At 35.1% G+C, this 72,089-nt stretch overlaps 1 protein-coding gene across 1 annotated transcript; it reads right to left on the bottom strand.

The window, feature by feature from the left end:
• Positions 1-3,117: 3,117 nt before the first annotated feature.
• On the bottom strand, positions 3,118-49,803 carry LOC145036216 (CEN-like protein 2). Its single transcript, XM_078984679.1, has 5 exons — positions 49,516-49,803; positions 48,846-48,907; positions 28,917-28,957; positions 3,570-3,621; positions 3,118-3,497 (listed from the first exon to the last, which is right to left on the bottom strand). The coding sequence occupies exons 1-5, from the start codon at positions 49,723-49,725 to the stop codon at positions 3,332-3,334; spliced, it is 531 nt and encodes a 176-aa protein (XP_078840805.1). The 5' UTR covers positions 49,726-49,803; the 3' UTR covers positions 3,118-3,331.
• Positions 49,804-72,089: the final 22,286 nt, after the last annotated feature.

A 72,089-nucleotide genomic window follows, 5' to 3' on the forward strand; every position in this document is an offset into this window, starting at 1 on the left:
TGGATCAAACCCATGAATGAGGAAATGGAGGCCTTGTATAGAAATAACATTTCGGATATAACTATTTTACCCAAAAATAGAAAACCTATTGGTTTTAGGTGGATATATAAAATTAAATATAAATAAAATGGAGAAATTGATAGGTACAATGCTAGACTTGTAGCCAAGGGCTATAATTAGAGGGAAGGTCTTCAGTGCTCTGAGACCTTTTCTCCTATAGCCAAATTGTTTTTTTTGAAACGGAAAACTACCTAAACCTACTCCTAAATGCCACCTATGTATCCTAAGAGACTTGAACCATGACCTCTCATTTAAGAGGATCACTCCTTACCGCTAGGCCAAAGGCCTTTTGGTTACTGTAAGAATTGTTGTTTCTTTGGCTATTAATAATAATTGGGATTTATTTCAACTTGACATAAACAATGTTTTCTTGTATAGTAGCTTGGATGAAAATGTTTATATGTCATTTCCTCAAGGCTATCATACAAAGGAGGACAATCGTGTTTGTAAACTTAAATGATCTCTATATGGGTTAAACCAAACTCCACACAAAGTGGAGTGAGAAATTGTGAAGTTCTTTAGCTAATTTTGGTTTTTCCCAAAGTACCAATGATTTTTATTTATTTGTTCATATTAAAAATGGTTCCACTATTATTCTTTTGGTTTATGTTGATGATATAATAATCACATGTGACATCATAACTGAAATTGAAAGTGTTTAAGTCTTTTCGAAATCTCTTTTCTTGATAAAGATTTGAGAAAACTAAAATATTTTCTTAGGATTGAAGTAATTAATACTAATTCTGGTGTTTGTCTTACACATAGAAAGTATTGTCTTGAGTTACTTCATAAGTTTGGTCTTCTTGATTGTAAACCTGTAAATATTCCTTTAGATCCTTGTTCTAAAATAGAAAAAATTGTTATTGATAGTTCTGATAGTTTATTAACTAATCTTACTGAGTTTCAAAAGTTAATAGGGAAATTGATATATTTGAGAGTGACCAGGCCAAACATTTCTTATACTGTACATACTTTAAGTCAGTTTATGCACAATCCTAGGAAGTCTCACTTGGAAATTTCCATTAGACTTTTAAGATATCTTAAGTTGAATCCATGATAAGGTATTAGCATTGTTAAATCTATTTTTTATTCTATTACTGGTTATGTTGATGCTGACTGGGCAAAATGCTTGTCTTCCAAAAGGTATTAGCATTGTTAAATCTATTTTTTATTCTCGATAATACTCTTGTTTCCTAGAGGAGAAAGAAACAAATTATTGTTTCAAGGTCATCCATTGAATCCGAATATAAAGCTTTAGGCTCTATAACTTGTGAAATCATTTGGATTGCTAAGGTTTGGTTTGATCTTCGATTGAAGTTTTTTTAATACCTCTGATATATACTGTGGCAATGATTCTGCTGTCAAATTGGATCAAAATCCTATATTTCATGAGAGAACTAAACATTTTGAGGTTGCTAAGAGAAAAGATTTTTAAAAAGGTTGTTAAACATGTTAATATTGAATCTGTTAAAAATATTGTTGATATTTTTACAAAAGGTTTGTCTTTTTCTCACAACAATTTGTTTTCTGAAAAAGTGGGAATGTTTGATCCTTTTCAAGCTGTTACTTAGGTTTTTTATTTTTTTAAGGGGAGGTGTTGAATATACTCATTCTTATCAAACTAAAATCGATATTGTTTCACTTGTTGATTAATTTATTGTTTATTTAATAATTTTAGGTTTTGGGTTATTTATGTTCGTTTGCTGTTAGTTGTAGGTATTGCAAGTAATGTGAGCATAAGCTTGCGAGTTGAGTCGAGGTCTTGGATAGTCCATTATTTCGAATCATATATATTGTGAGCTCTATCTATTGTAGCTCATTAACAACTCATACACAAATATATTTGCTTCCTTTCTCTGTCGTTGATTAGTGTGTTCTAGGGTTTCATTTTGTAACCTGTAAATTTAGCGATTCTTGATCATCTTTTGTGAGAGTAGATTTAGGAGAGAGTAGAGTAGGTTATTGTAGAGAGGTTTCTTTGTAAAAATAATAAAATGAACTAATCTATCAATAGTAAATAGATTGTTCATGATGGGAAATTAATTTTGTCAAATTGTTCAATAATAATAATACAAAAGATGATCATACATGGCTACATCCTAGGTACATCACAATTTTGATTTTAGAAACTTAAAAAAAATACTTGGTTTGCTGGTTGTATTCTAAATGTTGAGGACTAGGAGAGAACTAATGCCTTAATAGGCTATAAGGATATTGAATTTAGTGGGCTATAAGATTAAGATTTTAATGGGTCTGTATTTGATTGATCTACTAAGTGACTGAAAAAGCTTTAACCAACTAGTTGTTTCTTCATTAAATTCTCAAAATTAATATATATTGAGTATAAATGCAATATAGGTAAAAGAAATAGTATGTGGTTAGAGATATGGAAATAATAATGCTTGCAATCAATTGTTCCCTTTTGGGTCCTACATAAATGATTCAACCAAGTTTGTGTTTATAAGTTTTAACTGTTATTAACCCCTAACCACTAATCCTACTATTCATAAAGAAAATTACATTAAATAAATAATAGCATAATTCCATATCAACTTAATAATTATATATTTCAAAACATAAATGAAATAAATGCTCCAATGATCTAATATAACTTATTTTGTTTTTTGAACAATAAATCTAATATACTACTAAACTATTTTTAATTTCATCTTATGCTTCAAACAAGAGTTAACCCTCGATCTCAAAGAGGAAGAAAAACACTTATATTGTTGGGCTAGAAGCCCTAACTCTTTTATTAACTTACCTCTCACAAAATATCCAAAAGCTTGAACCTCGACAACCTTAACTGACCTACACCTAGTAGCCTAAGCATATTTTGTAAGAGATCAGTTAAAAGTACTCGATCGCCTACCTACTATAATTGAAAAAACTAAATAGTTAACAAAAAACTCAACCAAAGAAGAGAAACTACAATTGGAAAAATAAGTCTCATAGTCCTATTTCCCAACAAGTGACATAAACAGTGAATCATGTTTTCACTACAATTATTTGGAGACTTTCTTAGAATAATTAAATTTTTCTATACGAATATTATGATTAGAAAACTCGGTCACTTGAAAATAATCAAATATTAAAAAAACTGACTTATCCACCTGCTTATTAAATGAAGCAAATGTTATCAGAAATCACATTAATACACACACACAAAATGATAATGTTCTTGGTTCATAATGAGTTAAGCAATGAGAGAAGGAATAACTAGCATTATCTTTATTTCTCTTTTTTTATTCAACCATTTAACCGACGATAATTAACGTCTTCTAGCAGCAGTTTCTCTTTGACAGTTAAAGAAGATGGCACCAACAGGCAAACCGAGTTCATTTTCTTGAGCAAACATTCTCGTGTTGAATCTGTCCCTAGAAGACGGACAACTCACTGTTTGTCTTCTGTTCTGTTTAAAAAGCAAGAACACATACCTATATATGAACAACACCTTATTAGTTAAATCATATATATGATGCATAATAATATAAAAAATGTAAATATACCTATGGATACCAATGTTTGGTTTAGGCATCTTGTAGCTTACCAACTCTTTTCCTGACAAAATAAATAGATAATTCAACGAAAGATGTGTCTTTAGACTTTCATGATATTCTAGCCTTGGTGCGATATTTTCAAGTGGTTGAAACAAGATAGACTAGTCAACCAAAGATGTGTCTTAAGACTTTCATGATATTCTAGCCTTGATGCGGTTTTTTCAAGTGGTTGAAACATGATATAATCCATATAATTTTCACTACTATTAGGATGGTGTAACGATGATCATTTATTATTAATAAATTCATGTAAATGCAACTGTTTGTTGTTGTTTAGGTGGTACATGTTCTTTCAAGTTTATAAGCTAGTTCATGTACACATTTATGTATGTATATGGGAAAATTTAGGGGGCACATTTTGGTAATTGAAAGACTGTAAATAAACTTCTACCTAAATGTAATTGTTTATATTAATATATCAAACATCCTAGAATTGTTATATTTAAAATTTATATTGTTAAAAATCTTTTGAATATTGGTTTCTTTACCGTGAGATCGGCCTATAAAAAAGTGGTAAACCACACTATCGAAATGGTAACTGAACCTATATGAAGTTCTTAGGACAAAAATAAGAGCATCTTCAAATTATATGTAACACCTGATTCCTAGGTACTTTTCATCCTTGGCTAAAGTATACTTTTTTTTTTCAAAAATGGTCCTACATGGTGCATAGGAGGTTTTCTACGCAGGGCATGGAGAGGGAAGTGGGGGCGGACCTTTTAAACCTTATGCGAGGTGTACCCTTGTGTACGTAACACGTAGTTGCGTTGATTCAAAACCCTAATTTTTAGGTTTGAGACCCTATTTAAAGACCTTAACTCCCTTGAGGTCCTACCCATAATTAGCCTTCACTCTCCCAAGCAATCTTTTTGAAACCTTAATCCCTTGTGATATTTTTTTGAGCTTTTTGAGTGTCTTTTTGGTGCATCTTGAAGAATGAGAGGTCCAAGCTTGAATATTATTGAAGCTAAAGCTTGAGGATCTAGTATCTACAATTTGTTTCTCAACTCTAGGAGGTAAAAAGCTTGTAGCTTGTTGATTCATGTGCTAAACCTCTTTAGATAATAGATTTCCATGCCCTTTTTTTCCTATAACCTTGAGTCTTGTGAGTATGAGCTACTCCAGAGCTTAAGGTTATCATTTCTTGTTTGTTCCGAGGATCTTATGGCATAAAAATAGGATGTTGATGGTTATTTTTCACCCATGCAGGGGTTTGAGGTCATTAGAGGATGTTATGAAACTAGGGTTTAGTCTTGAGATCCATTAAGTCATGAAAATGCATAAAGTTAGTTACTTTATCCTTCATACATTTATTAGGACAAGATCTGAGTAATAGATGCTTGGTCTTTATGGATTAAGATCTAAAAATGGAAATGGCTTTACATCATAGTACATAGGGTGTACTTTAAGTACACAGGATGTACTCTAAGTACACATGACATACCACCACGCAAGGCATAAGTCAACGGAATGTTGACTATTGAATTTTCACAAGTTTGAACCTTGGCCAATTATGAGGGATTGGGGTCTTGGAAGGGAAAACTGGTCTTTTGCCTAAATAAGGATTAGCATCGGCTTTTGGACCCGTTGAGTAGGATGCTACCTTACTTGCTCATTAGGGTTTGTTCTGGTTATGTTTAGTGTGAGGAGCCTTTGTAGTTGCAACTTGAGTGTGAGTTTAACCTGGCTATCAATTTTGGTGAGTCTTCTCAATGTACTTGTGGTTCAAAGTAACTAATGTTGGCCCACTAGATTGTGTAGAATGCTAGGTGTCTTTATGATACTTACATGGATGACCCCGAGGGTAGCCCGTGACATTTATATGAAAGACCATGGGGGTAGTACATGACAATTGCATGAAAGACCATGGGGGTAGCCCATGATACTTGGATGTTAGACCATAGGGTAGCCTATGACATTTCAAGGAAATACCATGGGGTAGCCCATGTCATTTGGTTGTAAGACCCTGGGAGTAGCCCATTGCATTCCAGGGACAATACCATGAGGGTAGCCTATGATAGTTATATGTATGGTATGTGGTATTTAGGGGAACTCATTAAGGTTCATGCTTATGGTTTTGTGGTTTAAATTTTTTAGGCACTTCCAGTTCTGTAACATACCGATGATAAGGTACTTCTAATTTTAACCCTATAATTGAATTATATTGCATATTTGTCCCTAAGTAGAAGGAAGTGTGCATTGGAAGCCCTAGTGGCATTTTCGTAATTTGGGAAGGTTGGGGAGTATGCCATGCATATGTGCCAGGCATGAAAACCCTATTTTTTAGGGTTTGACTCATATTTAACTCCATTATAGCCTCATTTTCCTTCTCCTCACAAGCCTCCACCCTCTTGAAATGTTTTTGCAACCTTAATCCCTCTTGTGAAGCATTTCTAAGCTTGAGTGCATATGTTTTGTGCTTTTGAAGAAAAACAAGGAGGGAAGAGTAGACCACCTTGAAGGAGTGAAGCTCTCTATATCTAGGATCACACTACCTTTTGGCACCATTTTGAGGTATCAAGTTCTAAACTTGGTTTAGTTTCTAATAGATCTTGTTTTGGGCTTAGTTTTAGGTTCTTTTGTCCTAAATGTGGTGTTTCAAGCTCAAAGCATGTTATCGATCCATTAAGTTGTCCTTTCTGACCCTAGGAGGGGTCTTAAGTCATGAAAATGGGTTTTAAATGGTTGGTTTTGTTCCACACATCATTTAGTAGGTCTTAATGGATTAAGAAGTTGAGTTAAGCTCTTAATGGGCATGCAAAGTCATAAAGTTGGAAACTTTATGACTGTTGAGGGTATTTTAGCCATGGATCTATAACATGGGCGTGAGTGCTTAAGCCATTAAGCACTTAATGAGTTTTTGGAGCAACTGGGAGTACGCTCTGCGTACTTGGAGTACGCCAGCGTATGAGGTCAACCACCCCGATGGTGGTCAACATACGAGTACACCCAACGTGCCTTTGGAGTACACCCCGCGTACTCATTCTGAGATGACACAGTTGGGTTGACTCAGTTGGTTTGACCATTTTGACTTTGACTTTGACCACGTTTGACTTAATGGTATTTTGGGTATTTTTGGATTTTGATGGTAATTGGTCATTTGGTTGGATAGGTGACAGTTAGAGCTGAGATTCAGATTTTGGACCTCATCAACTACTATTTAGTCTGTAAGGTGAGTCCTTCCTCACTGTACTTATAGCTCGAAGGCACCAAGGCCGACCCATTATGCTCGTTGTCGATATGCTGTCTGGTAGATCTGTAAGACAACCTGTGATTCTATCTGTATTTTTGTCTGTATATGTTGTTATCTATTATATGTCAACATATTGTGTTAGGTTGAGGTCATATTGCTTCGTGCAGTAGCCAACAAACCGTGGAGCATTCTAGTTATGAGTTGAGGGTCGGGTGGGGCATACCAGACATATACTGAGGGCTCAAGAGCATTCCAGATACGAGCTAAGGATCAGGTGGTATGCCAAACTCGTACTGAGGGCTTAAGGATAAATCAATCTGATGACTGATTTGGTCAGGGAGCAAGCCAGACATAAGTTGTGGGCCCTGACGGCAAGCTAGATTTATGTTGTAGGCTCAGGGGTAATCCAGTCTTTTAGCTATAGACCCAGTACATGTTATTGTATATGTTATCTACTTATGTGTTGGTAGTTTAGGGGAACTCAATAAGCATTGGCTTACAATTTTGGGTTATGTTTCAGGTACTTCGGATGACCGCGGGATATGGAAGGTGTGACCGTACACATCCTCTTATTTATGACTTATGATTTTGGGAGACTCTGATGTTTGAAAATGTTTTGAAAACAATGATTGTAAACAATTTATAAATTTGGGTTGGTTTAAACTTTTTAAATTTCTTGTGATTTTTGAGTGTTACAAGTTCGAAAAGGAAGGGCCCGGTGTGATTGCGCAACATCTCCATCATGATTCCACATTTATGACTATTTTACTCTAATTATTTTGATACACTGTATTGTGGTTGATTTCGAGACACCCGATGTAAGGATTTGGTGTTTTTAAAAATGAAATTTTTTATCATTACTTTGTAGTATGTTACAAGTTGGTAGTAGAGCATTGGTTTGAGAGATTTTGGCACACTCACAAGTATGTCGGAACTCCAATTGAGGAAATGACAATCTTTCAAAAGAAAAATGAGTTTTCTAAAAATGTTTTACTAAGAAAAACAAAAGGGTGAGATGTGTGCAATCATTCGAGCTCAAGTAAGTGATTCCTAAAATACCCATACCAAAGTATTATGACTAGTGTTCTTGATATGTGAATCGTATGCTATAGTAGGGCTAAGGATACTTTCAGAATTATATGCGAGAATTTCTTGATTTGCGTCATGCCTTATAGCCTAGGAGGATGGGATGTTATGTATTGCTTGGATTGGATATCAGCTTAGTTAATTGCTAACTGTATGCTTTAAAAATTATATACAATTAGGATCACATAGCCCTAGAATGATTGATTTGACCTTATTTTCTGTTCCTTGTTTGGTTGTGGGCTTAGGATATAATCATTTATTTGACAGTCTATATGGTCCCATTTTGTGTATCATTTGCATGCATATGGCAACCAACGGTGTTGGTAGAGGTTCCTAGTATTGCAAAGGCCGATGAGTCGACGATTCCTAAGAGATCGTAGGGAGTGTCATAGTGGGATACGTATGTTGCTTAGCATAGTGATTGTGTTTTGGTTTTAGTAAGGGTGACTTAAAGAATTCAAGTGGTTCTTGAGAAAAGTATAGATAGGTGTAAAAGGTAGTATTAGGCCTATACCACTGAAATCATAGGATCTGTACTTGATTCAAGGACTGTCTCGAAGATTCTAAGGAACTTGATGAGTGAGAATTCCCTCAAGTTTAATCTAACCGTTTGAATTTTTGTGTTTCTATATGGTAGCCACTCGAGGAGGAGCTTCTGGTTCTGGTGCAGAATCGATCGATGAGCGGTTGTGCGAGTTTATCACATCAGAGATTAATCATGGTATTATGGAGGCCACCCCGGTTATCTTCGGTACCATCAAGGACGGCATCATAAAGCTTTTGGATGAGCGTATCAGGGCCTTTCGGGATGAGATTACGGTTAGACAATTAATGGCACAGACTCTCTCATTTAGGTAGTTTAAGGCTTGTGGAGCCTCAAAGTTCTTTGGGGCTAAGGACCTAATTGCTAGCGTTGATGGATCACTGACATGGAGAATTCATAGACAACGAGCTTTTACCCTGAGGGGTCGAAGGTAGGGTTTTCATCCTGCCTTCTGAGGGATCGAGCTTGCGACTGGTAGGAGGAGGTTAGTCACATTGTGGTATCTGAGGGTGTGTCAACCATGACATTGGATGATTTTATGTTGAGATTTCGAGCTAAGTTTTCACTGGCAATTGAGGTGCTGCAGCTGGTGAGGGAGTTCCAGTACCTTCGTCAGACTATTGAGACTGTGGAGGAGATCACCGCCAAGTTCTGGGAGAGAGCTTTGTTGGTCCTTTAGTATGTGGTGGATGAGGAGATGAAGAAAACAAGATATCATGACATATTGAGAGATGACATCCATGATTTTGTGAGTCCACCGGGTTGTAAAACCCTAGAGGATATGATATCGAGGGTCTGGGAATAGGAAATTGATTTGGTGAATACTAAGAAGCGAAAGCCATCTTAGGTTCAGTTAGAGGAGGGTTCCGAGAAAATGCCCAAGGTGTTTGAATCTCGATCTAGAGGCCAACAGAGTCATAGTCGATGCGGCAAGTATGAGAAACCGCATGATGAGGTATGTCGAGTCAGTGGTGTGGGTTGTTATAGGTGCGACAAGACTGGTCACATGAGTTGACACTATCCCCATATATTGAATCATATTTGCTTCCATTGCAATTAAATGGGCCATTAGAAGGCCGAGTGCCCTAGATTGTTAGGAGGAGCAATGACAGTGCCTATATCAAACACTTTGAGGATCACAGATGGCTACCAGGACAAGGCAGAGGCACCTGTGGTGAGGAGAAGGGTGTTCCGGTTTATGGCCGAGAATATGCGGGTAGTACCTGATGTGGTCACTGGTATGTTTCCTTCAATTATCCTATATTGTTTACTTTATCTATGCTTATGTTTCATCTGATTGTGTATAGGGACTTTCTTAGTCAATGGTATGATAGCTCATGTCCTATTCGATTCAGGTGCTACCCGATCTTTTGTATCTTTTGCGCTTAACAATAGGTTTAGGCGATGCTCACAAGTTTTGGGATTGTCCATTGGAGGTAGATATTGTTGATAAACGTTTAGTGAGTGATTCGAGGGTGTGTTCAGAACATGTTCAGCAAGAGATATTCTATTGATTTGGTTTCGTATCCTTTGATAGGGTAGAAGGTTATCATAGGGATGGATTGGTTGGGTCCTAATGTGTCCATGATAGACTATGAGCACCAGTTAATGAGAGTTTATACCCTAAGCGGGGGTGAACTGGTTATTCATGGCGAGGGAGCTCATCGTGGACCGACTGTCTGTTTAGTAGCGAGTGCTAGGAGATACCCTCAGCAGGGTTCTTCTGGATTTTTGGCCTATGTGGCGGATACTTGAGATGGGGGCACGACGACTTTAAGTGAGGTACCCATTCTTCAGGATTTTCCTGATGTGTTTTTTTGAAGATTCGCCTGGAGTGCCTCCCGAGAGGTAGGTTGATTTCCAGATTGATTTAGTTCCCGATGCGGCTTTGATAGTCAAAGCACCATATCTGGAGCTGCTAGACAAAGTGGTTTATCAGACCAAGTAGTTCGCCATGGGGAGCACCGATCCTGTTCATGAAAAAGAAGGACGGTTCACATAGGATGTGTACTTACTATCGAGAGTTAAATAAGCTAATAGTGAATAAACGTTACCCACTCTAGAGGTTTGATGACTTATTTGACCAACTTCAGGGTGCATCTTGGTTCTTTAAGATTTATTTACGGTCCAATTATCATCAGATGAGGGTCAGAGAGGAGGATGTGCTAAAGAAGACCTTCCAAACTTGTTATGGTCATTACAAATTCGTGGTGATGCCACTCATGCTCACTAATGCACCGACAATGTTCATGAATCTCATGAATCGAATATGCATATCGATATTGGATCGGTCAGTGATTGTGTTTATCGATGATATTCTGGTCTAGTCTAAGACCAAGGAGTAGCACGAGGAGCACTTGCAAGAGGTTTGAAGACCCAGAGGAGGGAACAGTTTTATGCCAAATTCTCCAAATGCGAGTTCTGGTTATGTGAGGTACAATTATTTGGGCACATCATCAACCAAAACGGTATAGTGGTCGATCCGAACAATATTGAGGCGATGATGAGGTAGTAGGTTCCGAGGACGCCATCTAGGATTTAGATTTTTCTTGGTCTAGCGGGTTATTATCGGAGGTTTATCCACCCATCCAACGAAGAAGAATGTCACTTTTTGTTGGGGGACCGATCAAAAAGCAGGCTTTGAGACACTGAGATAGAGATTATGTGAGGCCCCGATTCTCACTCTTCCTGAGGGCATGAATGATTTTGGGGCTTATTATGATGCGTCTATATCAAGATTGGGATTTGTACTCATACTCAGAGGTCACGTGATTGGTTACACTTCGAGGCAGCTGAAGCCTCGTGAGGAGAATTACTCTACACCTAATTTGGAGTTGGGGGCTATGGTTGTTGCCCTCAAGATATATAGACACTTTTCTTGTATGGTTTTAGGTGCACTATTTTACCCTGACCATTAGAGCCTGAGATATCTGATGGGCCAGTCGAATCTGAATATGAGGCGGCGGAGGTGGTTAGGTGTGGTGAAGTATTATGACTGTGAGATTTTGTATAACCTTGGGAAGGCCAATGTTGTGGCTAATGCCTTTAGCTGCAAGGCAGTAAGTACACCTATTGGAAATATATGTTTGAGGATGGTTATTGTCTTACCATTGTTGGAATTAATCAAGAAGACGCACGTATAGGGGTTGAAGAGGGAAAATTGGAAGGAATAGAGGATTAGGGGTCAAAATCCATTGTTTACCAGGGATAGTGGTGGGTTATTGACTCAGTGTGGCATGGTTTGGGTCCCGGTTGTTGGCGGGGTTAGGCAGACATTATTGGAAGAGGCACAAAATTCGAATTTTACAATACATCCGAGAGCCACGAAGATGTACAATGACTTGGGTTTGGATTATTGGTGGCCCTATATGAAAAGGGAGGTGGCATGGTTTGTGGAACGGTGTTTGATTTGCTGGAAAGTTAAGGCCAAACATCAGATACCCCACGATAAGATGCAAGCATTACCTATTCCCATGTGGAAATGGGAAGAGATCACTATTGATTGTATCACAAATTGTTGAGGACGTCACGTGGGGTTAATTCTATTTGGGTCATCGTGGATAGATTGACTAAGAGTGCTTATTTCATACATATTTTCGAGAGCATTTCTGCTAAGAAATTGGATGTCATCTACATTAGGGAGGTGGTGATTCGACCCGGGGTGCCAGTTTTGGTAGTTTCAGATCGCGATGTTTGCTTCACCTCTAGGTTTTGGAGGAAATTTCATGAGTAGTTTGGTATTCATCTACATTTAGTACATCATACCACCCCCAGACCAATGGATATAGTGAGTAGACAGTTCAGACGCTTGAAGATATGCTCAGGGCACGTGTGTTAGATTTTGGCAGGAGTTAGGATACTTATTTTCCACTAGCTGAGTTCTCCTGCAATAATAACAACCTTGCCTGTATCGATTAACCACCCTTCGAGATGCTTTATGGGAGATGTCGAACTTCGATTTGTTAGGGCGAGGTTGGACATCAAGTTATGGGAAGTACTGAGGTAGTACTAAAGACTACCAAGTTGATTCATCGGGTGTAAGGTCGTCTGCAGACCGCACAAAGTCGCCAAAAAAGTTATGCTGACAATTATCGATTAGACCTTGAGTTTCAGGTGGGAGACTATGTGCTTCTGAAGGTGTACCTTGGAAAGGTGTCATTCGATTCTAGAAGCGGGGCAAGTTGGGCCCCTAGTGTTGGATAAGGTGTCTAAGTCCATAACTTATTTGGTATATACTTGACCCGACCGGCATGGTCCATTTGGGTTGCATCTCATCCAAACTATTATGGATAATTTTATGAGAGTTATACACATATGTTTATTAATATATTATGAGTTATAATATATTAATATGAAGTTACGTTATTTAATTAGTTTTAGTCTTAAATTAATTATGAATTAATTTAGAGATTAAAAGGAATACTAATTAAATTATGGGCTATTTGTTTTATATAGTGTGGGCTAATACTCATTTGTTAATGGGCTAGGCTTATGTGGAAGTCCATGGATGATCCATGGAGCTTTTAACCCATGGATCCTTGGAAAAGGAAAAGACATGGGTTATTAGGGTTTCACCCCAACCATGCACACTATATAAGCATGCTTATGGAGCATGAAATGGAGCCTAAGAGAAAACTAGTGAACTAGTGTGTGTGTGCATGTGTGTGGCCGATTTTATACAAGGTGTATACTCTCTCAAAGTTTTCCAAGAGTTTGTGGTGTTTGTGATTCCATTTGAGGCATTCACACTATTGGTGCTTGGCCCTCAAACTCCTTAGAACCAAACTCACCAAAAGGTATGTAATCTCTTCTAACTATTTTATGTTGAAATGTTCCCCATGCCATGTTAGATAGGTTATAAACCTTGGAAAATTATTATTTTGCATGTATTTAGACAAACATAGATCCAAGGTTTATTAGGGTTGCATGCACACTTAGGAAGTGTTAGATTGCTCAAAACCCAACAGTGGTATCAGAGCCTAGGCTTGCTTGTTTGATACTTGATGCAAAATAGTGAAAAAAGTCGAAATCGTTGCTGTCAGCATGGTGGACTCGCCGAGTCCATTGGGGGGACTCGACGAGTCCAAGGCAAACTTCAACCTACTCGGCGAGTAAGTTCATGCACTCGACGAGTAGGATCGAAAGAGTGCAGATTCTCGACTTTTGCTGCTGGAAATGGACTAGAAACATTACCATAAACTGTTTTGGTGTTATAAAACTTATTTTAGTTGGTGTAATGGTTGTTCTAATCCATTTGCAATAGCATATATCAAAATTCCATGATTTTATGTGTTCATATAATTCTTGAATTTTTGATGATCATGTTCATGTTCTTATGAATTTAGAAAATGATAGGAATTATTTGCTGAATTGTTTAGGATTAATTCTTTATCATTTATGTGTTTTAATGGAGTCCATAATTTGTCCTCAAGTTATGGATTACCAAAGGTCACTTTCATTTAACACACACTTAAAACACATAAGTTACATGAAAATGAAGAGTCTTCATTTTTATGAACCTTTAATTCATAAGTTATGAAATGAAGAGTTTTGCAAAGTTACAAAACTTGCCCTCAAGTTTTGGAATTTGTAAAGTTTCACACACTTTAATAAACTTTAATTCCAAACCTTAGAGTTTTAATAGTTAAAATTCAACCCTTATACTATTTATAACATTAATGGTTAATTATTATATATATGTATAAGAATAAGTCGTTTTACCGTTAGTAGGCCTCATTCACGAAGCCGGTCTATAAGGTGGGTATAAGGTTGTTGCCTATAAAATGGCGACTTAATGGGTGTATACTCTCACCCACCGCTTGTTTGATCGGTGGAGGGTCGTTAGCCGAACGGGTAGAACAATGACTTTAAATCCTCATTAAAAGTATAATGAATATTATAAAGTAACTAAACTCTTTTAATTCCCAATCTTAGTTATTTTAGGAAAAATGTGAACATGGTGCTAGTCCATGGAATTCACACTTTGTACCTTACCAAGTCATTGGTGGAGCGTGTGTGGTTAACCGACACACTAACTAGGACTAGTAAGGATCAAGAAGGGTGACTTAATGTTTGTCATAGATCAATGGAGCGTGTGTGGTTAACCGGCACATTGATTAGGTGATAATATTAAGAGTACCAAGTGAATTAGCATGGTTATTCACACCTTGTTTTGTGATCCTCGGCATCCCAGTCACAAAACTTGAAGGGCACAATCGAGATTGAAACATGCCATTGAAAAGTTCAATGAATCTCAAAAGAATCTAGGAATTTCAAATCCAATTAAACCTAATAAACATTTCGTTTTCATGGTGGAAATTGGTGAATCGTCATTCACCTACCTTTCAAATATATTATTACTTAGATTACGGCATCCCTCTTCTAAGTGTAATATATTGTGATACTTAGATTACGGCATCCCTCTTCTAAGTGTAATATATTGTGATTGGATCCTAGCCTTAATATTACATTTGGGTGTCTTATTAAGGATCCTAAATATCTAATCTAAACTTACTTTCTTCTTTCAGATGTCTTCCAACACTAATGCTTCAGGATCTAACCCAACTGGTTCTTTCTCTCTCATGAATCTTTGTGGGAGGGTCATATTTGATGGTTCCAACTTCATGGATTGGATTAGGAACATCAGGATGGTTACTCGTTACGAGGACAAGGAATATGTCCTCGATAAGGAGTTAAAAGAACTTGATGAGTCTACTGCTACTCCTGAGGAGATCGCTGAATTCAGGACTCATGAGAGAGATGCTACTAAGGTGGCATGTATCATGATGGCCACGATGACAGCCGAGCTCCAAAAGTCGTATGAAGATTTCTACCCTTTTGAGATGCACCAAGACCGGTACCATCAGAGTGCTCATCAGGAGCGGTATGAAATAATCTCCTCCATAATAACTACCCGCATGAAGGATGGTGAATCCGTCACGGGCCACATGCAAAAGATGCAAAGGTATGTGGACCGTTTCCTGAAGCTGAATGTTAACATCCTCGAGGAGTTGGCAATTGACATCATTTTGCACTCCTTGCCTTCTTGTTATGATCATTTTCGAATGACATATCATATGAACAAGGAGGAAGTTACCCTCAGCAAGCTTCAAGGACTCTTGAAGACCGCTGAAACCGGTCTTAAGGGTAAAGCGGTTGTTACCTCTACTACTCCTACTCCAACTTCTACCCCTGTTTTAGCTATTGGGCAAGGCAAAGGGAAAAAGAGGAAGCACCCTTCGAAGGGTACTAAGGGAAAGTCTCTTGAAGGCTCCTCATCAAAGACTAAGAACGGTTCTGTCACTCCTTCTGCCATTCCCAAGGATGCTGAATGCTTTTATTGCCATGAAAAGGCACACTGGAAGCGAAACTGCCCTAAGTACTTGCAGGATCTAAAGGATGGGAAAGTGAAACCCACCTATGCAGGTATTTACACTATATTGTCTAATTACTCAACATATTCTAACTCTTGGGTGCTTGATACAGGATGTGGTATTCACATATGTTCTGATTTGCAGGGCCTAAGAAGAAGTGAGGATGTGGAGCACGGGAAGATAAACTTAATCATGGGGAATAGGAAGGCTTCACCTGTTTCCAAGATTGGAGTTTATACTTTGTTGCTTAATAATGGGTTAAAATTAGATTTGAATAAATGTGTGTACTCGTCTGAAATGGCGAGGAATATTATTTCTTTTCATGCTTTGTACAAACAAGGTTTTACCTTTTCGTTTGATAATGAATGTGGTGGTATTAATGCTTTCTTTAATAATGTGTTTTATTTTAAAGCATTACCTTGTGATGGTGTGTATGAAACTGTGTCGATTGTGGACAACTTAGGAAATAATGTGTTGTATATTGATTCTTCTACTAGCCTAGATAAAGCATCATTGTGGCATTGTTGTCTTGGACATGTAAACAAGAAACGCATAGGCCAACTCCAAAAGAGTGGAGTCTTGGAATCATTTGACCTCAAATCAGATGATAGTTGTGAATCTTGTCTACTTGGAAAAATGACAAAATCACCCTTCACTGGAACTTGTGAGAGGGGTGAAGGTTTGTTGGACCTAATACATACTGATGTATGTGGGCCATTCAAAACCGCCACAAGGGATGCTAATCGGTATTATGTGACTTTTATTGATGATTTTAGTAGATATGGGTATGTCTACTTAATCAAAAATAAGTCCGAAACCTTTGAAAGGTTTAAGGAATTCAAGCAGGAAGTAGAAAATCAATTGGGCAGGAACATTAAGATGCTTCGATCCGATCGAGGTGGTGAGTATCTTAGTACCGAGTTCCTTGACTACCTTAAGGAGTGTGGGATTGTCTCACAATTGACTCCTCCCAGGACACCACAGCTGAATGGTGTAGCTGAGAGGCGTAATCAAACCTTGTTGGACATGGTTCGCTCTATGATGAGTCGAGTTTCGTTACCAATCTCTTTTTGGGGGTATGCCTTAGAGACTGCCGCCCATATCCTTAATTTAGTCCCTACAAAGAAGGTTACCAAAACACCTCATGAGATGTGGACTGGGAAGGTTCCCAATTTGGACCACATCAAAATTTGGGGTTGCGAAGTCTTCGTGAGGCGCGAAACTCATGATAAGCTTGAACCCCGAAGTGAAAGGTGTATTTTCATCGGCTACCCACAGAAATCCTTCGGTTACCTCTTCTACAGACCCAGTGAGAATGTGGTCTTTGTAGCACGAAGAGGGATCTTTCGCGAGAAAGAATTTATAAGCCAAGGAGACAGTGGGAGGCAGATTGATCTTGAAGAAATTCAAGAATCAATTGGTGAAGGAACCTCAGACACTAGCAATCAACCTGAGGAGGAAACTCCTGTTGATCCAGCTGACGAGTCTGTACTTCCGAGGCGTTCCACATGGGTTAGGAACACACCTTCGTTTTATTATAGTTTTCATATTACTACGGAAGGTGATACGTTTATTAGTGATAGTACACTAGTAAATTTGGATGAACCTAGCAGTGTTAAGGAAGCCATGGCAGGCCCGGAGTCTGCTAAATGGAAGGAGGCTATGGACAGCGAGATACAGTCCATGTATGACAATCAAGTTTGGAACTTGGTTGACAATGTACCAGGCCGTAAAACAGTCGGGTGCAAATGGATCTTCAAAAAGAAGACAAACATGGAAGGAAAAGTGCATACTTATAAGGCTCGACTGGTTGCGAAGGGTTTTACTCAAACTCAAGGTGTTGATTATGATGAAACCTTTTCGCCGGTAGCAAAGATTAAGTCTATTAGGGTTGTGTTAGCCATTGCAGCATTTCATGATTATGAAATATGGAAAATGGATGTCAAAACCGCTTTCCTTAATGGAAAGTTGGCTGAGGATGTGTACATGAATCAGCCAGAGGGTTTTGTCAATGCAGAGTACCCTAATAGAGTGTGCAAGCTTGAGAAATCCATTTATGGATTAAAACAAGCATCTCGTAGCTGGAATCTTTGTTTTGATGAGAAGGTAAAAGAGTTTGGCTTCTTGAGAAGCGAAGACGAGTCTTGCGTGTATGTCAGAGCTAGTGGGAGTATAGTTAGCTTCTTGGTACTGTATGTGGATGACATACTACTCATAGGAAATGACATCCCAACCTTGCAGGAGGTTAAGTCCTGGCTTGGGAAGTGCTTTGCTATGAAGGACCTAGGGGAGGCTACCTATATCCTAGGGATAAGGATATTAAGAGAAAGGAGTAGAAGACTAATTGGACTTAGTCAGAGTATCTACTTGGATAAGGTGTTGAAAAGGTTCAACATGGAGAATTCCAAGAAAGGAGATTTACCGATCCAAAGCAATACCAAACTGAGTAAGACTCAGAGTCCGAGTACAGAGGCAGAGATAGCTGAGATGAGCCAATTACCATATGCTTCCGCAGTTGGCTCGATCATCTATGTTATGACTTGTACCCGTCCTGATGTGGCATTTGCTTTGAGCATGGTCAGCAGGTATCAGGGGAACCCTGGCAAGGCTCATTGAACCGCGGTAAAGAACATTCTCAAGTACCTGCGGAGGACTAAGGATTGGATCCTTACCCTTGGTGGCAGTGATGACTTGAGAATATTAGGGTATAGTGATGCTGGTTTTCAGACTGATAGGGATAATTTCCGCTCTCAGTCGGGCTGGATCTTTACCTTAAATGGAGGGGTAATTTCTTGGAAGAGTTCCAAGCAGGAGATAGTGGCTGATTCGACTTGTGAATCAGAGTATATAGCAGCGAGTGAAGCAGCGAAGGAGGCGATATGGCTAAAGAACTTCATCGGAGACCTTGGAGTTAAACCAGCTATTAAGGAACCTATAGAGATTTTCTGTGACAAAAATAGTGCGGTTACCTTAGCCAAGGAACCAAGAGATCATGGCAGATCCCGACACATTGACAGAAAATATCACTTCATAAGACACAAGATTGAAGAAGGACTCCTTGTGACAAGGAGGATATCGTCGGATGAGAATCCTGCAGATCCCCTTACGAAGGGACTGACGAGGGTTAAGCATTTTCAGCATGCGAGACGCATCGGTCTGAGGGACGATATTAGTTTTACAGATTAGATAGTTTTCCTGAAACTTGTAAAATGTAATCGACGTTTGATGATGAATAAAATTTGTGATTTATTTATGAGTAAAGTGTTACTATCATTATCAATTATTTACTATTGTTTCAGTTTTGCATGTTTTGACTTCCAGGATAATTAATTTATTCAAACCTCCACAATCGATCATACGTCGGAAGTAGGTATGAATCAAGATTGTCATGAATTGGGTTTGTAGATGCCTTAAAGGTGTTTAGACATGGCAATGGTTGCTGCAACATTCATGAGTACTCATAAGTTATGAGTATTGGTATAAACCCACGCTCACTTGTATCACTTCATGGAATTTATCTCGAGTGATCGTGAGACGATAACATCATATAAATCTTTAAACCTAGAGATATGAGTTGTTACCTATGAGTTGGTTGTGCATTGATTGCACGTAAACGCATCAGTAACTTGATGTTATAAAACGTGCCTTTGTGTACAATTCAATAAGTAGTAGAACAAGCATATCAGCCAAAGTTTATCTGTTCCTTCTAGAAATAGAAGCGATATCTGGGCCCCTCGATGATTTTGTGTTGACCCATGTACCAGGCCTGGTCAGAACTAAACCGATGTGTTCAGTGAAGTTCTTCGTCAAACAAATCGGAAAATCGAGAAACAACAACTAGACAATAAGCAAGACATAGTTCCATGTGTTTGTCCGGCTGATATCATGAGAATAGAGGATTATGTGATCACTTATCTAAAATGGCGCTTCATAGTTCGACAGAGTCTTCATTGTTCGAGGGAGTTTTCGAGAGCTACGATTGTTGGTTGGTTCCTGAAGTTATAGGCAAATATAGTTATTAGACTTATCCAAGTGGGAGTCTGTTGGATAAGGTGTCTAAGTCCATAACTTATTTGGTATATACTTGACCCGATCGGCATGGTCCATTTGGGTTGCATCTCATCCAAACTATTATGGATAATTTTATGAGAGTTATACACATATGTTTATTAATATATTATGAGTTATAATATATTAATATGAAGTTACGTTATTTAATTAGTTTTAGTCTTAAATTAATTATGAATTAATTTAGAGATTAACAGGAATACTAATTAAATTATGGGCTATTTGTTTTATATAGTGTGGGCTAATACTCATTTGTTAATGGGCTAGGCTTATGTGGAAGTCCATGGATGATCCATGGAGCTTTTAACCCATGGATCCTTGGAAAAGGAAAAGACATGGGTTATTAGGGTTTCACCCTAACCATGCACACTATATAAGCATGCTTATGGAGCATGAAATGGAGCCTAAGAGAAAACTAGTGAACTAGTGTGTGTGTGCATGTGTGTGGCCGATTTTATACAAGGTGTATACTCTCTCAAAGTTTTCCAAGAGTTTGTGGTGTTTGTGATTCCATTTGAGGCATTCACACTATTGGTGCTTGGCCCTCAAACTCCTTAGAACCAAACTCACCAAAAGGTATGTAATCTCTTCTAACTCTTTTATGTTGAAATGTTCCCCATGCCATGTTAGATAGGTTATAAACCTTGGAAAATTATTATTTTGCATGTATTTAGACAAACATAGATCCAAGGTTTATTAGGGTTGCATGCACACTTAGGAAGTGTTAGATTGCTCAAAACCCAACACCTAGTATACTGGTCCTTTCAGGATTACCGCCTGGGTGGGTAAGGTTGCATACCAGATGCATCTGGCTGATGAGCTTAGTCAGATCCACAACACTTTCTATGTCTCTCAGTTATGGAAGTGTTTAGCCGATGAATCCGTATTGGTTCCCTTGGATGACATTTAGATTGATGATCTCCTGAACTATGTAGAGAGACCGATCATAATTCTTGACAAAAAGACAAAGACCCTGCGCAACAAAGTGGTGAATTTGGTGAAAGTGCAGTGGCAACACCGGAAGGTTTCAGAATGGACGTTAGAACCTAAGGAGGAGATGAGAGAGCATTACCCCGAGCTATTTGCAGCAGCGGACTTCGATGAGGAAATCTGATTCAAGTGGGGGAGAGTTGTATCACCCGATTCCTAAGTACTTTTCATCCTTGGCTATATTATATATATATATATATATATATATATATATATATATATATATATATATATATATATATATATATATATATATTGCAAAAATGGTTCTACACGGTGCTTAGGAGGTTTTCTACATAGGACGTAGAGAGGGAAGTAGCGGCGGGCCTTTTAAACCCTATGTGGGGCATACTATTGTATACATAGCATGTAGGTGTGCTAATTCAAAACCCTAATTTTTAGGGTTGAGACCCTATTTAAAGACCTTAACTCCCTTGAGGTCCTCCCCATAATTAGCCTCCACTATTCCAAGCAGTCTTTCAAAAACTCTAATCCCTTGTGAGCATGTTTTGAGATTTTTTAGTGTCTTTTTGGTGCATCCAGAAGAATGAGAGGTCCAAGCTTAAAGATTGTTGGAGCTAACCTTGTGGATCTAGTATCTACATTTCATTTCTCAACTCTAGGAGGTAAAAATCTTGTAACTTGCTGGCTCATGTGTTCGACCTCTTTAGATTATAGATTTCCATGCCCTTTTTGTCGCATAACCTTGAGTCTTGTGAGTATGAGCTACTCCAGAGCTTGAGGTTATCATTCTTGTTAGATCTGAGGATCGGCAGAAAAATGGGATATTGATGGTTATTTTTCACCCATTCAAGGGTTTGAGGTTATTAGAGGATGTTATGAAACCAGGGTTTAGTCTTGAGCTCCATTAAGTCATGCAAAGGCATAAAGTTAATAACTTTATCACTCTAGACGTTTATTAGGATAAGATATGAGCAACAGATGGTTGGTCTTTATAAATTAAGATCTAAAAATGGAAATAGCTTTATATCGTAGTACGTAGGGTGTGGCATACCACTGCACATGGCGTAGATTCATTACGTAAGGCGTAAGTCAACTGGACGTTGACTGTTAACTTTTAACCAGTTTGACCCTTGGTCAAATGTGAGGGATTGTGGACTTGGATGGGAAAAATGGTCTTTTTATTAAATAAGGGTTAACATTGGCTTTTGGACCAATTGAGTAGGATGCTACCTTAATTGCTAATTAAGGTTTGTTCTGGTTATGATTAGTGTGATGATCCTTTGTAACAGCAGCTCAAGTGTGACTTTTACCTGACTATTGATTGATGTGAGTCTTCTTACTGTACTTGTGGGTCGAAGGCACAATGCCAACCCATTGGATTGTGTAGGATTCTAGTTCTCTTTGTGATACTTTCATGGAAGACCTCGGAGGTAGCCTGTGACATTTGTTTGAAAGACCATGGGGGTAACCCATATCAATTACATGGAAGACCATGGGGATAGCCCATGACACTTGGATGTTAAACTATGGAGGTAGCCCATAGAATTTCAAGGAAATACCTTGATGGTTGACCATGACAATTGGTTGTAAGACCCTGGGAGTAGCCATGACATTCCAGGAAAAAGACCATGTGAGTAGCACATGACAATTGTATGTATGATATGTGGTATTTTGGGAAAATCACTAAGTTTTGTGTTTACGGTTTTATGGTTTAATATTTTCGAGTACTTTTAGTTTGAAATGGAAGAACTTGATGTGATCGCGCAAAAGTAATGATTTTGATACATTGTATTGTGGTTGATTTTGAAACACTTAATTTATGAATTTGATGATTTTAAAAATGAAAAAATTTATCACTACTTTATGAGATGTTATAGCATAAATCTTTACAAAGACTTATTATATTTGCTAATTAGATTATCCATTCACAAATTGATAAGACCATCCGGTACGGGTCCAACGAGAAGCAACGGGGGGGGGGGGGGGGGGGGGGGTGAGGTGGCACCCCTCAACGACGTTATGACACAGGGAACACCCCCCCTATTCGTTGTTGCTCGTCGAAAGTGGATCTCGTGGCCAAGGCGACATGATGCAACGAGTAAATTTGAAACGTTTAATAACGTTTAAATTGCAACGGTTATAAAAAAATTAACTATTAAAAAAAACCATTTATATCCTATAAATACCTACAATTTTATAAAAAAAATTCATACATTTTCTCTTCTCCTCTCTACATATTATCAATTATCTTCAAAAAAAAATATGGATCCTTTCGACTCGTCCGATGATTCAGATGACGATATTGTCTTTAGGATGATGTATCATTATTACACTACCGACCTGCTACAACCAGACCCAACCCCGCTACTAACAAGACGTGCGATGTTAAACAGAAATCGCGAGGAAGGACACAAACATCTATATCACGATTACTTTTCGGATAATTGTGTATACGGGGCGAAGGACTTCAAAAGAAGATTTCGTTTGAGTAGGGATGTGTTCTTACGAATCGTCAACGCCTTGGAAAGCCAGTATCGCTTCTTTACTATACTTTTATACAAAATAAATAAAAATGTACTACATGTTTCTTTAATTTTACAACATATGCAATATATTTTTAAACTGTAGTTTATTTATGTTTAGGTACGAATTTTTTCAATTAAGATATGATGCTAGAGGTAGACGAGGGTTTACAACGTTGCAGAAATGTGTTGCGGCCATTCGTTTGATGGCTATGGGGGAGTCACCCGACACCATGGACGACTATATGAGAATATCCGAAAGAACCGCAAGAGAGAGTTTGTATACATTGTCAAGGGGTGTTGTTGAAACTTTTGGAGATGTGTATTTGCGGAAACCTTCGTTGCATGATTTGCAAGAATTGTATGCAGCGCATGAAGAACGCCATGGGTTTCCTGGAATGATAGGAAGCATTGATTGCACACACTGAAAATGGAAAAATTATCCGGTAGCATGGAAAGGGCAATACGCAAGTGGTCATCACGGATCACCTTCGTTGGTGTTAAAGTCTGTCGCTTCTCAAGATTTATGGATTTGGCATGCAATCTTTGGGGTTGCAGGTTCCAACAACGACATCAACGTTCTTGATCAGTCGCCAATATTCGACGAACTTTTGAATGGAAAAGCCCTGGATGCTCCTTTCACGGTAAATGGAAACGAATACAAATATAGGTATTACCTTACATATGGAATATATCCTTAGTATTCCACATTCGTGAAGACATTCCGCCACCCGGTTGAAGAACGAGACAAATTTTTTAAGAGAAGACAAGAAGGAGCACGTAAGGATGTGGAACGTGCTTTTGGAGTGCTGAAGGCGAAGTGACATATAGTCGAACATGCAGCACGACCATTAGATTTAGAAACTTTACGATATATCATGTATGCATGTATCATAATGCATAACATGGTAGTAGAAGATAAATGGAGAAATATTGCACACTATATTCCAACTGAGCCCAGACACGTTCAGTTTCAACCAGGAACAACAGATTATTTGCATCGCGTTGTTGACATTCAAGACGCAAATAAACACAGACAACTTCGAGAGGACTTGGCGGATTATATCTTCTATGGTAACAATCATGATAACGAATGGCGTTGCCTTTTTTTTTTTTTTTTTTTTTTTTTTTTTTTTTTTTGAATTTGGATGTTATTTCTTTTTTGTTTTTTGGATATTATGTGTAATTTAGTCTTTATGTTAATTTTAATGTTTAAAAATTTTTAAATATTTTTTATAATTTTTAAACATTATGTTTTATTTATTATTTATATTTAAAAAACATTTGTATCAATTTAAAAAAATCGAAATAAATAAAAAATAAATTATAAAATGGAAAAAAAAAGTAACAAAAAAAAAATGAAATAGTTAAAAAATAAAAATATTTATTTTCAAAAAGTTGGTGTTGCATCTTGTTGTCAATTTTTCCACTTAGTGTCATAACACTATTAGTTTAGATGACATGTGATGTGACACAACTTGGTGTTGCACCTTATTACCCACACACAATACTCTAAAAGATCTTTAAAAAATCTTTTACCCAATGTATATACATTTGTATAAGCTTTTTTTTTTTTTTTTTTTTTTTTTTTTTTTTTTTTTTTTTTTTTAATTATTATTTAGAATGACTTATAGAATAAAAATCTTTTATTTTAAAAGTATTTAGCTAACATAATTCTTTAATTGACATAATTTAAAAGGTAATTTTTTTTTTTTTCAAAAAGCTTGTATCGGAGATGCTCCATACACAACTTTTAGTTTTTAATAATTTGATTCCAAATACAAGTAAGAAGTGTTCGTTTTCAAGACAAGCGTTGTTATGCAAACATGTTATTTCTAACACAATTAAAATGATTGTTACCTTAAATCAATCATATTATCTTCAAAATTGTATATAACAGGTGTCCAATAAATTGGGAAAATTAAACCATGATATATTACAGATTTTAGATAGTCTAAAGAATCTGATTCATTTTATCAAAATGATATTTTCAATGGTATAAATTGGGAAAATTATACCATCAATTTCAAAGCCTAAAAAAATCTGATTCATTTAATCAAAATGATATTTTGGAAAAATCAGGATATCATAAAATTAAACAAATTTATAACTTGATTGCTTAAAAGGGTTTGAATAACATTGATGATACAACAATTAAAACTTAAACTAGTCTTTAGTTATATTGACCCGATTATTTTAACTAAAACTAACTGCTTTTTAGTAAAATTGAAAATCTTTAACATAATGTAATAAAATTAAAATATAAATGTTTATAACTCTTAGAAAATTAAAATAACATAAGTAAAAGAGTAAAATAACAATTGCTTATTGAGGTTAGTTATGCTAATTTATTTTATCTTATTTGTCCACGTGATATAGACACACCATACTATGCGGTAGCTTGAACTGTCAAGTTCATTGACCATGGTAAGCACTACATCGTTTGGTGTTTTCCCACGTGGTTGGTAGAGATGGAGGGGAAATCCACCTCAGGTAACTACATTCATTCTATTTTCTGTCCTAGTTTAATGGCGATTTTGTTTTATACACTCTATTTTCACTTTCAAATCCACATAACCTTTTATTAATTTTTGATACGTACGTTTTCACTAAAATGGATTCAAACAATTCTCTCAACATCATAACAAGATCCAAATGAAACAAAAACATGTTGGTGATTTTATATCACTAATGTTATTTAAGTGTAATGTGGTTAATTTGTAGATCAATGTCACTTTGACAGTTATTGAACAAATCGGTATGGTGTGGAGTGCACATTTGTTTAATTTTGTCTTTGTTGAAAGTATACTGCTATTTAGGAGCGAAACCCCTAAACCGACTGGGGTCCGGGGGCAGCGCCCCTAGAAGCGGGGTCCAAGGGGTAGAGCCCCTGGCTGGGATCGATTTTTTTTTATATATATTATGTTACTATATTAAAATTACATCAGGAATCTGGATTTTTGATAAATGTACCTAGTTTTGGGATCCATATTCTAGACCCGAATTTAAGGTTGTTTATATGACCGTTTGTGGACAGTTTTAGAACATAAAACTGTCATGTGACAGTTTTAAGACAGGAAGTTTTTTTTTGTTATATGATCATATCCGAATCTGTGGTTGGTACACTTCTTCTTCATAGCATCAAAACATTCTTTCTTCTGTTTTCTCTCAATTCCGAGTCTTATCCATGGGCGGTCCTAGAGTGGGGGCAATGGGGGTAGTTGCCCCCACAACAAAAAAAAATCATTAAAAAATAGGTTTTTTTTTTCAAAAAAATATATTTTAACCCTTCAAAATTATATATTTTGACTTATCAAAAAAATTTGTCCCCTATAAAAAAAATTTCCCCCTCTTCAGAAAATTCTTGGGTCCGCTCCTGGTCTTATCCGATTAAAGATTGGAAGTACCACCCAAATACTTTAATCTGAAAGTGAAAACTATAATTCTCAGGATTTCCAAACTTTTTCTATACCCCATTTTTAACAAAACATTGATATGGTTAGGGTTAGGTATGAACGACGATATAAACTTTGATATGGTTATGATGTTGTACCTAAGGCCATCTCCATGGCCAGAATTTTGTGACACAACTTTGCGACAGTAATCTAATTGTCATTATAGCCTTACATGGATTCCCCACACCTTAGTTACCAATCTTGCCCACGGTGCATGTCCATGCCTTCATTTGCATGGAGATTAACTCTCCACTATCTTTAATCAAACGTATCGATAATTTCAGTTGTAGGATCTTTTTGGTTTGTTTTTAGCACCAAATACTTCTATATTTTTAGCATTTCTTTTACTATTAAAATTTAATGGAATTGCATTATGAAACGGAGAAGAATTATTAATAAAATATCTTTGTTTTTTTTTTTTTTGGGAGATTAGTCATCTCGAATCGACTTTATCTATAAGATTGACCATTTAGTATATATCAAACTTAAGCTCGAAAAAATAGTCTATTTGATAAATAGGGATACCACAAAAGATGGCAACGAGCTTCAAAAAGTTTAATTTGAACTTTTTCATGTGTTTGCAATTTGGCTAAGAACGATTACGCGTGTGAAGAAAAAAAAACATCCACGACATGAAAATTTTGATACAAAATACTTTTTCTGAAGAAAAAGTCGAGATGAATTTGAGGACAAAAACGGAAATTTGCAAAAAACATTATAACTACACTTGTGTTATTTATTGATATGTTTTAGTTTTATAGTGTTTTTTCATATGTAATGTTTTTTATTTATTTTGAAGTAATGAAGTATTTTTTTAATTAAATTTCATATTAATAAATTAATTAATTTAAAATAAAATAAAAGATGTGTGAAAAATGAAAGGCAACCGTCTATAAGATGCGGAGATAATAAAAAAATAAATTAATGCGACACTTCGCAACTCGCAAGTGAAAAATGTGAAATGTGTACATCTTTATATTTATAGAGTTATAGCTGGTCAAGACAGTATTGTAAACAGTGCACTTTCCTTTTATAGAGCTTTTATATTTGTCGGCTACTTTATGTTCATTTTTTAGGTTTACAAAAATAGGAGTGATTATTTGATGTGATGAAATGAAATTCAAATTGATTTTAATTTTTAAAATATGGATTTGAATAGTTCAAACTAAATTAAAATCCGATTCAATTCGATCTAGTTACAATTCGGTTTGGATCGGTTTTTATAATTCGGTTTTCAAAAATTAAAACATTCTAAAACGACATACAATTATAATATTATTCAATTTTTATAGAAGAATCAAAAACAAATTATTAGTTGTGATTTAAAATTTGTAAACAACTGTTTAGATCGTATATTATAGTTTAATAATTAATAAAAAAATTCAAGCTTAAAAAAATAATTAATAAATAAATTTTTTTTGAGAAAAAAAATGCATATTTATGTTTTTTATTAGGTGAAATTTTTTGAACTTACTTAAAAAAAATTATTAAAATCAATAGATTATTATAGATATATAAAAATAAATAAATGATAAATTGTTATTTGTTTTTTTTAAAACTATTCGGTTATGATTATATAAATAAAAAATAATCCAAAATCCAAAATAATAATTCGATTTTGTTTAAAACCAATCAAAAAATCTGAATATCCGAACCAAATAGTTTAATCCAAATTATCCAATTGAAAAATTCAGTTTTATCCAAACAATGAACAACCTTAAGCAAAAAGGTAGTGATATTTTCCTTTTACGGGGCATTACTATATTGTTTAATAAATAAATGATAACTTAAATATTCTATTAAATTTTTTCAATTTATTTTTTTATCTATATAAAATGATGATATGTATAACTAACGTGTAAAATATACCGAAATGTGTCATATTACTCATGCAAAGTGGACTTCTTTGTCAAAATGAGTACTAGAATACCTAATTTTTTTGGGACGTCGTTAAATGAGCCAAACGAAAGTACATACACGTTTAAAAAAAAGATATGACATTGTAAATAATTTATAAAAGAGTAAATTAAAATGTAATACGAAGAATAGGATGAAATATGAATGGGTAGGGATGATTGAATGAAGGAAAATAAAGACATACCAAAAGAGGAGTCAGTGGTGCCTGGAATATCTGTAACCATCCTGAAAAAGAAACGAGAAAAGAGTGGCAATTGTCACTTCAATGTTAAATCTCTCGCATTTGCTTGTTTTTTTTTTACTACAAGTGGCATCTTCATTCCCAATAGTCAATGGTCTTCGGGCTCATAAAAAGAATGTACAACTTTTTATTTATATGAATATGATAACGATAACTTTTACTAGTTATCTATGTTCTATTTCTTTATCTAATCCCAAAAAAATATGTTTATACAAGGAGCAAAGATCTAGTGAGGTTGGCTAAAAAGACCATGAACACGGCACATGTTGCCACCATTCGGGTTGGCATATATGTTCGTATAATCATATTGATTTTTTTGGTTCCAACACTTAAATTAGTTTATAATAAACTAATAAGTTAAAATAAAATAATTTATTCAAAAAAGTCTTTATTTAAGTGGATAGACACAAGTTAGTTTGTGCAATCTAAACATTCAAATTTTCTTTTAGTGATAATCACTAATAAACATATTGTAAAAGCAAACCTAAACATCTATAAACTTCGTAATTTTGAAGTACGATACAAAGTTCATACAAAATTTCTTTTAAAGGGGACGAATTTATAAATATTTGTAAGATAACATTACAAAGAAGTTAAAACAAGGGTTGTATTTTGAAGCTAATTAATCCAATTAAGTTTAAATACTCTACCTCTTGTAATTAAATCTAAAAGTACGATCGAGTTATTATGTTTTTTTAATGAAATGTCTGGTTTTCTTGGTTGAAAAGAGCAGTGTTCCGAAACCTCCATAGCATCCAAAAAATCGTGAGAAGAGTAACAGCTAAAATTTTCCTTTGAAGACAAATAAGAAGAAGATCTAAATTCTCATAACAATATCAAAAAAAGGGAAATTGAAAGAAGCCTTGTTCAACCCAAAGTATTAACTATAAATTAAAAATATAAAGCTAAAATCCTAATTGTTCGAGATGCTGGCTTCTCCAAGCCCTCTTTCTTAAAGAACAAAGAACATATAATTTTCCATAATTCATATTGTAATACATGTATTTTGGGGCTAAAGCTTTTGGCATTTTTAGTAAAATTATTTTTTTGGAAAATCATATAAAAAAGTAATTAAATTTAATATAAATAAAAAATGAATTAAAGAAATAAATGAAAGAAATAAATATTAGTGAAATTGAAAGTTTCAAGGTTATTAAAAGTAGACCTGACAATTCAAGATACGAATACACGAATATGTGAGAGACCCGACACGATACAAATACACGATACGAATATATTTTGAAAATTGATATAAAGCTTAGTTCTCATCGTGTAATCATATCATGTAAAATTCGTGACTGACACATTTTCATGACACGAATACATGAATTGTCAGGTCTAATTAATGTTAAATTAGGCTTAAAAGAGAAGCTTTAAATGTGAAGGAATAAACGTGTCAAATCCGAGAAACTTAAGTATAACTTGGGCTTAACTAAGTGAATTTTTAGTGTCATGATAGTAACTTTAAGGATTATGCAAGAGTCTTCAAGGTTAGATGATAAGTTTGAGACAATTTAGGGTCAAATATAAGAAATGGAAACTTGAGGGGCTTATGTTGCTAAATTGGCAAACTTTTAAACTAAACCCCAGGTTGTTAAAATCTCGATTTTGATATTTAGATCTTACAATTTTAATATCCTATTCGTGAAAAATGATTCCAATCATACTACGATCACAATCCCACATCTTTAGTTTTATGTAGGGATGAGCATCGAAACCGGATACCCGCTTTTGGAACCGGAACCGCCTCGGAACTGCCGGTTTTGGAATTGGAACCGCCTTAAGCGGTTCCGGTTCCGGTTCCTAAAGTTATGGAACCTCTTTAAGCGGTTCCGGTTCCGGTTCTCGTTTTTTCGAAACCTATATATATATATATATATATATATATATATATATATATATATATATATATATATAAAAATATTGTGATATTCTAGACCGGTTTAGAATATATTGGTTCGATTTTGTCCGTCTTTGATATGAATTTATTTGATATGGATCAAACTAAATTGCGGTTTTATCGAGAAAAGATAACAAAATTTACGTAACCGGGTTACCCGCTCCCGGAATCGGAACCGCCGATTCCGGGACTGGTTCCAAACATTTAAGAACTACCTAGAGTGGTTTCGGTTTCAGTTCTAACTTTTTAGGAACCCCTGGTTCCGGTTCCAGTTCTGGTTCTCGTCAAATGAGGAGGGTATCCGCTTATGATCAACCGTAGTTTTATGATATAGTTTTTTTTTAAATGGCAAACTATCTAAAACCTACTCCTAAATACCGTCGATGTCTCCTAAGAGACATGGACTCATGACCTCTTATTTGATAGAATCACTCATTACCGCTAGGCCAAATGCCTTTTGGTTTTTATGATATAGTTGAGTATCAAAAATCCGTCTATTCAATATGAAATCATGCATGTAAGTCACAAGAAGTCATGTAAAGCAACATCATTTCATTAATTTATCTCCAATTAAGCAAAACACACTCATAAAATCCTTTGTGATCTTATGTCTTTAGTTCTACATGATCAAATTGTTTTTTTTTTTTTCTATTTAAGTTTTTTTCTTCTTAATTTTACGGTTTGTAACAAAAAAAATTATGATGTATGCTTAAGACCTTCATTTTGATTTCACTATCGACATCATAATGAACATCAAGTTATAATGTATACTTCACATCTATTATCTTGCAAGAAAATTTTAATATAAGTTAATTTTTGTAGAATCTTTCGATCCCGATCCGATCTTACGATCACGATTTGGCAAAACATGAAACGATGAGTTGGGGTACATACCTAATTGATCCTAAATTAGGAAATAAGACCAAATATGGTGGAGCTATATAACTAAAGTATGAGATAGAGGGTGCCTCAATCACATCATAAATATGTTTCAATTTATTAAGGTGTAGCTCTTATAGTGATACATAATAATGCATATTTTTCTGGATGACATAGTTTAAGCCGAGGCATGTGAATATTCGATAATATATTGCTCTAACTAGTTGTGATATAGAATGTGATTACATGACAAGTTTAAATAAATATCAAATGGAGTTTGACACGTGTTGTGGTTGAGAAATTGACCGACATAAGAATGTAAATCATATATTAGAACTAACAAGGAAATAACATCTTTATTTTGGTAGTAGATATGTTAAGGAAATAGCTTGGAGGTCGTAAATCTATCATAAAAACACAATTTAAAGAGGCCATAAACCTTCAAAGGATAGTGAAAGTGTAACATCCCAACTCTCTGGTATAATATAAAATTATTTTACATTCATAATGTCAGAGAAACTCGACGAGTTGGATGCCCCAAGTCGCTTAGTAGAGGAGTTAATGACCACGTGATTTCTAGAGTCTACTCTACGAGTTGGAGGACCCCAACTCGACGAGTTGGAGTTGAGTGAAAAAAACCTAATTTTCAAGGTTTATGTCCCATTTAAAGGACCTTAAGCCTTCATTTTTGTCACCCTTGTCACCCAAATACCCTGTGAGAAACCCTAATCATGTGTATTTGCTTGTGTGAGAGAGTGAAGATAACTATGGGTGTTCTAGTGCATATTTGGAAGAGGATTGAAGAGCAACAACCCTTGAAATGATAAGAGGCTTTTGGATCAAGTGTTTTTTTGTGCTAGCTTCAGTTTGGAGGTAAAAAGCTACCACCTTGAGCAATTCTTTTGATAGATCTCTTTCTAGGGAGTTTTAGGGCTTTTCCCCTTGTCTTGTGGTTCTTGAGTTGCCGGAGCTTTTCATGGAGTTGAGACTTTAGATCTGGACAAAAGGAGGTCCTATGAGCCCAAAGATCCAAGCTTTATCAAGCTTTGGGCAAGTCTCCATGCATGAAACCCTTTATGAAGCTTGTTTTGGCATTTTGAGCTCTAGATGCCATACATGAACGTAAAGCTTGCAACTTTACGTGATAAGTGAGCCTTAGAAGGTTAGATCCAGAGTATGAGACATCATTTCTACCTAAAAACGTCTAAATGAGAAAATAGATTGAAGAGACTCGACGAGTCAGTGAGCTGACTCGATGAGTCGGTTAGGGTTTTTCCCGGATGAGTCTGGACACATTGTAAATCGGCGAGTTGATGAGACAACTCGACGATTTGAATTGGACTTTCATGATATTTCTGAGAAAACGAAGGAACTTAAAGAGTCGAATAGATGTACACGACGAGTTGAGTTAACATGGACTGTTCACTCGAGTGTTGATTTCTGTTAACTTTTAGGGTTTGGTCAAGACATGGATTATGGAGACCATGGAGGGGTAAAATGGTATTTTACCCTTTCCAAGGGTTAGAGAAAGAGGTTAGCTTAAACTATTTGGGTTGAGGTGATAAGTGTTAATTAGAGATGACTATGACGTGTAGGCGAGGATTAGACTGTTCGAGGGGTACGAGGTTTACTTGCTTACTTATGAGGTGAGTCTTCTCACTATACTTACCATGAGTGGTAACATTGTGTGACCGAAGGGTCTTGTATGCTTATATTAAGAATTGTGATATCCTGCATTATGTCTTTGTGATTTATGCTATGTATTATTCTGAGGTTTATTGAGTTAGGACCGGAGAGTCCAACCCGAGTTGTGGGACTGAAGGGTCTCCACTGAGACACATTTACCAGAAGGTCTCTACCGAGATATAGCCATGAGAGGCTAATAAGATGTGTCTGGTATTTTTGGGAACTCACCAAACTTCGTGCTCACGGTGTTGTTTGTTATATGTTTCAGGTACTTCTTAGGATCGCGGAAAGGCGCCGACTTGATTGTACACACCTGTTCGGGACTATGTTTGAGGATTCTGGGATATTATCCGTTATTATTTGATTTTCGTGTTTATATTTGATACATGTGTGGTTTTTGAGAAAAGTGATATTGAGTTTTATGAAAATGAAAATTTTGGTTGAAATTTTAGAGTGTTATAGAAAGTAGAGGTCGTAAGAAGAATTCCACCAACATATAGTAAGATAGATATTCATGAAGGAGTATGTTGTTATCGACTAGAAACTAATAAACATGAAACATGCCAGGAAAATATTGAAACCAAGCATGGAGGAATTTGGTTAACCCATACAAAGATCTTAGGATAGGGCATGCATAAACCATGTCGTTGGTACATGCAAATTGTTTTTTCAAGATTACCTTAAAAAAGTGTGTTTTACATCAGTTTAGTGAATAAGACAATATATGGACATAACAAGGCTAATGATCATGTGAATGGTAGCCGATTGGATGATCAAACTAAATATTTTATTGCAATGAATTTCGATTTGTTTCATCTTTATGTTTACAACCACACAAAATTTATATACAATTAGTGTACAATCAACACAAAGCATCTTTTCAAACTACCATATATATATATATATATATATATATATATATATATATATATATATATATATAGAGAGAGAGAGAGAGAGAGAGAGAGAGTTTAGGACCAATCTTGTAAAACTATGAAGATTAGAGGGTAAAAAACAAAATTAAGCTTATATGAAGCACACCCTCTATTGGAGAACTAGAAGTCTTGGATAAATGGTGATTCCATAAATTAATGTTTTCTAGAGTTCAAATCAAGCAAGTATAAATCGTCTAGTGGAAGTGGAAACTATTTAGGGTTTAAGGTATCAATTCTTCATTAACTAACCCTAATTTCAAAATTAAGGCATATAATGAAAGTAAATGTTTATTTTATGATCAATTGTAGGCTAGGGTTTTGTTTTCTAACAATTATAATATTGTTGGTGTGGTTTTAAGCTCAAATTTATCATCCCTTTAATATATTTAGTGTTTGAGTGAAAACCTCACCAAAAACCCTAGACCCCACTGATAATCATCATATTTGTCAAATTGTTCCAGAAAGGATTCTAGGATCGCTAAAGTAACTTTGATGCAACAATCCTTCAAGGATACACAAAATCAAGGTAATGGGAGAGTCAAGTGATTATGAAAATGGATTTGGGGATATTTAGTTGATTGATGAGTTTCTACATAGCTTATTGGTAGTTATTGACGTAAATGATATTCATAATCATGAATTGATGCATTGATGTTGAATTAGATACAAAACATGAAAAAACATTTAACACATAAGTGGTTCTAAGAATTGCTTTACACAAGGGTAAATTGGAAAATCTATGAAATACATTGTGATCTTATTGTGAAATTTAGCTCAAAAAATTAATTAGATTCTGAAACATTGAATTGCATCACTATAATGAATTGGTAGATTGAAATAGTTAGGATGTTCAAAGGAACACTAGTGAAGACTTAATGGACTAAGTCAATATATTTTGTGTAGCTTAATGACTATTAATGATGTTTAGAAGTCCATAGTGGTTGTACAAATGAGTATTTTAGGAAGCAACTTGATTAAGTGAAGTTAGAACAAATAAATAGGAGTGAAAAACTAAGTTGGTATTAGGCTGTACAGAAAGTAATACGTTCCCTAGTAAAATTCCACATGTAATGTAAGTACAATGACCAAAATGGAAATTCACATAGAAATGTGATACATCCCTTAGTAAAACACGATGCGTACTCAACACATAAAATATTATGTTAAGGAGCATTTCCATTTCGTGGAGTTTGGCACATCTGTTTGAGTTGATTTCAATTACATTACTCATAATTAGATAAATAATGAATAATTTGATAGTTTGGAAATTTTCTAATAGAAATGGCATTTTGGTCATTTCTAGTGATACACTTTAAACTATATATATGGTGGTTGAGGAGACTTTTACCAAAGTAAAGATCATTTTTGGAGCTAGAAGTCAATATAAGTTACCGGGATGACATATCCCCTACATTACTTTGAATTTTATTGATTTTTCCTTAAATGATTTTGTGTGCTACTTGCATATTATATGTAGGTGTGCATTCATGAAGTATCATTTTTGGAAATTGGTTTGATTATAAAAGTAAAACACATGTGTTCTTAAAAAATGATTTGAACATCCACCTTGTTCATATCGTGCTTAGATGGGCCGTGAATATAAGATCTTGGCTACCTAAAATATTTATTGTTCAACACGTTTGTTGTTTGTGAGTAGATTTCTAGATATTATTCATATACACATTTAGGTTTGTTACCGTTGTGTGGCATAGGGTGGTGGTTCCCTTAATTGCCTAACGATTGGTTTACAAGACAAATGTTGATAGTGTTTCCTTGTGGGCACTAACCATGAATCCATGATATTTAACCACTAGTTTTGTAAGTTGAACTTTTAGGATGGACCGGTTGGTAGTTGCATGCATTGCTGTAACACCACGACTCCCAGGTATAAATTTAAAGCTTTTTATATTCATATTTTTGGACCTACTCGACGAGTTGTTCGCCCTGACTCGTCGTGTAGAAACTGATCAGGTCGCGTGGTTTATGGAACCTACTCAATGAGTTGGAGGACCCCAACTCGACGAGCTGAGGTTGTGCATCAAAACCCTAATTTTTAGGGTTTTCACCATATTTAAGGGACCTTAAGTCCCTTCACCAACCTACCTTACTACATTCACGTCCAGAAACAAACCCTAATCGAGCTAACCTCCTGTTTTAAGTGTGTATGAGACTAAAGAGTGTGTGTTTGGTGCATTTCTTGAAGAGGCTTGAAGATTGAGAAGCTTGGGACGAGAAGGAGCTTGTAGATCCAACATCTACTTCATTTTGGTGTTCATTTGAAGGTAAAAAGTCATTACCTTGATCATTTTCTTGTTAGATCTCTTCATTAAAGTGTTTAGGGTCATTTCTAGCTTATTCTTGAGGCATATCTGGCATTGAGCATGTTTTGAAGTGAAAAGTTCAGATCTAGACTCCTCTAGGCCCCCATAGTCATAAAGTCATTGACTTTATCAAGCCTTGACCCTTCTCCATCCCCTAAACCTATTATCAAGATTGGTTTTATCATTTTAGCCTCATGATCCCTTGGATGCACGTAAAGTTGGCAACTTTACGTGGTAACTACACCTTAGGAGGCTAAATCTATAGTTTTGAGACTTGGTTTCGCTTAAAAGCATCTGAATGAGAAAAGGGATGAAGGAACTCGACGAGTTGCATAGCCAACTCAACAAGTTGGATAGGGTTTACCCGCCTTCTGGATTCTGAGTGAACTCGACGAGTAGGTGAGATGAATCGGCAAATTGATTAGGGTTTTCTCGGTCTTCTGGAAACTGAAGAACTCAACGAGTTACTCAGGTAACTCAGCGAGTTAATTCGAGTTTTCAGTTTCTGAGTTCTGAAGGAACTCGATGAGTCAATAGATGCACTTGATGAGTTTGGTAAACATGGACTGTTGACCTTGACCGTCGACTTTGACTTTGACCAAGGGTTGACTAAGTTTGACTTTTGAGGGTATTTTGGTAATATGGGAGTTTATGGAATTGGTTCATTGGTGGTTGTAGGTGTTTGAGTTTGGAGCCATGTTTCGGGGGTTTGATCTTTTCAGTTAAGTTTGACATTGTGAGGTGAGTTATCCTCACTATACTTAGGAGTCGAAGGCACCAAGGCCAGCCCATTGGATTTGATATCCTAGTAGTTGTTGATATGCTGAGTATAAGTTAGTTATGCATGCTATTTTGCTATGCTAGTATGGTAGGTATGTAAGACTACCTGTGATACTGTCTGATTATCTGTATGCACATTTAACTGTTACATGTCGACATGTTGTGTTATGTTGTGTAGGTAGGGTTGAGGTTGTACTGCTCCCTACGGTAACCAACAAACCATGGAGTATGCCAGATATGAGCTGAGGGTCAGGGAGAGCATGTCAGACTCATATTGACGACTCCTAAGCATTCCATATGTGATCTAAGGGCCTTAGGAGCATGCTAGACTCGTAATAAGGGCTAATGATTTAGATTCCAATCTTAAGACTGAAGGGGCAAGCCAGTCATAAGCTGTGGGCTCAAGCGAAATCCAGACTTACGATTTAGCCTCGGGAGCAAGCCATATGTGAGTTGTGGGCCTGAAAGGAAAGCCAGATTCATACTATGGGCTCGGAGGTAATCCAGTCTGCGAAGCTGTGGACCCATTACATGATGTTATTATGTGTGGTATTTGTTATGTATCAGTATTTTGGGGCAACTCACAAAGCTTCGGGCTTACAGTTTTGGATTTTGTTTAAGGTACTTCAGATGACCGCGAGAAGGCGAAGGCGTGATTGTGCACCTCCTCACATTTTATGATTTTGATTTCTAGGATAATATGATATGAAACTATTTTGGAAACATTTTGTAATAAATAATGATTTTTGGATGTTTGAAAAAGTTTAAAATTTTTGTGAAATTTATGGATGTTACAAGTTGGTATCAGAGCCTTGGTTTGAGTGAATTGGAGGAACACTCGTGTGAATCCCATCTTAAATCAAGAAAAAAGGTTTTCAAAATGATTTTTAAATGGTTTTCAAAATACTAAAGGAGGATGCAAAGTTTATGATTAGCCAGAGCCAATACGTAAACCCTAAAATACGATACGGATATTTGATATTGTGATATGTTAGAACAACATGCTAGTGATAGGCTAGGGATCTTCAGGAATTGCATGATATAATTGCCTGATTATATGATGCCTGATAGCCTAGAGTTTCCCTTATATGAAATTGACATCATTACTGTAGTAGCTTAGTGTATGCATCACAGTTGTATATAACTAAGATCCTATACCCTGAGAATGTTTGGTTTGGCCTTATTTCCTATTCTTGTTTAATGAAGGGCTTAGGGTAGGATCATATATTCGAATGTCTATAGGGTCCAGTGTTATGTATGACTTGCATATACGAGTGTTACAGGGTTGGTGGAAGTTTCATGGATGAGTTGTACGGGGTCAGTCAGCCAGTTGTGAGATATTTAGCCTTCCTCTAGAAGTGAGGATTGAGCATTTGCCTCTGCGCATGTGCACTGTTAGGGTGTGGTGATGATCCTTGAGACAAATATGGGTAGGTGTAGAATGTAGTATGGGCCCGTACTACTGAAAGCATAGGACCCATACGCGTAGCAAGGAAGTCACAACCCCTAGGGTTTAGTTGAGAGTTGGTTCCCTGTTATTTATGCGGATTATCTGGCATCTTCCTGGTGTATTTTCAGTATGGTGGTTACAAGGCGATTTGAGACCGGATCCGGGTCAGGATCAGGAGCTGGCAGTCAAGGTGGGCCAACATTGATAGAGGATCGTGTCAGGGAGATCATTCGTTAGTAGGTGATTCATATTGTCTAGGGTCAGATTCCAGAGATGTTCGGGTCTATTAAGACCGGCATGATGGAGTATTTTGATGACAGATACACAACCATTGTTGAGACTGCTGCTGCTGCAGCCTCCGCAGCCGTGGCGGCTGCGGGTACAGGGGCATGTCAGGCTTTTTAGTACCGGGACTTCGATAACACTAAGCCACAGACTTTCGATGAGATTTAGGACCCGATCATAGAGATGAGGTGGCTATCTGATGTTGAAGGATGCTTTCTCACATGCTCATGTCCTACTAACTACAAGGTCAGGTGTGCTCTGAACCTGCTAAGGTCTGGAGGAAAGGACCGGTGGATATTGATTATGGGGACGTATTCTGATGAGCAGAAAGCCACAATTACTTGGGATCAGTTCAAGGAGATGTCCTGCACTTGCTACATTCCACGGGTTGAGCAAGAGCGGCTGTCACATGAGTTCTTGGATCTGGATAGGGTATGGATTCAGTGACGGAGATCACCCGTATGTTCACTAAGAGGGAGATGTTTACCCGGAGTTTGCTTCCGAGCAGGCTCAGATGACTTATTATCTGAGCATGTCCAAGACTGACATCCGAAAGATTGTTACTACCCAACAATATGATACATTACTGAAGTTACAGGAGGCCACTAGGCGGCGTGAGCTTGAGATTGAGTTACATTTGAGAGAGCAGAGGCAGGCCTCGAAGTAGTCGCAACCGGCGCCGAAGAGGTCTAAGACCGCTGATTCTAGGTTTGAAGGTCAGCGCGGCCGCACTTATGAAAAGTGCAGAAAGGCTCATTCTGGGGTTTGCCGATCTGGTAATGGGTGCTTAATGGTAGTCCTCGGTCATGTGGACTTTATCTTGTATGTTCTCAGACGAATCCTCTGTCATGCTTAATGGTAGTCCGACAAAAGATTTTACCTTCTATTTGAGATAGGCGGATCTCTTGTATCCTTTAGTTTTTGTTATTTCCATGGAAGGAATACATGTGTCGATCTAAGATTGCATTCAAGTTAATTTATTTTACGAGAGCTAAAGTAGGAAATTATGACTTTTATATTTCTCATCTTTTTTTTTTTTTTTTTTTTTTTTTTTTTTTTTTTTTCCCATAGATACGTGTTGGTTATGGAGGAATAGTCATTAGAGAATATATATAAGATTAATTTTCAAAAGTCGAATATATACAAGCTTGGGATTGAATTTAAGGTGGTGGAGCAACGGGAAAACCTCACAGGGTGCAAGGTAGGTAAAATATCTTTTGTGTATCTTGGTATTCCTATAGCTTCAAACATGGCTATAATTGATCGGTGTGAAATGATTACACAAAGATTTGAAAGTAAACTGTTTAAATTTAAAATTAGTTTACTTTTAACTAGAGCCCGTTCTATGTTGTTTAAGTTTGTATTAGGGGCGACTGGAATTTATTATATTTATATTTTCCTAATGCCTATTACCGCTAAAAATCACTTGGAAGCATTGAGGGTTCATTTTCTAGGGAACATATATTGACAACTAGAAGATCCTCTAGATTAAATGGGATATAATTATGGTGTCTAAGTAGAAAGGATACAATGATATTTGAAGATTGGTAATTTTAATCATGACTTATTGGAAAAATAGAGATGGTCTTTTGAGAGAGAATATAAGGATTTATTGGTGAAGTTGATTAATTGCGTAAATGGTGGTTTTCATTTTGGGGAGAGGCAGATTGTAATGTTGTTTGATCCCATATGATTAACTCTTTGAACAAAATGCACTCTAAAGGGGTCATACCTTACTTGACCTTGGTTTAAAAAAGTTGGTGATAATAATGCTAATATTTTCTAGAAGGATTTTTAGGTGGGTTCATGACCTTAAAAAACTATCAGCATTGTCTTTATATACTGGAAACATATAGATAATACATGGTTCATGATAGATTGGTAGTCATGGGTGGACATGGAAATAGAGAAAGGCGGATTAAAGGTGTATTTAATATTGGTCATTTTTTGAGTTGTTGCATGTTATTGCTGACCCTTCACATTTCTACATCACTGGAGTCTTGTTTATGGAATTTGGATGACTCGAGTGATTTTACGGTTAATTTTTTTTTTCGTAAATGGCTTGACTAATTTTTATTACAGGATGACACTAGAGTTAGTAGATAGAATCCTTTTGTGCCTAAAAAGGTTAAACTCTTAGTGTGGAGACTTTTACTTGATCATTTACCATTAAGACAAAATATTAATCATAAAGGTATTAATTTTAATACAATGTTGTGTCTGATTTGTTTGAATCATACCAAAGACTTGAATAATCTTTTCTTGAAATGCGAAGTGTCGGCCAAAACATGGAATGTGTGATATCAAACTGGGTTGATGTTACCCTCCTTATTCAAGGTTCGATTATACTTCTGATGGAGTCTTTGGCATTAAAAAAGAAAAAGAATATTGTTTTGGAAGCAATTATAGATACTACATAGTGGGTGCTTTGGTGTTTAGGAGAAAAAATTTAAAAAAAGGTGATGATTTTGATGTTATTAGAGATTATTCGTATAATTATATTGTCTCTAGAAATTGAAAAGATGTTTTCATTGGGGTTGTTTGCTTAATAAACTCAATCAATGACTATACTTTGCTTTCTCGTGGTTCCTTTCCATCTAGTATCTTGCTAGAGGTATAATATACAGATGCTAAAAAACAGCACCATTAAACACACGTGATCTTTCATTTAAGTACATAATGTACCCTTTTGTATATGCTTAGAAATAGTTCTACCAAAATACAACTTGAAACAATAATTAAACACTAAATGCAAAGTAGGTTGCATAAAATATACAAATGATGTTCTAAAAAGTATTTCATACATGTGAAAGTAAATTAACGAACAACACTACAAGTATTTTGTGCCACAAAAAATGCAATAATTTGGAAGGTGAGATGTTGCTTTAAGTGGTAGTAAAATGAGCTTCAAATCCAATAAAAAGTCTCATTAAAAGAATAAGTCTAATTCATATTTTGAAGTGTAACATCCTATTTCGAGAAGTTTCTTATTCTAGGTTGTGGACAATAAATGGATCAAGTAAATGGTACTTTAGTTTCATGACTGATTAGACCCAACATGCATGATTGTATATCTTATTTGTTTATGTGGTGGTATTTTGGGGGAACTCACTAAGCTTCGTACTTACAATTTGTGTACTTCAGATGATCGGGACAAGGCGAAAGCTTGATTATGCGGATCATCGTGGATTTTATGTGATTATGATTTTGAGATACTCTGATTCATGTTTATGACTTTTGGAAACTATGATTTGTAAACATTTATGGTTTTGGATTGGTTTCAAAAATGAAAATTTTACTTTGATTTTTTGGATGTTACACACGACGTGATGTTGACTTTGACTTGGTTGACCGTTGATTCTTTGACCAGTTTGATTTTTGGTCAAACTTGGGTCGACCGGAGTATTTGACTAATGATGGGTCTCAGTTTGGTTTATGAAGTTTGTGTTGGTTGTTCTGATGCTGAGGTCGTTGTTGGGATTTCGTTGAGTAATTCACGTGAGTCTCTTCACTTTACACGTGGGTTGAAGGTACCAATGTCGGCCCACTTGATTATGTTGTAGGATGATAGTTGTCTTTGGAACACTTGCTGATATGCCTGTATGTGCTTGTTGTCTTTGTAACTCTTGCTGATATAATTGTATGCTTAGTTTTAAGCGGTGAAATAGACCTGTATCGGTTCAAAGAAACCAAAGGAGTCGGAAGGGGCTTAAGGGTGAAATAGACCTGTACCAGTTGAAAGAAACTGAAGGAGTCGGGAGGGACTCAAGGGTGAAATAGACCTGTACTGTTTGAAAGATACAAAAGGAGTCGGAAGGGACTCAGGGGTGAAAAAGACCCATACCGGTTGAAAGACACTGAAGGAGTCGGAAGTGACTCAGGGGTGAAATAGACCCGGTATGGCTTCTAACTTTTATATATGTTAAGTATGTGGTATTTTGGGGAACTCACTAAGCTTTATGCTTAGAGTTTATGTTTAAAATCTTTTCAGGTACTTCTGGTTTTAAAAGGAATGACCGGCTTGATCGCATTGCATCCCTTGAAGAATTATTCCGCTTTGTTTGTTTATGATTTTACTTTGATATTTTGAGAATACTTTGACCCTGATCGTCTTTTGGAATAATGAATGAATGATTTTGACTTATTTAAAATAAAATTTGTACTTGGTGTTTTTAGAATGTTACATGAAGATAAAATCACCGAGCTTTTAACTTTTAGTTTTAGCAAAAAAAAAATAAAAAAAAAATAAATAAATAAATAAAAGCTTTCATTCCACGATACAAATTTTTATCTTTTATTGTAAATAAAAAAGTGTATGATCCAAAGCTATTGAAAGTATTTTAAAATTTATTATCTTTTAGCTTCTTGATAATATATAATTTTACGTCAATAAAAAAGATTCAGTTATTTCTACTAAACACTTCTTTATAAATAAAATTTATAGTTTTCAACTAAAAGATACCAACTAGTTTGCCAAAGATACCCTTAATCTCTCTTATATTTTCTGATTGCGGTTTGAGTTAAATTTGAGATTCGTTTGATGATCTTTGCTTCATGTTAGAAAATTATGAAGATATGATTGAGTATCTACAAATATGCATAGATTTTATGAAAAATGTTTGGGGTTTGAGGTTTTTCTTTCATGTATATAAAAAATTATGACTTTGATTATTAAAATGCTTATGACTTTAGGTTGATGTCCAGTAACTGTCAAGTGATACAAAACAACTGGAAAATGGTATGTGGATATGGAAATGACGACTACTTGTCATTATTTTTCATTTTTCTAGATGATCAGCAACACCAAATTAATGCGACGCATTTGGAAAAGTTAAATACATGCATCATAGTTAAGGCGATTAAGATAAGAATAAGAGGGGAATATTATTTTATGTTGGTGATACCGTAAGTTTTCTCTGCAGTTTAGTCACTGCGATGGAAATCAATGAGAAGAGAGGAAAATAGAAGAAAGTCGTAAACAGCTTGGTTAGGGTTGGATGGAGGAGACGGGATATTTTTGGTGAGACACGGATAATATAATCAGGATAATTTTAGCTCTAATAACAAGATAGAAAATATTTTTCCATGAAAAATCCCTCTCTAATTAAACATTAAATATAGAAAGATTGCATGAATAAGCCATGATAATTGCAAAAGAGACTGCAAGATAATAATACAACATAAAAAACAATACACTTATAGTTCTGATGGATACAGAAAATGGACAACAACGAAATACTCCCGAACACCCTAGGTGTTGTAGAAATCATTTTGGTACTTATCTAGGTTATGTTACTCCCTATTACAAATTTGGAGAATTAGGGCATATGCATATCGAATGTCATTCCGTTTTATTCTTGTAAAGAATAAATGAACTTAGGAATACTTAAAGCGTATGCGTATAGGAAGAGATAAAAACTAATTAAAATTTTAATATATACATTATTTTTTTAAGAATATATATATATATATATATATATATATATATATATATATATATATATATATATATATATATATATATATATATATATTAAAATAATCATTTCTATTTCACACCATATTTTTTAGAAGGGGAAGAAATAAAATTAGATTTAGAAATTACGAAGTATTAGAATACATAAAATATATGAACTTTTAGGTAATACTAGGTTTTTATTAGCAAAACAAAACGTTATAAAATTTTATTTCTTATCATAGCTTAGGGATTTTTTCCATAGCAATTGAAGCATTATTGATGTCAACTAAATTTCTTATCGGAATTAATAAAAGACATAATAAATGTTATATAACTAAATGGAAACTTTTAATTATGTTACGAAAAAGTCTAAATATAATTAAGTGAGACCTAGCCTCTTACCAAATCCAATAAAAAATATATCAAACAATCCTTTCTATACATTTTTCCAAATATTTTCATATTTTAACTTTCTATTTCAAATCTTAATAAATCTGACAATTTTAACAAAAGAGAATATGTAAAGTTATATTTATTTAGAAAAAAATAATTTGTGAAAATTAAATTTAATTATAAAATAGATATACTACTAATGATATATATATATATATATATATATATATATATATATATATATATATATATATATATATATATATATATATATATATATATATATATATATATATAATCCAATAACTTATTAGTTTTATACACTTGTATCATATTTAATATCATCTTAATAAACCTATAAATTGTTCAAGAAAACTATATATTTATAAGAGATTATAAACTAACATAATCAAACATATTTATTTACTTTATATTCAAAATATATACGAAACAAAAAATATAGAAACGTAATTCTATTAAATATCTCTAATATTTTCATCTAATATTCAAATAATTTAAAAAAACAATAATCATTTTAACTATGAAACTAATCAAAAATAGGAAAAATTGAGGAAAAAAACATAATAAAAAGTCAAATCATTTAAAAAACTAACACAGAAATGGGAAAAAAAAACTTAACCTAAGAAAAAAAACAAAAAAAATTAAAAAAAATGTATTATATTAGTTAATTAATATAAAAAAATATTGATTATTTTAATAATCCTAAAAGAAAAAAATATATTATATTTTAAGAAATTATGGTTATAGAAATGACATTGTGGTTTATTTAAGATTGAAAGGAGATGAATTAATATATATATATATATATATATATATATATATATATATATATATATATATATATATATATATATATATATATATATATCTTAATATATTGTGAAATACATATTATTAAAGTTATTTATGTTTATAAAATTAATTATAAAAGGTAATTATTTTGTATATTTTAAATATATCATTTCAATAGCTTTTATTTTGGGGATTGATTAGATAGACATATATTAAAGTCATATCATTTCAATTTTGATCATAATTATTATTTGTAAGGGTGTAAACGAGTCGGGTCTAGCTCAAACTTGGTCAGACTCGGTTTGAGTTCGTTTAAGTTATGAAAGGCTTAAGCTCGTGCTCGGCTCGATTCGAGTTTTATTGCACCAAGTTCGGCTCGAGCTCGTGGGGAATTATACAGTCTCGACTCGGGCTCGATAATCGACTCGTTGTTTGTATGATGAGGCTAAATAAGCTTAGACTCAGTTTAAGTTCGTTAAAAAACTCGTTTACTAATACCCTACATCCCTAATTCCTTAAATATTTGTTTATTTTAATATATAAAATAATAATAATAATAATGTATATTATATGTTGGCTCGTTTAGGCTTGCGAGCTTACTGATTGAAGCTCGGCTCGAGCTTATTTAATAAATGAGCCTTATATTTAGGCTCAAGCTTGGTTTGAGCTCGTTTAATTCGATATCAAATCGAGCTTTTAACGAGTCGATTTCGAATAGCTTACGAGTAGTTCAGCTCAATTATATCTTTAATTATTTCAAATATTATTGTTTGTTTAAAGTTAATATAATATATTTTCTAAATTTATGTTATTTTTAACTATCATTATTATTGTGAACTAAAAAAATACTATTTATTTGGATATTTTCATTGTTATTTTTTTTTTGTCAGTTTGAAATTTTAATTTAGATTTTATTTCTAAGTTTATTTGTTATTTTCTGAATTTTGCATTTAACACCATATTTAGATTAATAAATCAAATATACCGGATTAGTTAATAATTTTAAAATTATAGTATTAAAAAGATAATGTTTATATCCACCTAACATATTTAAATTTAAAATTAAATATATTATGTTGAAATTTAACAACTAATATAAAAAATAATGATAAAAGAGTTTAATGTATTAAGAAAGTGCCATAATTATAAATTAAGTACAATAATTTCAAACAAAATTTAAATTATAGTGATTAAATAGTTGAAAATTAAGTAGTTTTAGCATTAATTACTTTTTTTATGTGATTGTATATTAAAAAAAAATATGGTTTAAGATAGGGAAATCTCCGAAAAAGTCATAATATTTCATCATAATTTACGAAAAAGTCCAACACTAAAAATTGTTTACCAAAAAGTCCTAATTACCGGTAAAAATGACGATTTGACCATTTTTCTGGTTTATCGGTTTCAATACTTACCCGGTTTCATTAAAATCTCATTAATTTACCATAATTTCATTAAAGTCCCATTATTTTATCATAATTTGGGACTTATTTGTAAATTATGGTAAATTAAAAAAAACTTTAATGAAACCGGTTAAGTATTGAAACCGATAAATCGGAAAAAAAATCAAATCGTCCTTTGTACTGGTAATTAGGACTTTTTGGTAAGCAAATTTTAGTTTGAGATTTTTTCGTAAATTAAGATAAAATATTGGGATTTTTCAGAGACTTCCCGTTTAAGATATAAGTTAAAAAATACTCATGCCAATATAATTAATTCTTTAAAAGTTAATAAATTATGAAAATTTCTAAATGTATACGGTGGTCACTTTTATATATATATATATATATATATATATATATATATATATATATATATATATATATATATATATATATATATATATATATATATATATATATATATATATATAGTTAAAAATTGATTTGTAGGTGGCATCTATTTAACAAAAATCATTAATCATGATTAAACGACTACTGGACAATAAAATATAGAGAAAATTAAATGATTTGAAAATAGTCTAATCTTTATAATATGTTTATACATAAGAGTGTGAGATTGTGTGTTTATTAGCTTATTATTACGGTATCATTCTTGTAATTCTTGTAATAAGTGTTTTTTTTAATGTTTGGATAAAAATAAAACAAATAAGATTATTGATTTAAATAAATAATTATTAATATTTGTTTCCCTTCAAATTAAACTTATTTAAAAGTGATAGTTTACAAATATTTAATTAACCATAAAAAACCATATCGATCGTAATCTGGTTTTCCCTTCCCCTTTCATACCAATGACGTGCATAATAATTTACTCTTTTACTCTTCTCTTTATGATAATTTGATAACATGTATAATCAAAATTTGTCGAAAGGTAAAAAAAAAAATAATAATAATTAAGTAAGTTATAAGCTTATTGCGGAAGAGCATTATAGGTTAAACATTTTTTTAAAAACCCCCTATTGATACGACTTAGACAAATAAACATTTTTACCAAAAAATCACTTTGTTTTAAGTAAGCAATGCCAACAGTACCAAAACAAGCTAAGATGCAAAAGGAGTTTTCATGATGATCAACGATATAGATTGTTTTATGCACGTATGACTTTTATAATTAATACAAGTTTTTGGCAAATTTATGTCATGAGAAGTTTATTCAAAGCAGTAATGCTAATTTACTATATATCTAAAATCAACATATTGTTTCATTCAAGAAAATGCTTTAATCAGAAACAAGCATAACTTGAATGTTTTGAAAATAAAATGAAAAGCCGGTAAATTTATATAAAATGGGATGGATTCATGTACATGTATGTGTGATGTATCAAATAAATGATAACTAAATACCATATTAGAAAACTCATGATGGCATTTGCAACATTAATTTGATGTACACACTGGTAACACCTTTTGTGTGTGTAGATGCCATTAGGGTTTTAGGACATTTGAATGTGACATAATAAAAAGTTTCAAAATAATAAAATGCTTGTTTAAATAAATATATAATAATACCAGTGCAGGTGCTCCCTGAGATATGGATCGCTAGGATTAGGAACATCTGGGTCTGTCATTATCTGAAAAATATCAAATATATTTCTTAAATGAGATCCTCTTTTATTTAGTTGATAAAAAGGTTCAAATATATATGTTTATAGTTTTATTGTAAACTAATTATTAGATATCAAAGTACCAAAAATTAATAATAAACAGCGTTAAGTGTATGTTGAATCAACCGGTTATGACCATAAAGTTTGTGGCTTTGTTACAAACTAACATTTGAAGATTACCGTTCATTATTTTTCTTCAGAATCCCAACTCTTTTTTTGTTTGAAATTTCTAGGGTTTAAGATTATCATTCATTATTTTTGTTCGATCCGAAGAGTTTTTAGGAAAATATCATGTATAATAAGTTGATTTGAAACGCTATCTTTCTCCTTAATAATTAAAGTGTGTAACTATTAGGTTCTTTAGAAGAACACTTAAGTATGTTAGGATAAACAGTTGTAAGTATTGTATTTGTAATTTCATTACAAACCAAACATGGAGAGTTGCTTAAATTTGTTTAGTCCGACACATTTTAGTGTTTATCTTGCACTTTAACAAGTTAAATGATTTACTTACAAGAAAACCACTAACACGATCTTTACAAAAATAACAAAGACGTAAAGGAGGAGTATTGTACCAGTGTAAAAAAGGATCTCAAGTCACCACCATTAACATCAACCTTAGGTTTACTAGTGACAGAAGAAGGCAATAGCTCATGCCCATTGTACACTTGGTTTGATAAGTTGTACATTACAAGCATATTCACACTCGGAGTGAAATTGTCGACTACATCTCCGACCACCCTCCCAATCACCAGTGGATGATCCGGCGTTAGTCTTCTCGCCATTAATTCTGACCCTCAACAAACTGTGAAACTTTAAAGAAAGCCTTTAACATTAGCTTATCAAATGTGACAGAAAGTGTTTCTTGTCACTTGAGTTTGATGAAGAAATGAGCCATATATGTGCATATATTGGTAGGGTTGAGGGCTCTTCGTCCACATTAAAATTTGTCATTATTTAATTGTCATAGAATCAAAGAAATGATTGGTATTCCTTTAAATTATGGAAGGCAACATAAAAAGTACATTTAACTAGTCATTGAGAATTTATTTATGTATGTGGGTAAAAGAAGAAAACAGTACCAAAAATAGAAAAAAGACTCTTCTGGAATGCTTATATATGTAAAGTTTATTAAAATGTTTATGTGCTTGGTAATTATGGTTTAGGTTGTTTGATTTTTAAGAGATAAAAAGTTTATCATATCTGCAATATGTGCAAGAAAAAAAGGATCAAACGTTTACGGTCTTTAATAAGAATACTATTTGTTTTTAACCGATTGTAGGTTTTAAAAATAAGTTTATATTTTAATTTAAAATAGTTTTTCAACACTAAAATTTAAATAATTCTAGTTTACAACGCAAAAATATAATTCATACAATTATAATAAAACCTTTTTAAAAACTTATTTATTTCATCTTTTTTCTGAAACAATAACTAAATTGTTTTTTTTTTTTTTTTTTAATATGGTTCCTAATGGATGAGGTTGTTTTGTATTTTATTATATTTTAATAATTAAGATAAAGATGTATTTATATAAGTTGATTTTTAAAAGTTAGAGATAAAACACAAAATTTAATAATAAACTAGAATGAGCCTCGTAGGTAGATTTTGTTAGAAATTTGGCATGATCCCTTCATATTCCAAACTTTTTTGGATTCAAACAAATTCAATTTGAGAACATTAAAAAACCATAAACATGTTTTTGGGTAGTTGGAATTCAAATGCAATGCCTACCATGATCAGCCAGCTCTAACTGTAAAATTATCAACTGTGAAATGAACAATGTAAAACAAGGCATGTTGACAATGGTCGTCCATCAAGTTTAGAGCGGTGTACTTATCAAATGTAAAGGAAATCCACATATTAGTAATTCCATAAACTGGATGGACTTACCTTTTTTTTATTTTAATGATTTTGAGGATGCTTTTAACCTGACGATAACGGTTTAATGTTAGAGAGAGAGGGTGGCTGAGCTTATGAGGAAGAAGACTAAAAGCACGTGATAAAGGAAAGAGAAGTGTTCGGAGGAAAGATAATTCTTATCTAGACAATGTTTAAGGGCATTCTATTAATTACATGCACAATATTTTAGCAGCTTTAAAAATTTAATCTCAGTGCAAAGATGTGTCTCATATTAAGTTATTATTCTTATAAAGTGAGTTGTGTGTATAGTTTTTAGTGAGCACATACGCATCAATTCTAATAGAAGTTTACTTTCCCAAAACTATGATTTGCTTTGATAAAACCCTAGTTACGAAAATTTTACAATACGGTTTCGATTTCACTAATACAAAAATGACTTATGATTATACTTTTTCCGAAATAGCCCTGCCACACTTTTGGTTATTTGAGTGGCTAAAGTTCACTAGTGAAAATCTCACCTAGTCTTAGCTACATTTATTTCCAACATATGTGAGTGATTATATATTTTTTTCGTAAACATTTGCCACATTTTGGAAAAAAAAATGTGACAATTACAAGCCATGGTAAAATAGCGTTGTCAAATATGACCAACTGCCATGGTTTTTGTTTGATTTTTGAAATGTGTTGTCATTGTTATTATACGAGACAATAGGTAGATAATGACCACATAAAACAATTATTTATTTGTCTAAATCATAGACTTGAATTAGCCACATGAATGTGATGTGGTTAAAAGCTTATACATATTTGCCACATAACATATTTTTTGTGACATATGGGAGGTATTTATAGTCATATAGTAAAAGAAACTAAAATAGTGACTATAGGTAATGTGTGTTGGTAGTTTATGTATTTATATGTATCTCTACAAGTTTACAATGATCACGGTAAAACAAAAAAAAACATATGATTGTTAGTATTTTATAGTCAAATTTTAATTGTTTATGTGTGTCCGAAAAGTAACAATACTAATGGTAAAGGGAAAAACATGTGACTATTAAGTAATTTATGGTCATTATTTGAGAAAAGAAAACATACAACTATAAGTATTTTATGATCACAGTTAAAGGAAAAAAAACATTGCAGTATAATGTGTTGTTTGTTTTACTGAAGCCAAATGTCGCGGACCACATTTACCTATAAACACACATAAAGGTTTCAAGTCCCCTTGCGATAATTAATATCGTTTTCTCACTTTACACCAAAAACATCCATTTTATTATCTACATTGTAGAACCTAAAGCTAATAATTCTTTCTTAGCTTCTTGTGTTGTGTAACGACCCAAGAATCATAGTAAAAATTTTCATTTTTAAAACCATTTAATAATCCATAAATCATACAAAATCATTGTTTCCAAAAACATTGTCATAAATCATATTATCCAAAAACATCTCTCAACATAATCCCAGAATGATGTGTATAATCATACATTCGTCTTTGTCACACCCTAAACCAGAAAAACGGAAACGTCTGGGGGCGGACATAGTAACTTCATGTATAATATCATAACAATTAAATAGTAATGAAACATAGCAACCCAAACATTCATACATTGATAATACAAGTTTACATCGTTTACAACACTTTACTTGTTTAGAAGTTAAATACAAATAACTGAAAAGTAGAAATCGTGAAACGATGATGCCGACCCTCAAGAAGGGTTGAATATCTGTCTACTGGTTTCCTGAGAATACAAGTGATTTTGAAAAGTGTCAACGATTACGTTGGTGAGTTCGTAAACATTTTGTATGAAAAGGGTTTGTAATGTGTTCGAGAAACTGATTTTTGTATACCTCTAGAAAACCCGATATTTTCTTTGAAAACAAGTTGTAAGTCTTAGACCCAAGACCAAAAATGTATGTATTTTTTTGTTGTAAAATAATAATGTATGTTTTTAGAAAATCCAATATTTTCTTATGTATGAACTGTAGATGTATGTATTTCCTTTGTATCTTTTCCTTGTAAAATGATAATGTATGTTTCCAGAAAATCCAATATTTTCATATATATGAACTGTAGATGTATGTATTTCCTTTGTATACTTTTCCTTGTAAAATGATAATGTATGTTTCCAGAAAATCCAATATTTTCTTATGTATGAACTATAGACGTATGTATTTACTTTATATACATTCCTTGTAATCGTAATATGTATGTTCCCAGAAAATCCAATATTTTATGATGTATGAAAACTATAGTCTTAAACTCTAAGACCAAAAATGTATGTGTGTTTTTGTATTGAACAATAGCATATAATTATATCTTTTTAGAAAAACTAATGAAGTGTAAGCTTCCCGTAAACCGAGATAGTTTCGCTAATCTCTATGTGAGTTATTATAACCATGCTAATGTGACTGTTATGCTTGATCACGGTGTTTATCAGGCGTCGGAGTTGGTAAGACATTTGTCACCCTAGACTTGCCGGTCTAACTGTAGTGAACAACTAATGTGTGGGGTTGTCAATCCCGTATAGATCTATACACAACGGTCTCGCTCTCTTTCAAGGAGACTCTGGTTATAATGCAAGACTTAAGGTGTACGCTAGGTAGGTACGGTTAAGATACGTCTCACAAGATCATTAACAGATTTACGTGAACTATTACTCCCTTTTTCTTGTAGATTGAAATAAGTACATCTTTGAAACTATTTATATAATCTTTTATATAAATATGAAAGTGTATTTTTGTCTAGTATGTAAATACGAAATCAAAACATGATATTTTTGGTTTAAAACCCACTAAGTTAGTAAGTGCCTATAATGTAACCACTTTTGCTAGAAAAGCTATCTTTTAGTAAAAGTTTTCAAAAACCATGAAATTTTATAATCATAAATTTTCTTATGGTTTTATATCATAGATTATGTTTATTTCTAACAACATGTATGTCACAAATATTTATACCAAAAACTAGTATAAACCATGATTTATGCAAATAATATTTTACCTTTACCATAAAGATGTAAACATGAAATTATTTATGGGATAAACAAAGTTTTACTTGTATCCCCCCCCCCCCCCCCCCAAAACATGAAAAAGCTCTAAAATGTGGGGGTATGAACTCACCTTGGTGATTTTTTGGGTTGTTGGAAAGATGATGAAGATGATGTCGAGCCTAGGATGAAGAGGATGAACTTGAGGAGCTTCCTGGATGCTAGTATCCTAGTGGTTCTAACACACGAAGATTTGTGTGTAAATGATATGAAACTAGCGCAATAATGTGTGAAAACACTAGGAGTTGTCAAAATTACTTACGAAAAATCTAAGGACCACTTAGACGATGAAGATCTTTGGGGAGAACCAAATTGTTTTTGAGAGAAGTTCTTATGGAATATGGAGATGAAGGGAGTTTAGAGATTTTGAAGGAAAAGGATGAAGGAAATGCTTTCTGGACGTGGGTTAAATGGTAGGAATAAGTATGGATATTTGGTAGGTAATTTAGTGTTGTGCATGGTTATTTGAAAGGTAATAGAGTGTGTTGCACAGTTGTTCGCTGGATAAATTTGTGTAAAGCTAAATCCCCTTTCTTATGTAAATCTTTGATGTACAACAAATCTAACAGAAAACTTCTACCTGGAACTACTTTTTAGTGAATTACTTTATGGGTTTACTGCCATAGGAAGGGGTTTGCGGTCATAAGAAGGTGTGTGCTGTCCAACACGACCGAAATAATCCTAAATCACTCACAAAAGAGTGATTTTGGTCCTAATGGACCTTATAGAAGGGATTTCGGTCCCATAAGGTTGGGTTTTCGGCCCTAATGGGTTTTGGACATTGGGTTTTCGGTCTTGGAAATTCCTTGAAGGTGATTTCATTTCTAGCTTCTTAAAAGTAATAGATTTCGGTCCTATAGTGTTCCTAAGAAGTTGATTTCGGTTCTATAGTGTTCTGTAACGCCAGCAGTTTCAGGCTAGTCAATATAGAGACAATGAGCATCAAAAATGAGTTTTTTATGGAAGATTATTTAGAAGAATCAATCTTAACCAAGTTATAGTATATGTTACAAGGGTTCCATAAATATAAACGCCGAAATTCGAGTTATAACGAGGAAGTTATGACTCGTCAAAGTTTTACGGCAAAACCGGCACGACACCGGGAAACGTAAATAGTGAATTTATGATAGAGGAATTTTTGGCCTTAGTGATCTAAACTAAAGTTTTAGTATATGTTAAACTGAGAGCATGCATAAAAAGAACGCCCAAATCTGACTTTGTATGAGGAAGTTATTCATTTTCTAAGATTTGACATGACAATGCACAACCCGGAATTCAAATTTACATCGAGTGGTTTTTGGCTGACGCAACCTAAATGAAAATTGAAGATCTCATTATTAGTAGTGCAACGGTAAAAAGACATACGGAAACGGATGTCAGATGAAGAAGTTATGAATTTTTAACGGACTTTTCCTATCCGGCCTGTTAAAAATATAACTTTAAAAATAAATTCAAAATTAGCCGATAGAGTCTAAATGAAAGTTGTAGATCATGTTTCTGCTTACGCATGGATATAAAGAACGTCAAAAACGGAGCTTGTATGCAAAAGTTACGAATTTTAGAAGATAATTAGTTTTTGGGGTAATCCGCGAGTGACACGTGGCGCAATCTGGGCTACACCTTCTTCCCCACGGCTTGGAACAACATGGCAACAAGTGGCAACGAACGCGCTGCCTTCGTTTAGGGAATGTGCCACGTCCGCGAACGCACTACCTTCATCTAGGGAACGCGTTGCATTCGCACCAAACTCAGCCTATAAATAGAGGCGTAAATCACTCCCAAAACTCACACCTTCACCCTTCTTTCTCTCTCAATACTCCAAACCTCTCCTCCCCAATCCCTAGAAACTTCCAAGTGCTAGAGGCAAGCCCCGGAGCTCCTGAAGGCTCAGAGAAGAAGAATATTCGTCTCGGACGTTCTACCCCCGCAGAGCCTAGTTCCTAGCTAACCCCGGTAAGTGAGTTATGCTTACCCTACTTTAAATATAACTTATGTTTAAGTTCATTATCGTTCTTATGAACTTATAAACAAGATTTATCAGTGATTTCAAGTCGTTATATTGATTGATCTACTTACGAGGATGATGTCTAGGCTGTGATTTAGTGAGGTGTTTAAAGTGGAATTTCCAAACAGTATACTTCGTATACCAAAATGGACCCTACCCCCGATATGTTCTTACCTGGTTGTTCCTTACTTGATAGATCATGAAAGTAGACTTTAAGTTAATGATGAATCTAGACTAATAATTAGTCGCAATAAATATTAGACTAAAACTTAGCGATAATAATGCTAGGTTTTATTGAAGGAAAATAGAATCGTTAGAAGCGAAGCGCTACCCGAGTTTGGAATCATTACTTTAACAAGTGAGTGCATAGTCCCTTTCATGAACATTATTTTAATACAAGTAATGATTGAAGTATTAAATATATGTTTATGTGCGAAATATTTGATGTTTCCTGAAATACGTGTTAAAGAACATACCTGATAATATATGATGATTTAGGATAAAGAGTAAACCTAAATTAATTATGAGGCATATTGGGTGGTATCTTCTTATGAGTACGAGTGAGATATACATGGAGAATAGAACTTTAAAATATGTTATTGATCCGAGAGCATAGATTAGACATAGTCATTTGTCCTTAGTCTGAGAGTATGGATAGGACATAGTTAATTGTCATTAATCCGGTAGTATGGATTTAGACATAGAAAATTGTCCTTAGTTTGTGAGTATGGATATGCCATAGTTATTTTTCATTAGTACGGGAGTATGGATTGAGGCATAGTCAATTGTCCGTAGTCTGAGAGTATGGAATAGGCACAGTTATTAATCCGAGAGCGTGGATTAGACATACTTGATCCGAGAGTATGGAATAAGTAAAAAGGTAAATTTTAGATCTGAGAGTATAGACAGTATCGTTGAAAGGATTGAAGGGGTGGGGTAAGAGTTGTTTATACATGGTGAAATTGTATACTTGTGAGTTCTAAACTATATATATATATATATATATATATATATATATATATATATATATATATATATATATATATATGATATAACATTGTGGGATTGAAATCCCTATATACTCACAAGGTTTTCCAACCTGACCCACTATGTTTATTTGTATCATAGGTGTCGATATGAAGCTACATTACACTGGGAGATTAAGGAGACGTAGATCACAAGTGTAAATGAATGTAAGGTCTGTTTATGCTTATGTTTCTGAATTGATGATGCCATCCCAACATTTTAAAATGAATAAAATACATTTCTTCGGAAATGCTTTGATAATGTATGTAGCATCTTTTTCTAGGAACAAATTCCGCAATATAGTTCTTTAAAATATACTTTGATTTTCAAAATAAAGCATAAACAAATCGGTCTTTTCTGGACGTAAAAATGGGGATGTCACTGTTGGTATCAGAGCATTAGTTTAAGCGAACAAGGAATAATGATTTATTTCTAGACTTAAACTTAGAATGTTAAGCGATGACCGAGATGAGTGTGTCTAACTTATTTTAAGTAGTATACTCCCGGTGGAGTTTTTCTGGTGTGCCTCCTGAGAAGCAGGTTGAGTTCAGGATTGATCTTGTGCTAGGTGCGACCCCAATTTCCAAGGCATCGTATCGTTTGGCACCACTTGAGATGCAATAGTTGTCCTCTCAGCTTCAGGAGTTGCTAGGTAAGATGTTCATCAGACCGAGCAGTTCTCCATAGGGGGTGTCGATATTATTTGTTAAGAAGAAGGATGGTTCACACCGGTTGTGCATTGATTACCGGGAGTTGAAAAGTTAACGGTGAAGACCCGTTATCCCATTCTACGAATTTATGACCTCCTTGATCAGTTAGATTTGAGGTATGGGTATCATCAGGTGATGGTGAGATAGGAGAACGTAGAGAAGACCGCATTCTAGAATCGTTATGGGAATTATGAGTTCGTGGTGATGCCATTTTGGCTCACTAATGTTTCTTCTATATTTATGGATCTGATGAATCGGGTATGCAGGCTGATGCTTAACTGATCTATTATCATCTTCATTGATGATATCTTGGTGTATTCCAAGACTAGGGAGCAACATGAGGAGAACCTTCGAGAACTTCTACGAGTTTTGAGGTGGGAACGGTTGTATGCCATGTTCTCAAAGTTTGAGTTTTCATTATGAGAGGTCTAGTTCCTAAGACACCTCGTTAACCAAGATGAAATTTTGGTCGATCCGGCCAAGTTCAAGGTTGTGATGCAGTGGGAGGTTCCGAAATCTCCCTCAAATATAAGGAGTTTCTTGGGCTTGGTGGGTTACTGTCAGAGATTTATTCATGATTTCTCCAAGATTGTGATACCCCTCACTCTTTTGACGAGGAAGGGATTGGATTTCAGATGGGGTCTTGAGCAACAGTCGATGTTTGAGACCTTCGACAAAGGTTATGTGAGGCCGTTGTATTGAATCTTCCAGAGGGAGTCAAGGATTTTGTGGTATTCTGTGATGCATCCCTCATTGGATTGGGGGTGATCCTTATGCAGAGAGGACGAGTGATTGCTTATGCTCCACGGAAGCTGGTGACGCAATATCCCACGCATGATCTGGAGTTGGGGGCAGTGGTGTTTGCCCTCAAGATTTGGATGCATTATCTTTATGGGGTCCGTTGTACTGTCTACATGGATCACAAGATTTTGAGATATCTTATGGATCAGCCGAACCTGAACATGAGGCAATGCAGGTAGCTGGATGTAGTCAAGTATTATGACTGCGAGAACTTTTACTATCTGGGTAAAGTGAATGTTGTAGTGGATGCTTTGAGCCGCAAGTCAGATGGGTGCGGCTGGGTTTTCGGTTAAAGAGGTGTGTATGAGGATATCAATGGATTCTCTACTTTTGGGATTGATCAGAGAAGCACAAGTAGAGGGTGCTCATAAGGAGAACCGGAAACAGGAAATGATCAAGGGTGAGATCGATAAGTTTTTCATGGATAGTCGAGGGTTATTGACCTGGTGTGGCCGAGTTTGGGTTCCATGGTGGGATCATGCAGATTGTGCTAGAGGAGGCTCATAAGCATCATTTTTCTATACACCCGGGAGCCACCAAGATGTATTAGGATTTGAGATTGAGTTACTAGTGGTCGTGTATGAAGAAGGAGATAGCATGGTATGTCGAGAGGTGCTTAACCTGCAGGATTATCAAGGCCGAGAATAAGAGGCTGCATGGCAAGCTACATCCCATGGAGGTTCCCATGTGGAAGTGGGAACAGATCACCATGTATTTTATCTCCAATTTCCTAAAGAAAACAAAGGGTTTTGATGCTATATGGGTCATCGTGGATCGATTGACCAAGAGTATCCACTTTTTTGCCATTCGGGAGATCTCTTCGGTCGAAACATTGGCTAATGTGTATGTCCAAAAGATAGTAGCTCGTCATGGGGTTCCGGTCTCCATTGTTTCAGATCAATATGTTTGGTTGACTTCCCATTTCTGGCAGAAGTTCCACGAGGAACTGTGCACGAGGTTACATTTCAACAATGCATATTATCTGCAAACTGACGGCCAAAGCGAGCGGACTATACAGACCCTAGAGGATATGTTGCGAGCCTATGTTATTGATTTTGGCGGGAGTTGGGATTCCTACCTACCTCTGGTGAAGTTCTCCTATAACAACGGTTATCACTCCAACATTGGTGCTCCACCCTTTGATATCTTAGATGGTCGGAAATGCCATACCCCGGTTTGTTGGGGAAAGGTTGTTCATAAGGTAATGGGAAGGGCCGAAGTAGTCCTTTATACCATGGAGCTTATTCAGTAGATTAGGCAAAGACTGCAGACCGCTTAGAGTCGTCAAAAGAGTTATGCTGACTGGCACCAATCAGAATTGGAATTTTAGCTCGGCGATAATGTGCTCCTGAAGGTCTCACCCTGGAATGGTGTGAAACGCTTCAGGAAGAGGTGGAAATTGGGTCCCCGGTTTATTTGACCTTTTCGGGTGATTACAAGGATTGGCAAGGCAGCTTACATGTTGGATTTGTCAACCGAGCTCAGTCAGATCCCCAATACTTTCCATGTCTCTCAGTTGCGGAAATGTGTGGTGGACAGTGAGCTAGTGGTCCCATTTCAGGATATTTAGGTCGATGAGCGTCTGAACTATGTCGAGAGGCCGGTAGCTATTTTGTAAAGAAAGATTAAGGTCCAGTGCAACAAAGAGATACCTTTGGTAAAGGTGCAGTGGCAGCATCGGAGAGGCTTCAAGTGGACTTGGGAGCCAGAGGCTGATTTGTGGGAGCATTATCCTGAGTTATTTGCCACAAGTGACTTCGAGGATGAAGTCTAGATAAAGTGGGGGAGAATTTTAACATCCCGATGATAAGGTACATCTAAATTTTGACCCTATAATTTTATTATATTGCAATTTGGACCCTAAGTGAAAGTAAGTGTGCAATAATGCCCTAGTGGCATTTTCGTAATATTGGGTGCTAAAGGAGTACACCATGCATACATGTGTACATTGATTGTACTAGGGCGCGCCCTAGTACGCTAGATGTACATATGAATGTAGGGCGTACTTTCAAGCCATGCAAACCCTAAATTTTAGGGTTTGGCTCATATTTAAACTCATTATAACATGATTTTCCCTCATTTCATTAGCCTCCATCCTCTAGATATGTTTGTGCAACCCTAATCCCTCTCGTACAACATTTATAAGCTTGAGTGTGTGTGTGTGTGTGTGTGTTTTGTACTCTTAAAGAAGAAGGAAGTAAGGAGATACCACCTTGGAGGAGTGAAGCTCTTTAGATCCAGGATCACACCACCTTTTAGCACCATTATGAGGTATAAGTCTCTCAACTTCGTGAAGTTTCATTTAGATCTTGTGTCAGAATGATTTTTTTGGTCCTTTTTGTCCTAAATGTGGAGATTTATGAACATAGCATGTCTTGACCCATTAAGTTGTCCTTTCAGATCTTTGGAAGGGTCTTAAGTCATAAAAATAGGTTCCAAGTGGTTGGTTTTGCTCCATGCATCATTTTGAAGGTCTTAATGGATTAAGAAGTTGAGTTAAGCACTTAAATGACATGACATGCAAAGTCATAAAGTTGGAAACTTTATGACTCTTGAGGGTATTTTAGACACGTATATGAAAATAGATGTAAGATCTTAATCCATTAAGCTCTTATATATATATATATATATATATATATATATATATATATATATATATATATATATATATATATTATGGGCTTCTGGGAGTACTCTCCGTATACAAGGTCAACCACCCCGATGGTGGTCAACATTCGAGTACACCCATCGTACGTTTGGAGTACGCCCCACGTACACACCCTGTGGTGACTCACCTAGGTTGGCTCAGTTGCCTCGGTTGATTTAACCAAGTTTGAACAAGTTTTACTTAAGGGTATTATGGGTATTTTGGGATTTTGAATTATATTAGTCATTTGGTTAGATAGGTGAAGGTTAGAGTTGAGATTCGGAGTTTAGACCTCATCAACTTTTGTCTAGTTTGTGAGGTGAGTTTTTCTCACTATACTTATGGGTCGAAGGCACCAAGGCCGGCACATTGGTTTGATATCCTGGTATTCGCCGATATGTTGAGTATGGAATAGATATGCATGATTATGCTAGTTGCCGATATGCTAGTCTGGTAGATCTGTAAGTCTAATTGTGTTTCTGTCTGCATGATTATCCGTGTGTGTTTGTTATCAGTTATATGTCGACATATTGTGTTGGTTTAAGGTTTTACCACTTTATGTTGTACCCAACAAACCCTTGAACATTCCAGATATGAGCTAAGGGTCGGGTAGGACATGTCAGACTCATACTAAGGGCTTAGGGGCATTCTAGATACGAGTTGAGGAGTGGGTAGTATGCTAGAATCGTACTGAATACTTAAGGGTAATTCATACTAATGACTGATTTGTTTAGGGAGCAAGCTAGACATAAGCTTTGGGCCCCAAGGACAGGCCAAACTTATACTGTGGGCTCATGGGTAATCTAATCTTTTAGGTGTGTACCCAGTACATGTTGTTATTGTATATGTTATCTGCTTATGTGTTGGTACTTGGGAAACACACTAAGCTTTGTCTTGCAGTTTATAGTTGTGGTTTCAGGTACTTCTAATGATTGCGGAAGGCGAAGGAGTGGCCGTACATGTAACAACTGATAAACATTGGTCAGATTTCGGTGGTCAAACCACCACGAACTGCTAGACATTAATGACGAATTGTGTGTAACTTTATGTTTATATTAAATATATTTTATTTATAGTTTCTTTTAGAACATTCCAAATTGCTTAAACTTCCTATCAATGAAATTTGAATAAAAAAATCAACAAAAAGTAAATCTATTTGTGGCGTAACAATAAAAAATTTGCAGTAAATATATTTGAGAGTTATGGGTACGATATTTGAATAGATTATGTCTTCCTGATTCTGTACATATAAATAACATCCAATATAGAGGTTGTATGAGAAAGTTACGCCTCTTTAAAGTTACATAAATCAGTATTTATCTGATTTTTCTAAAACAAATTGTGCACTGCTTTGTTTGGAATAGCTACAGGCCTCGTAAATTATTTTTGAGCACGTTTTTGTATTCAGGTTAAAGTATATTATTTTATTATATTTTTATCACATTTTTAATCTCTACCAAAATCATATTCGAAAAATCTGTCGAATCCAAAGCAATTAATCGCGAAACTTTAAAAATTGATTTCCGGAGTTTGGTATATCGAAATGTAAATCCATCTGCATTTTTGGAATCACCAAGATTAGTACTATTAGCAGGCACTTTCATAAAATTATTATGGAGTCGGGATCGATGACACGAGAATTGAGAGTCGGGGATTACAACACAAAATAAATAATTAAATATATAAAATACATATCACTTCATTTTGTTACACCTAATATCTTTTAGAATGTTATTTGTACAACAAAATTATTCTTTATCTATTAAAATCTAGAAAAAACCATTTTTAGACATTTCTACACTCATACGTTATCCTTCATATTCACTCCATTTTCTATTTTCTTCTTCAATAAACTGCAACACAGGAGCTCAACTCCAAAACACCTCCTCTCGTTGGTAGAACCAGAGAAGAAGAAGAAAAGGACCGGTGACCCTTTACTGACGACTGAAACCCTCTTACGCCTCCTTCCTTGTCAAACAATATACTCAAACACCTAATCCAAACATCCATCGGTTTCTATCATGAACACATTTGCGTTCCCCTTTCCTTCTTCCTATCAATTACAGCAACCCAAACACCATCTAAACCTATTAATTCAACTTTGTGAATTTACAGTCAAAATAATAAGAAAAAGAAAACCTACGATCAATTAGAGCAACAGTCCTCTTCATCTTCGTGGTTTGTCTAGCACCAACGTAGGATGGATTTCTGATCATTCGAGATGTTGCAGGATACAACCCATCGTCATTACTTCCTTCGCCTTCTCCTTCCTTGAAAATTTGTCGAGCACTGAAGGTCTCTGTTCTCGTTGCTGCATCCATTAAACCTCCACTGGTGGTGGAATTACCCGGTGGTCAGGAGGGAAATAGCCTCCTTTGCATCCCCCTTGATCGTGTGTTGTTGCTGCTTGCCTTGACCCTCTCATGTCAGCTTTCTCCCTTCTCTTCAGATTTAACTGTCGGAGCAAACCCTGTGCTACTTCTCCCCTTTGGCCTCATCGACCCCAGAGACAACGACCTCCCCTTTTCCATTCGTCTACTCAGCCTCTTCGAGCCTCGGAGACGATCGTGATTGGTCACGACATCCGAAATAGCGCAAAGAATACCTGCGAGCTTCTCTCTCGCCACCTTCAGTCATCAATTCACCATTGGTCCTCATTGCAACTGGCGACGAGAGATAACTACACAGATTCACTGTTGACTGGTTCCTCTTTCCCATGCTTTATATAATCATATTTAAAGGATAAGACTTTTATGAATATTACAGTTATTGTTTTTTTTGACTCATTTGGCTCAAATGTTTTATTTGTTATCACTTTTTGCCAAAGTCATTATTTTTTTTTTTATCTCTTTCACTCAATTCTTTTATATGTTGCCACTTTTTGCCCTTTTAACAGTTTTACTTCATCTCCTCTTCTCTTTAAACAATTTCCAGTATTTTGTCATTACGTCCTTACTTTTTTTAACGTCGGAAAAAATAAATAACAATTAATGTGACCCATGGTTTACCATCGGCACACACTCTAGTTTCTATTAAAGTTAGATGAATTTACAAAACTAGTGCCTCCTGTGAAATAATTTTTATTTAAGTTAAACTGCCGTTTACAATAATCAAGAACAACGCCTCCCTTCATAAACCTTAACAAGTTGGGTTCAAAAACTCCAAATTAAGGTTAAAATATGCATTTTGGGTTCAAAAACTCCAAATTAAGGTTAAAATATGCATTTTGTCATCACTCCCTTCAGTCCCTCGTTGTATGATTTTTTGGAAAATCAATCCCTGGAAATTAATTGTCTTCACAAAGACCACCCTACACTTAATAATTAATATAAAAATTACCATTTTGGTTTTATTAGGTAATTTAAATCTACCTAGTGGTTCGTCTTAGAAGCAAGGAACGTCCCACAGAAATTTTCGCAACAAGTTCCACACCATAAATCTCGTTCATGCTACGAATGTGAATTTCTATGGCCCCTCTTTTAGTGCTTTAATATTTGGGGAGAATACATGGGGGTCTATTAAAGTGTTGATAATTTCCATATTTTATACACAAAATAGCAGCATACTTTATTATTTTGTCATCACTTCCTTACTTTATACAAGTAAAGTAGATTGCTAAAAGTTAATATGTTTATAGTTTGTCGCAATTATTAATATGCATATTAAGATATTTTAAAATCAAAATATTATATGTGTATAAAATGAAAGTACATTGTTATAAAGTGTGGAAACACTAAATTTATGAAATTGTATAATTGATAGTTAAAATTATCAAATTTAATATTTAATATATAAGGTTGTGTAAATATGAATGGAAATGTATTAGTATATTTTTATATTTATTATAAAAATATAACTCATTTTACTAAGTGATGAATTATTATTGCAATAAATTATGTAGTAGAATTTAATAATTAATAGTTGTAATTTGTGAAATATTATATTGTATTAATCTCGTGAGTTATAAATATCATGGAAATTGTTGGTTTCATGTTGGTTGAAATCTGGTAAATGTTATAATATCAGTCGCTATGTTGTCCAAATTCTGTCATGATAATAATAAAATCTGGAAACGTGTTAAGTCTTACAAATCTCAAATAACATATGACTTCAATCAATAATTAATCCTAAACACCAAATAATTATAGGTGTCTGATATACTTATAATGGAGAGTTTAGGATCAGGATGCCTAGACCCATTTTTGGTGTTTTTGGTCCATTTCTAAGAAGATGAAGTTTGGTGCAAGGATAGGAAATCAAGGAAGAGCTTATGGATCTTGCTTATATGTCTCATTTCTGGCTTGTTGGAGATAAAAATCTTTGAACTTGATCATTGATATCTTAGGTCTTTCATTTATGAGTTTTGGTTCATTTTGGTCCTAAGAATGAGATCTAGTGGTCTTGATTCCACTCCAGGAGCTTTGAGTTGCCCCTCTTAGTGTTTCTGAGGTTCAAGGTCCATAAAGTTGGCACTTGTAGAGTTTAAAACTATTCATGTTTAATTTTAGTTCCTTTTCATGAAAGTAAAATGCTACTCATTGAGATTGGGTCTTTTTGGGGCATGCAAAGTCACTAAGTGAGTGACTTTATGGTTCTAGACGTTCATTCAGTAGTGGATCTGTGGTTTGAACTTATGGGATCAAGACTTAAGAGCTTAATGAAGGTTTTGGCTCAATGGAGGAGTACGTTGGGCGTATGAGTTTGTACGTGCAACATACAAGCCAAACAGTCATTTTGCTTATTGGGCTTTAGTGTGGGCATCTATTAGGCTAATTGCCTTGAGCCCTATTGGACCATCAGGTTTTGGTCTAATAGTGATTTTGGAAAGGCCACAAAGGGGTTGGGCCCAATTTGGAATATTGGAGCATGGTTTGGGCCACGAGTAGATTTTGGTATTTTGGGCTTGAGTGTTTAACTTATTAACGGGTCATCGGAACACAAAGTGTTTTGGACTAAAATAAATGGTTGGGCCTTAAGTTAAGGCCCATGTAAGGGCTTTTGGCCCAATTTGGAAAATTAGGCCATTGGTTAATTAATTGGTCGTTGGGCCTTTCAAATTGTAAGTTTGGGTCTTAGATTTGAACAAGGCTAGGATAGGAGTAAAATGGTCTTTTTACCCCATGTATGGAGTTATGGTTATGGATTGGAACCCAATTGTTAATTGGGTTTTTGGTTTTCTATTGATAGTTCATGGATCTACCAACCAACAGCCAAGAGTGTTTATGTATAATTCAGTAGTGCGAGGTGAGTCTTCTCACTTTACCCATGGTTCGAAGGCACCAATGTTGATACATTCCCTGTTATGTGGTATTCTATTTGTCTTTGTGATACTTGTATGGAAGAGCTCAGGGGAGCCCGTGGCATTTGGATATCAGACCATGTGGGGAAGCCCATGTCATTCCAGATTTAGGACCATGGGGAGAGCCCATGGCATATCAGATAACGACCATAGGGGGAGCCCATTGAAACTATATGTATGTTTATTGATATTATTGAAGGGTTTTGAGCATTATAACACTCCTAAGGTGTACATCCAACCCTAGAAACCTTAGATTTATTTTTTACTAAGATACATGAAAAATTGATTTTCCTGGGTTCTTAACTTAACTAGCATGGTATGGGGAACTTTAAAACAAAAATGCTAGTAGAAAAACATACCTTTTAATTGCTTGGATTCCTTGAGAACATTGTGAGCCTAGCACCTCAAGTGTGATGCTTCAAATGTCTCACACAACACCACAATAATTAGAATAACTTTGAGAGAAGTACTCTTACAACTCAAAATTGGCTAGCCCTCTATTACTTGCTTGTAGTGTCGATTTTGGTCATCCATGGGGTCTTTATATAGTTATGTCACAAGTAGGGTTACACCATGTAAACCCTAATTGTTATGGATTTTCTTATGCCATGATCCATGGGTTTATAATCTCCATGGACTATCCGTGGATCACCTTATGGGTTTTAACCCAATCCATACACCAAGGATCAATAGCCCAACTATACAATAATAGATGATTTACACAATCAACCCCATATATTTAATTAATCTCTTTTTTGATCACTCAATTAATTCTAAATTAATTCTTGATCAATACTAATTAAATAGTATTATTAATATATTAAAACTTATAATATATTAATAATTCTTAAGTGTCCTTTCTCTCATTTAGTCTATCCAAGTGTTGCAATGTCTTGCAACCCAAATGGACCATGCTAACCGAGTCAAGTACATTCCAGGAACAATTATGAACTTAGACACCTAATCCAACAGTCTCTCACTTGGATAAGTCTAATAACTATAACTACATGAATGACTTCTGGACCCGATCAACAATCGTAGCTCTTTAAAGGTCTCGCAGAACTAAGATGATGATGATACGCCGTTTAAGATAAGTGATCATATAATCCTCTATTCTAGATATCATCCGGTCAAATACATTGAACAAAATCTTACTTATTATCCAGCAGTTTGTTTCCCGATTTCAGATTTTTTTGACATAGAAATTAATTGAACACATCAATTTAATTATGACCGGTCCCGGGACATGGGTCAAAACAAAATCATCGAGGGGCCCATATATCGCTTCTAATCCAAGAAGGAACAGATAAACTTCGACTCATATGCTTGTTCTACTACTTGTTGAACCATACACAAAGGCACGTTTTATAACATCGAGTTACCAATGCGTTTTTGTACAATCAATGTATGACCAAGTCATAGTTAACAACTCATATCTAGGTTTGAAGACTTATATGATATTACCATCTCACGATCACTCGAGATAAATTCCATTAAGTGATACAAGTGAGCATGGGTTGAATCCAATACTCAGAACTTATGAGCACTCATGAGTGTTGTAGCACCTCTTGCTATGTCCAACAACTTAGACATCTACAAGCCAACTCATGACAGTCTTGACTCATATCTACTTCCAACATATGGCCGACTGTGGAGAATTTGAATAATATAATATACCATAACATTATTATTCTGAAAGTCAAGAAAATGCAAAATGAAATGATAGTAAACAATTGACAAAAGATAGCAACACTTATACTTATAAATAAACAAAAACTTTTTTTTTTATCATCAAATCTCAATTACACTTTACAAATTTCAAAGCTATCTAACTACTAAAACTAATATCATCCTTCAATCCTATGCGCCTTGCATGTTGCAGATGCTTAACCCTACCCAGTCCATTCGTGAGGGGATCTGTTGGGTTCTTATCTGATGATACCCTCTTTGCCATGATGATTCCTTCTTCTATTCGGTGTCTGATGAAATGATATTTTCTGTTGATGTGTTTGGATCTCCCGTGATCCCTTGGATCCTTGGCTAAGGCAACTGCACTTTCATTATCAAAAAAATTTCCATGGGCTCCTTTATATCTGGTACAACTCCAAGGTCTCCAATGAAGTTCTTTAGCTATATAGCGTCCTTCGCTGCCTCGCTTGCTGCTATATACTCTGATTCGCAAGTAGAGCCACTGTCTCTGCTTGGAACTTTTCCAAGTAATTGCTCCTCCGTTTAAGGTAAAGACCTAGTCTGACTGAGGGTGGAAATTATCCCTATTAGTTTGGAAGCTAGCATCACTATACCCTACTACTCTCAAGTCATCACTCCCACTGTGGGTAAGGACCCAGTCCTTAGTCCTGCGTAGGTTCTTAAGAATGTTCCTTACCGCAGTCCAGTGACCCTTTCTAGGATTCACTTGATATCTGCTGACCATCCTTAATGCGAAGGCCAAATCAGGATGAGTACAAGTCATAGCATACATGATTGAGCCTACAAAGGAAACATATAGTACTCAACTTATCTCAACTAGCTCAGCCATTGTACTTGGACTCTGAGTCTTACTCAGTCTGGCGTTACTCTGGATTGGTAACTCTCCTTTCTTGGAATTCTGCATGCTGAACCTATTCCGCACATTATCCAAGTAGGTATTTTGACTAAGTCCAATTAGTCTATTACTCATGTCTCTTAAAATCCTTATCCCTAGGATATAGGCAACTTCTCCAAGGCCCTTCATAGCGAAATACTTCATATGCCAGGACTTAACCTCCTATAAATTTGGGATGTCATTTCCCATGAGTAGTATGTCATCCACATACAATACTAAAAAGCTAACTATACTCCCACTATCCTTGACATATACACAAGATTCATCTTCACTCCTCGAAAATCCAAACTCTTTGACTTTATCATCGAAATAAAGATTCTATCTACGAGGTTCTTGTTTCAATCCATAAATGGATTTCTCAAGCTTACACACTCTATTAGGGTACTCTGCAGTGACAAAACCCTATGGCTAACTCATGTAAGCATCCTCAGCCAACTTTACATTAAGGAAAGCAGTTTTGACATCCATTTACCATATTTCATAATCATGAAATGCAGAAATGGCTAACATAACCCTAATAGACTTAATCTTTGTTACTGGTGAAAAAGTTTCATCATAATCAACTCCCGGAGCTTGAGAAAAGCCTTTTGCAACTAGTCGAACCTTATAAGTGTGTACATTACCATCCATGTCGGTCTTCTTCTTGAAGATCCACGTGCACAAAACTATCTTACAACCTGGTACATTGTCAACCAAGTTCCAAACTTGATTGTCATACATGGAATGTATCTCGTTGTCCATATCCTCTTTCCATTTAGTAGCCTTAGGGCCTGCCATGGATTTCGTGTAGCTGTTAGGTTCATCCAGACCTATCAGTGGAAACCATAGTAAGATCAGGTGCATTTCTAACTCTCGTGGAACGCCTCAGAGGTACAGACTCTTCAGTAAGATCAATAGGAGTTTCCTTCTCAGGTTGATTGCTAGTGTTTGAAGTTCCATCACCACTTGACTCTTGAATTTCTTCAAGGTCAATTTGCATCCAACTGTTTCCCCTGCTTATGAATTCTCTCTCTCGCAAAAGACTCCTTTCCTTTCTACAAAGACCACATTATCAATGGGTCTGTAGAAGAGGTAACCAAAGGGTTTCTGTGGGTAGTCGATGAAAATACACCTCTCACTTCGAGGTTCGAGCTTATCGTGAGTCTTGCTCCTCACAAAATCCTTGCAACCCTAAATCTTGATGTGGTCCAGATTTGGAACTTTTCCAGTCCACATCTCGTGAGGTGTTTTGGCAACCTTTTTGGTAGGGAGTAGATTAAGAATATGGGCGATAATCTCTAAGGCATACCCCCAAAATGAAATTGGTAGTGAAGCTTGACTCATTATGGAACGAACCATGTCCAAAAAGGTTCGATTACGCCTCTTAGCCACATCATTAAGTTGTGGTGTCATGGGAGGTGTCAATTGTGAGACAATCCCACATTCCTTAAGATAGTCTTGGAACTCTGTACTAAGATACTCACCATCACGATCGGATCGAAGCATCTTAATGCCCCTGCCCAATTGATTCTCTACTTCCTACTTAAACTCTTTAAACTTTTCAAAGGTTTCAAACTTATGCTTGACTAAGTAGACATATCCATATATATATATACATACATACATATATATATATATATATATATATATATATATATATATATATATATCTACTAAGATCATTAGTAAAAATCACATAGATGCAGTTAGCATCCCTTGTGGCGGTTCTGAAGGGTCCACACACATCAGTGTGTACCAGATCCAACAAACCTTCACCCCTGGCACAAGAACCAGTGAAGGGTGATTTTATCATTTTTCTAAGTAGACAAGATTCACAACTATCATCCGACTTTAGGTCAAATGACTCCAAGACTCCATCCTTTTGGAGTTGGCCTATGCGTTTCTTGCTTACATGTCCAAGACGACAATTCCATAATGATGCTTTATCCAAGTTAGTGGAAGAATCAATACACAACATATTATTTCATAGGTTATCTACAACAAACACAACTTCATTCACACCATCACAAGGTAATGCTTTAAAATAAAGAACATTATTAAAGAATGCATTAATACTACCACATTCATTATCAAAAGAAAAGGTAAAGCTTTGTTTGTACAAAGCATGAAAGGAAATAATATTTCTCGCCATTTCAGATGAGTAACAACATTTATTCAAATCTAATACTAACCCACTACTTAGAAACAAAGAATAAACTCCAATCTTGGTGACAGGTGAAGCTTTCTTATTCCCGATGATTAAGTTTATCTTTCCATGCTCCACGTTCTCACTTCTTCTTAGTCCCTGCAAATCAGAACAAATATGAATACCACAACCGGTATCAAGGACCCAAGAATTAGAATGGGTTGAGTTATTAGACAATATAGTGTAAATACCTGCATGGTTGGGTTTCACTTTCCCATCCTTCACATCTTGCAGATACTTTGGGCAGTTTCGCTTCCAATGCGACTTTTCGTGGCAATAGAAGCATTCATCCTCGTTAGGATTAGCAGAAGGAGTGAAGGAACCTCTCTTGGTTCCACTTGCAGAGGATCCATCAAGGGACTTTCCCTTGGTAACCTTCAAAAGGCTCTTCCACTTCTTTCCTTTGCCTTGCCCGATTGCCAAGACAGGGGCCACGGTAGGAGTAGGAGTGGTAACAACCTATTTACCCTTGAGACCACTTTCGAAGGTCTTCAACAGTCCTTGAAGGTTGCTGAGTGTAACTTCCTTCTTGTTCATGTGGTATATCATTTCGAATTGATCATAACAAAAAGGTAAGGAGTGCAAAATGATGTCAATAGCCAACTCATCGGGGAAGTTCACATTCAATTTCAGCAAACGTTCCACATACCTTTGCATTTTCTATAAGGGGCCCATGATGGGTTCACCATCCTTCATCCGGGTTGTTATCATGGAGGAGATTATTTCATACCTCTCTTGATGAGCACTTTAATGGTAGCGGTCCATCAAGTCCTGGTGCATCTCAAAAGGGTAATAGTCCTCATCGGACTTTTGGAGCTCGGTTGTAATACCCAGAATCAGGAAGACCAAGAAAAGAAAGGTTAAGCTCTAAATCAAGAGTCAACTCGTCGAGTCAAGGGAGGAACTTGACGAGTCGGAGCGGGATCCGGGTCATTGAGTAAGTGATTGACTCGGCGAG

This window comes from Lactuca saligna, chromosome 1, assembly GCF_052625555.1.
Source record: "Lactuca saligna cultivar CGN05327 chromosome 1, ASM5262555v1, whole genome shotgun sequence".
Lineage (NCBI taxonomy): Eukaryota > Viridiplantae > Streptophyta > Magnoliopsida > Asterales > Asteraceae > Lactuca > Lactuca saligna.

Excerpts from the sequence above, each read along its gene's own strand:
- LOC145036216 (XM_078984679.1), bottom strand. The coding sequence starts at position 49,725 with ATGGCGAGAAGACTAACGCCGGATCATCCACTGGTGATTGGGAGGGTG. Across the intron at positions 28,958-48,845 it reads CTCAGGGAGCACCTGCACTG|GATGGTTACAGATATTCCAG; the intron begins GTATTATTATAT and ends TTTCTTTTTCAG. Across the intron at positions 3,498-3,569 it reads CCAAACATTGGTATCCATAG|GTATGTGTTCTTGCTTTTTA; the intron begins GTATATTTACAT and ends GTTCATATATAG.